General features: G+C 41.6%; 2 protein-coding genes across 4 annotated transcripts; both read right to left on the bottom strand.

The window, feature by feature from the left end:
- Nucleotides 1–207: 207 nt before the first annotated feature.
- On the bottom strand, nt 208–9054 carry LOC133560636 (cyclin-dependent kinase-like 2). The gene is given in 13 exon segments (XM_061913391.1): nt 208–763; nt 867–963; nt 1027–1093; nt 1174–2275; nt 2337–2413; nt 2493–2632; nt 6536–6648; nt 6717–6792; nt 6795–6876; nt 6946–7140; nt 7213–7386; nt 7490–8169; nt 8345–9054. Coding segments are annotated over 9 exon segments (1146 nt in total). The 5' UTR covers nt 7616–8169; nt 8345–9054; the 3' UTR covers nt 208–763; nt 867–963; nt 1027–1093; nt 1174–2112.
- A 4843-nt stretch (nt 9055–13897) lies between these two features.
- LOC133560637 (astrocytic phosphoprotein PEA-15) lies at nt 13898–58376 on the bottom strand. Of its 3 annotated transcripts, none has more exons than XM_061913394.1 (4): nt 58080–58376; nt 21224–21398; nt 20998–21153; nt 13898–16037 (listed from the first exon to the last, which is right to left on the bottom strand). In XM_061913394.1, exons 2-4 carry the CDS (start codon nt 21396–21398, stop codon nt 15973–15975), a joined length of 396 nt encoding a protein of 131 aa, XP_061769378.1. In that variant the 5' UTR covers nt 58080–58376; the 3' UTR covers nt 13898–15972. The 3 variants fall into 3 exon arrangements, with proteins under 3 accessions (XP_061769378.1, XP_061769377.1, XP_061769376.1); XM_061913393.1 differs by having other exon boundaries at nt 21224–21401; nt 58080–58373; XM_061913392.1 differs by lacking the exon at nt 58080–58376 and adding an exon at nt 36880–36927 and having other exon boundaries at nt 21224–21401.
- Between the last annotated feature and the right edge of the window lie 13713 nt (nt 58377–72089).

Below are 72089 nucleotides of genomic sequence, written 5' to 3' on the forward strand. Positions count from 1 at the left end.
TTGGTGCTTTTTCAATGGTCATCGGCTTTTATGGGCAGAAAAGAAGAGCTCGCACTGGCTTCGTTGTAAGTGGACTTTTTATTTAATATTTACAATGCATTAAAAAACGAAATCTATCCATCGTCATTTCTTTCATATTGATTGTTTTTGATAAAAAAAAAAAAAATGCAGTTCCCCTTTAAAGAACACAAAGGACATAAAACTAAATAAAGGAGAGCATGGCTGATGCAACCAGCTGCCACTTCTTAGGAACTATTTCTACATACAGCTACAAAACTTAAATACAAAGAGAAATAAAAAATCAATAATCCATACATGTTGCACACATACGATTGCACCCTGCATAGACAAACAACAAAACAAAAAACACACTATTTCAACACCCACATAACATCTTTGTGGTGCCCCACGCCAATCCAATGCTGTCTGCTGCGAGCAGCTATAGTGTAAGCCTATGGAAAGTAGTGATGAATCTCCGGAATTATTTGGAAATGTAATTTACTTTCACATAAAAATGGAATATGCATCAATAAGTGTGCTTTAAAGTTTCCTTTAACTTTTTTTGTCAATTCTTAAATTAGGTTTTCAGAATATTTATTATGATTAAATAAAATAAAAATACAAGGAACATGGGATTTGCCTTATGTCTGGATTGTATAGTGGCCTACATACAGTATAGTTACAAATTCTGCAGTCAGTGTGTGTGTCCTTGATCAAAAGATTAAAGTAGCACTGTCTTTCCTCAGAACCTTGCCGTATTTCCCTAAAAAAGAAGAGTGCATACTTTTGTTTTGTAAGATCAAACTCAGTGGACTACAAAATGTGAAAAAGTGCTCATATTTTTGTGTATTCCTGTAATGTCGTACCTTCAGCTGACTTTCTTTTGGACATCGCACTGTCTCCACAGCTGTTCTTTTTGGAACAGTGTGTTAATGGGAATAAGGCTGCGCTTTTCGCCGCCACCTACGGGAGAAGATATTTTGAACCATTGTGATGTGCACAGGTAGGATGTGCGAGCTGTGTCACCTGTGTTGCAAGTGTTCCCTGAAGTTGCTGAAGCGGCTGACAGTAAAAGCCACTGTGATGCCTCCACCTGTAACAAACAGTTTACATGAGAGCACTATCAATCACCATGGAAATAGTCTAATGTTTTAAAAAAAATCTGTTTCTGACCAGAGATTGTATGCTTCAGGTTGGGATCTTCTGTCCAGACAACCGCTGTCAGCACGGCACGTCAAGGAAGGGATGAAAAGGGTGGCCGTTAATGATGAAGGGGGTGGAGCCGGGGAACAGGTGGCGTCCACTTGAAGAGAATGAAGCTGTGCCTTATCAATGTTGGAGTAAAGGGCCAAGCTTCGAGTGCAAGACCTGGGATCTGGTGTTAAACTGACTGAAAGCGGATCCAAGATGGTGCATGATTCCTTATTTCTGGAAAGCTCCTTTTTGTCTTTCTGGCTTGTCCCGCCCAAAACCTGGAACTGTTCTCTTTTTCTGAGCCTGCTAATGTCTTCTCAGTTTCCATGAACATGGCTCTACGGTCTTCATTGAATAAGACGTTTACGGGTTGTGGGATTAAAGGTGATTGAGGTGCCTGAAAGTGACTTTGAGGAGCTTTGGTCAGGAGATTTTGCTGCCTGACGGTCTTGTCTATTGAATATTCTTCCATAAGTTTTGTAGTAGGTGAAAGGCACCTTAAAAGTCCGCAGACATCTAGTGAGGATTTAGCTGAAGAAGGGTTGGCCAGTTCTGTATTGTCCTTTGAAACTTTGGGGCCCACAGTGAGAGTCTTTGAAATGCCATTTGAGGAAGCTGTGTGTTGATTGGACATTGGAACAACGTTTGAGGTGTGGTCTTGGTTTGGTTAGAGGACAAGTCGAAGGTCTTTGTCACACCAGAAGCCCTGATGTGGTCTTTTGATTTAAGAACTGAATAGTGTCCTGCTCTATTTTTCATGGTGGCAGCCATCTTTACTCCATGATCCAAACTCCTTGATCCTAATATTTTGGGGGCTTTGGTAGCATTGGGTTCCAATATGTTCTGAATAGTTCCATACTGCTTTGAATGTTGCTTCTCTTTTGTTTTCACCACCTTCTTGACTTCCTTCCTGATTTTTTACTTGTCCTGCACATCTTTAATAGTGTTTTTAGAATCTTTTCCTCTTCGACTTTGGTCATCAACTTGGTCTCTTTGTTGTTTTGAGACTTTGCTTATCTTTGGGAGGATTGAGTTCTCTCTTTGCTGTTTATGGATTCTGACTCTCAGCTCATCCAACAACCTTAGCGGACGGAGAATTAGTCAAGACTTTACTAGCATGTTTTACAATGAAGCAGCAATACCTGACATGGAAGTCGTCGTGGGTGAACACCGAATGTCCCAGCAGCTCTGAACATCGAGCTCGTTTTTCTGGATCCATCTGGAGACATTTGTAGAAGATCACAGAGATGCTGGGATGAAGTTAAAAATGTGTCTGAGCAGTTGTCTGAATAGAATACCTGAGGCAGATTCAAAGCTTTTGATGACACCAAAGGAAAGTGCTGCTCTAGAAGAATTCTGCTGAAATGTTCTGGCAGGTTAACGCCAGAAAATGTGAGGTTCTTGTGGAATAAATCCTGATGATGAGCTGTCAGGTCACCTACAGAGACAAAGAGATGTGTATATTGCATAGTATGAAACATAAATATCGACTAATAATAATATAACAATAATACATTTATTTTGTAAAGTGCCTTTCAAGGCACTCAAGGTCGCCGTAAATCTCACAAAAACAAAAGTAGCATAAAAAAAATTAGTCCAAGCAACAATTTAAAAAACAAAGACACTAGTGTCAGGCATAGGCCTGCCTAAACAGTAGGGTTTTGAGGTACGTTTTAAAAGTGATTATGGAGTCATTGTTCCGGATGTCGGAGGGGAGTGAGTTCTAGAGGCAAGGTGCGGAGCGGTTTACCCCATAGCAGACAGATGGGCTAATGTGACGGTCACGTTTATGGAGGAGGAAGAACTGAGGGATCGGGTAGGAATATTTATGTCAGACAGGTGTGGTGGGTGAGGATATGGATAGCTTTGAATGTATGGAGGAGGATCTTTGTAGTTGATGTAGTGTATGATGGGCGTTGGTGAAGAACAGGGGTGATGTGACTGATGACAGGAGCGCTGGTGATTATACGGGCATCAGCGTTCTAGGAGAGTTTGAATTTAGGGAGGAGTTTGTAGAGAAGACCAAAGAGTAGAGCGCTGCAAAAATCCAGGAAGGAAATGTCAAGAGAGTGAACCAGGATTGCAGCACTATTTGGACTGAGTGAAGGGCTGAGTCAGTTGATGTTTGCCCTCTCAGTCTGGCCGTTGGACTGAGGATGGTACCCTGATGATTGGCTTACAGTAGCTCCCAGTGTTTTGCAAAAAACCCTCCAGGTCACTGTTAACCTCTGTTAGACACCACATCCAGGGGAATGCCAAGATGAACAAAATGCTGTGCCAGCAGCTTAGCAGTCCATAAGGAGTAAGGAAGGTTGCGAAGCAGGATGAAGTGTGTAAATTTAAAGAATCTGTCATTGATAATAAGAACTGATTTGAAGCGCCTTGAGGCCAGTAGTCTAGTTACAAAATCCATAGCTATGCGGGACCACGGACGAGATGGGATGGGAAGCGGTCTTAGCAACCCAGCAGCTGCCTGATTGGAGGATTTGCTCCTGGCACAAACCGTGCATGCAGCCACAAAATGCTTAGTGTCTGCTTGAAGAGAAGACCACCAAACACGCTGTAAAAGCAGGAATGCAGTACGCCTGACTCCAGGATGACAAGCAATTTTGGAAGAGTGTTCCCATGTCAGCACTTCAGAGCAGAGACGAGGCGGGACTAAAAGATGACCAGAGGGGCGTCTGGGAGGAGCTGGTGTGTCTTTATTTTCCTTCGATGCCCGCCTCTCCATCTTCCATTGGAGAGACCCCAGAATCCGAGAATATGGAAGAATAGTCTCTGGAACAGATTCCTTATGGGGAGCAAACATTCTTGATAGGGCGTCCGGTTTCCCAATAAATGAACCAGGATGATAAGTGAGTGTGAAATCAAATCTATGAGGAAGAGAGCCCATCGTGCCTGGCGAGGATTCAGTCGTTGAGCGGGCGGATGTAGGAGAATTTTCTATGGTCCATGTAGATGACAAATGGGTGAGCCGCCCGTTCCAACCAGTGCCTTCATTCCTGCAAGGTGAGGACGACTGCCAGGAGTTCTAGATTACCAATATCGTACTTGCGTTCTGCTGGCGTCTCGAGAAGAATGCACATGGGTGCAATTTCTGGTCCACTTTATAATGCTGAGAGAGTACTGCCCCCACCATGTTTCCGAAATGTCCACCTCAGAAAAGAAAGGGAGCGAACGATTGGCTTGAACAAGAACCGGTGAAATAAAATCTTGTGAGGAAGAGAGCCCATCGTGCCTGGCGAGGATTCAGTCGTTGAGCGGGGCGGTTGTAGGACAATTTTCTATGGTCCATGTAGATGACGAACGGGTGAGCCGCCCGTTCCAACCAGTGCCTTCATTCCTGCAAGGTGAGGACGACTGCCAGGAGTTCCCGATTACCAATATCGTACTTGCGTTCTGCTGGCGTCTCGAGAAGAATGCACATGGGTGGAATTTCTGGTCCACTTAAAAATGCTGAGAGAGTACTGCCCCCCACCATGTTTCCGAAATGTCCACCTCAAAAAAGAAAGGGAGCGAACGATTAGCTTAAACAAGAACCGGAGCCGACGTAAAAATGTATTAAAGACACCTTAACACCACCTCCGCAGCAGGAGTCTAAACAAACAGAACCTTGGATGAAGTGAGCTTGGTTAACGGCTCCGCGACTTTGTTAAAGTTGCAGATGAACCACCTATAAAAGTTGACAAAACCCAGAAACCTTTGCAATAGTTTCCTAAACATAGGAATAGGATCTTGCCTCAATCTTGGCGAGATCGGGTCTGAGTTGGCCCCTCCCCACAATAGACCCCAAAAACGGTAATGAAGATACAAAATGTAAATTTTCGAGCTTTAACAAATAATCGATTTGCTAACAATCTTTGAAGGACCAATTGTACATGCTGACGGTGTGACTAGATGGATGGGGAGAAAATATGGTTTTCATCAAGATAAACAAAAAAAACCTGCCAATCATATTACGCAACACATCATTAATAAGACTGAAAAACAGCTGTGGCTTAGGTAAGGCCAAATGGCATGACACAATACTCAAAATGTCCTAATAGAATATTAAAAGCTGTTTTCCCCTGTACGATGACGCACCAGGTAATAGGCATAGCGTAGGTCTAATTTTCAGAGAAGATGACAGCATTGTGAAGTGGAGTGAAGGCCGAGTCAAGAAGGTGAAGAGGGTATTCGTTTCTGACAGTAATCTTGTTAGGAGCGCAGAAATGAATAAAAGGACAAGCGAGCCATCGTTTTTCTTGACAAAAAAAAAATCCGGCCACTTCCGGCGCGGACAAGGGCTGTATACGCCCTGTCGCAACTGAAGAATAATTATATTCCCCGAGGGCCGTTTGTTCTGGCTGTGAGATGTTGTATAAGCGTGATGAAGGAAAAGGAGAACCAGGTAATAAATCTATGGCACAGTCATAGGGACGGTGGGGGGGGAAAGAGACATAACACGATCCTTACAAAAAACCTCATGCAGCAAATTATATTATTTCGGTACAAATGATAGGTCAGGCGAAAAAACTGGGGGAGGTAACAGGGCTGATCGCTAATCGTGAGAATGACAAAAAGTGCTGTGGAATCCATATTACTGACTGGCTGATTTCTGTCACGCTTGTTGATACTCTGTAAGAGGCTATCAAACCCAAGATGCAGAACAGGCAGGAATAAGAAAAAGTGTCTTTATTGCCCAAGACAGGGATAAAGAACAACACTTAAGTAAATAAAAAACTACGGTACATAAAAACAGGAACAAAAAATTGCACCGCAAAAAATACTGCAACAGGTAAAATATGATAATCAAGATCCGAGTGGCTACCTGAGCCAGGAGGAAGACTATACAGGGCACCTAAGGCAAAAGGTTGAACAGGAACTGGAATTGAGGGGAAGAATCCAGAGCTTGAATCTGAGGTCCTGTGTCACAAAGAGTAATCAGCCAGTGCCTTCCTGCCTGTACAGGTGTGTTTAAATAGGCCTGTTAATTGCACACACCTGCAGCACCCCTGTTAATTATGGCCTGCTCAGGGAGTAGTTAGGTCTGTAACACAAAACAAAGGGGCGGTAACAAAAAAAAAACACAAGACTCAAAGGAAAACTTAATGAACTGCTCCAAACACTGAACACCTAAATGGTCTTACCTGCCAAACAAAAAGTGACAAACAAGTGAATGTAATTGGTGTCACAATAGCATGACAGTGACACCTGAGCGGCAGACCAAGTCCAAAATATGAACTTTGAAATGGGTGGGAAAGTCAATATATTGTTTGATATCAAAACATTAATTATTTTGAAAGTAAATGATGTGTGATGTGCATATGAATATTTTAATCACCTTGCGATCTGTACTCACCGAATAACCTTACAATGTGGTATATTTGGTCGAGGTCTGAATCTCCAGGAAAGAGAGCCTGGCCTGTTAGCATCCCGACGAGTAAGCAGCCCGCAGCCCACAGGTCTACTGGTCTGCACACAACACAAATGTCAAAAACTCCATTCACAATTGGCCTCCATGTATGCACACCACCACATACTTGCTATACTTGGTGTCCCCCACCAGCAGTTCAGGGGCTCGGTACCAACGCGTGGCCACATAGTCAGTGTAGGCTCTACCCTTAGGCCAAAATTGCAAGATTTTAAAACACCTCCCTTAGAGATAAGGACATTCTCAGGTTTGATGTCATGGTGGATGACCTGTGGAGGAATTTAAGTAGAACTTTATCAGATGTTACCGCATGGGACTCATTCATTACATTGTCACACATTCTGCTGGGGGCAGAAGGCCACTCCCCTGAGGACCTGAAAGAAGCACTGCCGGCAGGTGCTCAGGTCCAGCCCGAGGATATTTTGCTCCAAATAATCCAGGAGAGTTTGCTCAACAAACTCAAAGACCAGATACCAGTAGCGGCGACGCTGCCAGACGTCTGGAAGATTTACCAGGTTGTCGTGGTGTAGTTTCTTAATGACGACAATAGACAGGGAATTATTGTTATACGCTACGAACGATTGTAAAGTTTGATAGACAGTTACCCTGAGCAGCTGGATTTCCCTCTGAGCGATCTTCCTCACTGCAATGTCCTCATCAGAGTCCAGGAACTTTTTGATGGCGACCAGGCGGCCTGAGATGCGATGGCGGCACTTGACCAACGTGCCATAACTGCCCTTCCCGACCAGACCTAGAAACTCATAACGCTCCATGTCACCCTGAAGATAAACGGACCAAGTGTTGTTAAATTACCTTGATGGAGTGGGGGGGCATATCTCCATGTCACCCTGAAGATAAACGGACCAAGTGTTGTTAAATTACCTTGATGGAGTGGGGGGGCATATGAAGGTGCACTCCGGTGAAAGGCGGCGTACACCCTGGACAAGTTGCCACCTCATCGCAGGGCCAACACATTTGTAATAAACAAACATTCACACTCACATTCATGCATTAGGGCCACTTAAGTGTTGCCAATCAACCTATTTATAGGTGCATGTGTTTGGAGGTGGGAGGAAGCCGAAGTACCCAGTGAGAACCAATGCAATCATGGGGAGAACATGCTAACTCCACAAAAAAAAAACCTAGGCTTTGGAATCGAACCCAAGTCCGTCTAATTGTGACGCACAAGCACTAAACATTGTCTCCACCGTGCTGCCCACATGAGATACAGAGAACCTCATTAACTTAACTGTTGAAGTGTGTGGTTTGTGTTTCCACCGTATTTCACAGTTCAGGGTAGTTTATACAGATCCAGCTGATGACGTATGGAGGAGTAGTTTAGTATATTTTTACACTGAAGTAAACAGAGAATATTAGGTCACAGTTGTTTAATAACAAGTAAGTATGTATGTACAAAAACAATGTGATTTATAAAATAAAAGTGTACCGAAATGTTCATAAAAAGTCAGGCTTTTGTACGCAATGTCCAAAAGTCAGGAAGTCATCCTCTTAGTAAATGATGAATTCATAAGGGTCAGGTGATACCTTTTGGTCCACTTCAGCTGTAAAAAATAATCTATATATAACAAATGTCAGGGTTTATCTCGTGCCGACAACACAAACACATCGGCTGTAGCATTAGCATTCTGTTCACTCGAGTTGAGGCTAGTAACTACACAAATCGAGTGACTACATTTATCAAAAGTAAAGTAATATTTAATATTTAATGTTATTTACCTTCTTTCCACTCGTGAGTTGCCTCCATTTTTATCCACGTTTTCAACAAATTCAGAGTAGTAAACTGCTGAAGTTGCCGCTTCACACTCCTCCGTAAATAGATTTAAAAAAAGTCTGTCCACTTCTCGTAGGTTTGTGTATCGAAATGAAGCTTGTAAAAAATAATAAACAACCTTAAACTGCATATAGTTTAAAGACTACGGCTGAGTAAAAACATTTCAAAATAGTTCCACTGATCAGCACAAAGATGCCCCACAAAAGTTATTGCCTTTCGAAAGCTCCTTTCGTTCTTCTTTCTCCACGTTGTCAAGTTTGTTGTAATAGAAATACACAAGAAATACGAAATAAACAAGTCACTGCGTATATTCAAAAGGCGGTCGTGTGTCTGAAAGAGAAGCCCCCAACTGTGTTTAACCAATCAGCGTTCAACAGCTCAGCACCTGAATAGATTCTCGGTCCCTTGGAAAAGTCCTACCTACCTAGAAGGAACTCCGAAAGGTTCCAAAAGAACTAAATCTACCTGGCTAGTTTTTGTACAAAACACAGGGGTAACTTTATTTACATGAGGAAGTTCCTGAAAAAGTTCCTGCGCTGGAAAACGGCCTATTGAACAAGGAGAGCACAGTTCACCAAGTCATATTCCTTGTGTGTTAAACATACTTGGCCAATAAAGCCGATTCTGAATCTGCTACATTGTACAATATTGGATTGCTTTTAGCATCTTTAATGTTCAAAATGTATCAAAGTTCAGCTGCAGTGGCTGTATACAACCTACCCCCTGCACACAACTCTACAGGCTGTATGATGGATGAAGAAAGGTTGGCTACTCAACGTTTTCCTTTCAAAATGACTAAATTGGCTGCTTATACAAATGGCTTGGAGGTAGAAGCCTGCGCAACATGCTTAACGGGCTTGCGGACAACGACCGGTTGACTATTAGAATCAGAATAAGAATCAGCTTTATTGGCCAAGTATGTTTAACACACAAGGAATTTGACTTAGTATTGGCAACATTTTGAACATGATAACACATCTATGGGAGCACCACCCATCGCTATGTGCAGAATTAAAGCTGCCTTGAAATAAAAAAAAATTACTGGCATTAGTGTCACAAATACTAACTTGTTACTGAGGAAGATAGCATTCTACACCGGCTAACACCAGTTAGCTAACATGACGTGAAGAATAGAAGCGCAGGCATAGATGCTTATTTTTTACATTAACACCAAAATAAAATTGAGGCAACAAATTAATCGAAAGTCAACAAATACACACTAGCACATTAAAACACTCTCAATGACAAGTTGTGGGCAAGTCTCTAAAACATATTGAGATTCAGGGTCAAGCCGTTTACTTCTTCTATTAATTAAAAAAAATCTTACTAAGAAGTTTATTTTTATCAGTAATTTACGTTGGAGTCTTCTCGTGGCCACTAAGTGATTGAATTTTTTTTTTTTTTACAAAAAAAATAAATAAAATCCTGTTGTGACTCCAGTTTAAAATGTCTGTGTACCTTGCCGTTCATTCTATTACCAATTCTTAAACGCAAATCAAAAACGAAATCAGAGCCGTTTTTTTTTTTTTTTTTTTTTTAATATATAGCAGATTTTAAAACCAACAAAAAAGGGTTAATTTTCATTAAAATATTGTCATTAAATTGAATTTTGTGCTGTTTTCCTTTTATGGATTTGTATTTATCCAGATAAACACAAAAACCGAATACAAAGTAACAATCAAAAGTTTACATAAAATTGTAAAGAACATAATGTCATGGCTGTCTTTGAGTTTCCAGTACTTTCTACAACTCATATTTTTTTGTGATAGAGTGATTGGAGCACACACACACAAAAAAAAAAAATCATGAAATTTGGTTCTTTTATACATTTATTATGGGTCTACTGAAAATGTGACCAAATCTGCTGGGTCAAAAATATACATACAGCAATGTTAATATTTGGTTACATGTCCCTTGGCAAGTTTCACTGCAATAAGGCACTTTTGGTAGCCATCCACAAGCTTCTGGTAGAATTTTTGACCACTCCTCCTGACACAATTTGTGCAGTTCGGATAAATTTGTTGTTTTTTATGACATGGACTTGTTTCTTCAGCATTGTCCACACGTTTAAGTCAGGACTTTAGGAAGGCCATTCTAAAACCTTAATTCTAGCCTGATTTAGCCATTCCTTTACCACCTTTGACATGTGTTTGGGGTCATCGTCCTGTTGGAACACCCAACTGCGCCCAATACCCAACCTCCGGGCTGATGATTTTAGGTTGTCCTGAAGAATTTGGAGGTAATCCTCCTTTTTCATGCTGAAAAAACAAGTCCATGTCAGAATACCAACACAATTAGCTGAACTGCACCAATTTGATCAAGAGGAGTGGTCAAAAATTCAACCAGAAGCTAGTGGATGGCTACCAAAAGCGCCTTATTGCAGTGAAACTTGCCAAGGGACATGTAACCAAATATTAACATTGCTGTATGTATATTTTTGACCCAGCAGATTTGGTCACATTTTCAGTAGACCCATAATAAATTCATAAAAGAACCAAACTTCAGGAATGCTTTTTGTGACCAACAAATATGTGCTCCAATCACTCCATCACAAAAAAATAGGAGTTGTAGAAAGTATTGGAAACTCAAGAGACCCACGACATTATGTATGTATGAAAACTTTTGATCGCGACTGTATGTTTATCCAAAATGCAAAAATGTGATGTCATCCGTGTGACAACAAATTGAACAGGAAGCAGTATTTTAGCTCTTCCTTAGCGTTTAGCATATTTTTAGCACAATGGCATCATCTTTTTTCAGCAGGAGTCCTATTGTCGTTTTAAAAATGTGTCATTAAATAGTTGTTCAACTTTTGTTTCAGAAATAAAAATAGAAAGAAATGGCACAAAATTGTTTTTTGATGACCTTGAAATGTTTAGCAAAAATAAATTGCATTTACAACTACACTTTACATATTATTTATTTAGAAATATTTGTTGTTGTTGTTGATATCTACTTTAAATGCACATCATGGTAGACTTTCATCATGTTCTATTACTGTATATAGTTCAACAATGGCTGTTTGAATGAAAGGTTATTTTTTTCTTCTCTTCATAAGCAACACATCAAAATCACATATTTATTGTCATTGGTACACACTAGTCCCCATGTGAACATCACACAGACGTTATTAGAAAAACTAGGCCAGGTTAGCAGCTGGCAGGCTGATAACTATCAAGATAATGACTTGTAAAATTTACCGAGCCAAGGATGTCTTGTTTTCATCAATAATCACCAGAGGAACATTGCTTGGAGCTGCAGAACTGGTCTTTTTGTCTTATCTTTGTGCTTACCTGTGACCATTGACTACCAAATGGGCGAGCAAATTGTTGCTCTATGGTAACCACTGTTCTTTTTCTTTTAGCTTACTGGCAGGTAGCAGCCGTGACTTAAAGGCCTACTGAAATGAGATTTTCTTATTTAAATGGGGATAACAGGTCCATTCTATGTGTCATATTTGATCATTTCGCGATATTGCCATATTTTTGCTGAAAGGATTTAGTAGAGAACATCCACGATAAAGTTCGCAACTTTCGGGGCTAATTGAAAAGCCCTGCCTCTACCGGAAGTCGCAGACGATGACGTCACATGTTTGATGGCTCCTCACATATTCACATTGTTTTTAATGGGAGCTTCCAACGAAAAGTGCTATTCAGACCGAGAAAACGACAATTTCCCCATTAATTTGAGCGAGGATGAAAGATTCGTGTTTGAGGATATTGATAGCGACGGACTAGAAAAAAAAAAAAAAAAAGTTAAAAAAAAACAAACGCGATTGCATTGGGACAGATTCCGATTTTTTTAAGACACATTTACTAGGTTAATTCTGGGAAATCCCTTATCTTTCTATTGTGTTGCTAGTGTTTTAGTGAGTTTAATATTACCTGATAGTTAGAAGGGTGTCCCCACGGGTGTCTTGACGCGCAGTGTCTCAGTTGAGTCGACGGCAGCTATGGACGGCACAAGCTCAGCTGATCTCCGGTAAGAACTGACTTTTTAACCACAATTTTCTCACCGAAACCTGCTGGTTGACATGTGGTCGGGATCCATGTTCTCTTGACCGCGCTCTGATCCATAGGAAAGTTTCTCTTCCAGGAATTTTAAACAAGGAATCACTGTGTGTTTGTGTGGCTAAAGGCTAAAGCTTCCCAACTCCATCTTTCTACTGTGACTTCTCCAATATTAATTGAACAAATTGCAAAGGATTCAGCAACACAGATGTCCAAAATACTGTATAATTATGCCGTTTAAGCAGACGACATTTAGCTGTGTGTGTGTGCAGCACTCATACTTCCTAAAAACCTGTGACATCTTGCGTACACGTCATCATTACACGACGTTTCCAGGACCAAACTCCCGGGAAATTTAAAATTGTAATTTAGTAAACTAAAAAGGCCGTATTGGCATGTGTTACAATGTTAATATTTCATCATTGATATATAAACTATCAGACTGCGTGGTGGGTAGTAGGCCTTTAATAATACTTTAGAGTGTATGCAACATGGGCTCTGTATGTACCAACTTAATTATGACTACTAGTAAAATATATATTAAAACCTGTGTATATACATTTAAAATCCCAGATACATACTGACTGCTCGGTGAGCACTCTTAATCCACTCTCCCATTGTTCCAAATAAGTCCATCCATCCATCCATTTTCTACCGCTTACCCCCTTCGGGGTCCTCCATTTTCAATTAATCATCCAACCAGCACTTGAAGACCATGTACTTATCGAGCCACACTTTCGACTCTTTTTATAACATTAAGTTGTAATAAAATACAATTGTATTTTATCAATCTTACTTAAGTAAGGTTGATTTACTGTAAATGTATATATGAAGTGAAATATACAAAACAATTTCTGCATTTTAATTTGGAAAATAATTGTATTGAATGTATTTGTAGTTTCCTAATGAAGCCTCAGCTTGACGCTCCTCCACTTACTCCTGCTCCCTCTTGCTGCGGCAACAACAATAGAACAACTCCAAACGCTCCGTTTCGTTTTGTTTATCGTTTACTTGTGAACTTAATCATTCAAGAATGTCAAAAATAACGATGTGGAAGAAACATTGTATAACAGAGTGTAAGAAAGAGTAAGTGTGGCTCCATTCCACCATACCTGACTGCAATTACCCATAATACCCTGCGTCCAAACCTCATTACCACACAGATCCCTCCGCCATAAATGCAATTAAAGAGTTACAGTACTTATTCTTCACTGTATTAAAGCAGTATAAAATAGTATGTTATCAAATTATTCAAACAAATGTATTAATTACAAATAAAGAGTGCCTTATAATTACACTAAGCATGTAAATATACATTTTCATAGTATTCAAAATAAAGTAAATAATCCCCTTTTGGCTGAATAAACATAAAGCACCTTCCATAAAATGTAAATAACTGAAATAGCATTTGGGTTCTTACAGTGATGTCACAACTGCAGAACTGCATTGGAAAAAAAAAAAACATGAAATAAAAACACAGACAACAGGTTGTAGGTTAGCAAATATATTTAAATATAATATTTAATTTCATTGTAGCACAATGACAAAATGGCATTACATTTGACTCTTATTTCAATCATGTCAACAAGCAGCAACTTCACGCTTGTTGGAAATAAACATTTTACTGGAAAAAAAACAACAATCTGGAATGACTTCCTCCTTCAACAGCTTAATGGCATCATGCAAACTCTAGAACCATCAACAGACACGTTCCTCTCATTCTTTGTTAGGAATCCATAGTGTGGAACGCTGTACAACATACACGAACGTCCAACACGTCTCTTAGCCAAACCTCAGTATCTCTCATTAAAAAGTATTCTTACAAGCGGTGACTGTCAACAAAAAACACTTTTGTAACATGTATGGTTTAGTCACAGCACTGCCAGTTAGTCAAACAACATCAGGGCACATAAAAACAACAATATATTGGCATTAAATAAATTAATTCTATCAAATTAATACAGTGGTTGATATTCAAAATACATATTTACATCTTAAAATAAAATGGAAAAGAAACACGTAAAACAGTCTTTAAGCACAAATGACATTTAATCACTAAAATATTCGCCTCTCAGTTTCCATTTGTCAATACCTCTTTTAAGTTGATATGTACTTTGCTGTGGAAAAATCAACACATGACATCATTTCACTGATATGTTGTTCTGCTATGTGCCTCATCGTCGACGTCTGCGTTACCATGGATACCGCAAAGCTGCAGGGGGGCGCGGCAACATCACAAACAAGAGCGGAGAGAGTTTGCAATCTTGTGTGCAAAGAAGAAGAGTGACCGTGCACACGAGGTGTTGCAAAACAGAATCGGAAGTAACAAAAGTCACACTCACACAAAAGGCTGCCTTAAAAAAATCAAAGCATGTACGAGAAATGGAAGGTGAAGTAATAATGACAAAGATGGCCACCACAATCCAAAACTGAAGGCCAAAAGTTTACATGTGAGACACATGCTGCATTCAAGAACATTGGAAAGTCTGACAACTCCAGTCTGCATCTAGGAAATATGCACTGGAAGACTCTCCAAGAGTTCATTTATTTTTAAATGGGATTTTTTTATTGTCAGTAAGTAAGATGTTTCTGAATTACCAACAGGCTCTTGAATGCAGCTGTATGCCACACCCAAGTTAGTATTAATAGTAGTATAGTAGTTTAAAGTGCTATTTGGAACACTGACAGCATGTAAGCAAATAAGCGGGCATGCTCCACTTTTTGGACTGTGGAAGTTTATTAGGGGCATATCACCAAATAGTAAACTCATGCTGAACAAATATAGCAACTTATTTTTCAACCTTAACTGCAATGCAACATGCTGCCCCCTTCCAGGATTCACCAAGATAAGTCAAATGATATGAGGATTTAGCGCATGATCTTATTATGCGAACCTGAACGATCATGCGATCCATGTACAAAATAACACCTACACAATGGCGACAGTGGTGGTGAACAAAAGTTATCATAAATTAGAGGTTGCGAGACTTAACATTCACAACAGCTGATGCACAAAAAAAGGAAAAAGCCTCTACGTGGGGTGGAGCACATTTCACAATAAAAGTCGCTTTAAAATAAAAACATTGGAGGAGATGGGTGGTTATGGGTGGCTGATGGAATACTAAGGCTTTGTCGCAAGGGGGCGGAGACACAGTGTCAATTAGGCTTCAACAGTCTTGCAAGCGTCGGGTTTGTTTGGACTTTTTTGTTTCAATCAAGGTTCCAGCCAACGGCAGGCCCCAGATGACACAAGCAGATGGGAACTTGCACAGGAAAAAGTACAGCTCGGAACCATCTTGAGTCAGCATTCAGAACCTGACCTATGACAGGAACCTCGGTGGTGGGTGACACCACTGAGCACTGACTGCAGAAATAATCATAACATTTTTATTGGTTGCTGATTGGTTATAATTGGTGTGTGTGTGTGTGTGTGTGTGTGTGTGTGTGTAAGGGCACAAGAGCAGGGGTGAGGTTTTAGCAGATTGGAACCGGTCAGTCAGTTGATTGACTGGAGAGGCGGAGTGAAGGAGTCGGTGGGTGTAACAGGTAACGGGCAGCAAACTTCACGCCTTCTTAGGGGGAGGGGCCAATTTGATGATCTCGTCTTCAGATGGCTGGCGGATTATGTCTTTGTAGAGAAGAAACAAAGTAAGAGATTATTAGGAACAACAAATATAGCACAGTTAGAGCCTGATCTACTTTACGTTGGCGTGTATTTAAACATGATCTACTTCAGTGCGCAGAAGATTGCATCTATTAAAGAGGAACATTATCACCAACCTATGTAAGCGTCAATATATACCTTAATGTTGCAGAAAAAAGACCATATGTTTTATTAACCGATTTTCGAACTCTAAAAGGGTGAATTTGGCGATTGAAACGCCTTTCAATTGTTCGCTGTCGGAGCAATGACCTTTCACCCGTGATGTCACAACAGGAAGCAATCCGCCATTTTCTCAAACACATTACACACACCAAGTCAAATCAGCTCTGTTATTTTCCGTTTTTTCGACTGTTTACCGTACCTAGGAGGCATCATGCCTCGTCGGTGTGTTTTCGGAGGGTGTAACAACACGAACAGGGACGGATTCAAGTTTACTTACGTGGAGTGTGCTAATCAGACATATCAAGGGTCACGGCATGCTAATCGATGCTAACATGCTATTTAGGCTAGCTGTATGTACATATTGCATCATTATGCCTCATTTGTAGCTATATTTGCATCCAGCCTTTCCCTCCACCCACATTTAATGCCAAACAAACACATACCAATCGACGGATTCAAGTTGCATCAGTTGTCAAAAGATGCAATTGTTGGTTAGAAGGCGATCGCCGAATTCGTCCTCGTTGCCGTTGTCTGTCGTGATATGGCTCAATAGCTTCAGTTTCTTCTTCAATTTTGTTTTCGCTATCTGCCTCCACACTCCAACCATACGTTTCAATACATGCGTAATCTGTTGAGTCGCTTAAGCCGCTGAAATCATAGTCTGAATCTGAGCTAATGTCGCTATACCATTCTGTTCTATCCGCCATGTTTGTTTGTAGTGGCGTCACGCAGTGACGTCACAGAAAAATGGACGGGAGGATATAGCGATGGTGAAAATCAGGCACTTTGAAGCAGTTTTTCAGGATATTGCGTGATGGGTAAAATTTGGAAAAAAAATTCAAAAAATAAAATAAGCCACTGGGAACTGATTTTTATTGGTTTTAACCCTTCTGAAATTGTGATAATGTTCCCCTTTAACACTGAATACAACTAAATGCGTGCATTCTTAAGAAAGACCCACATTTTTTGAATATAATAAGTCTCTTATTCTTTTTAATAACATTGTTAATTTGAAGCTAACCAATAATAGATAAAAATACTTCTTACCATTAATGCAACTTATTAAACAGGTGCGGTAGAAAAACAGATGGATGGATTAAAATGCATGAGAACGTTTTATATTTTGAACGTTATTTTTAACACTGTAATTACCAGCAGAATTATTCATTACTTATCGTGTTAAGCAATGTCAGCTAAGATTTATCTGAGAGCCAGATGCAGTCATCAAATGAGCCACATCTGGCTCGAGAGGCATAGGTTTCCTACCCTTGCTCTGGTCCAGGGGTCGGGAACCTTTTTGGCTGAGAGAGCCATACAAGCCAAATATTTTTAAAAGTATTTCCGTGAGAGCCATATCATTTTTTTTTTAACACTGAATACAACTATATGCATGCATTTTTAAGAAAGACCAACATTTTTAGAGTATAATAAGTCTCTAAGTTCTTTTTAATAACATTGTTATTCTGAGGCTAACCAAAAATAAATAAAAGACTTCTTACCATTAATGCGACTTCTTGAACAGGTGCAGTAGAAACCGGATGGGTGGATGAAAATGCTTGAGAATGTTTTATATTTTGAACGTTATTTTTGACACTGTGATTACCAGCTGAATTATTCATTACTTATCGTGTTAAGCAATGTCAGCTAAGATTAATCTGAGAGCCAGATGCAGTCATCAAAAGAGCCACATCTGGCTCCAGAGCCAAAGGTTCCCTACCCCTGCTCTCGTCTATAGCATATTGTCCAAGAAATTAGCATAGCATTAAATCAGCATTGAACCTACAGACACACAAAAAGGCCTGTTTCGAATAAGGTTTACTAAAAGTACTTTTGAATGGCCTAAATTCCAACATCTATGCTAGATTTCGGACAACTCACTTTTAATATCTTATTATAGCAGCTCCGATTTGGTGTAAAATATGATAATATGGGACCTTCAACATGCAGCGTACAATGTTATGCTCTTAATGTTTGGCCACAAGAGGGCATATAAAAGCAATGTCCTCAAAGTTTTAACCAGAGGTGTTCTAACTTTCCAAACCAGGGCTGTAATTGGGAATATGGGGGTCCAAAAAAAAAGTTTTTGAATTAATTGAGATTCTTACTTTTAAGGGTTGGAATTGGGGCTTAAATCCGCAAAATGATTCCCGAGCGTGGCCACCGCTGCTGCTCACTGCTCCACTCACCTCCCAGGGGGTGGAACAAGGGGATGGGTCAAATGCAGAGGGTAATTTCACCACACCTAGTGGTACCATATATATATATATATATCTATAAATATATATATATATATATATATATATATATATATATATATATATATATATATATATATATATATATATATATCCATCTTCCTCCGCTTATCTGAGGTCAGGTCGCGGGGGCAGCAACCTAAGCAGGGAAGCCCAGACTTTTCTCTCCCCAGCCACTTCGTCTAGCTCTTCCCGGGGATCCCGAGGCGTTCCCAGGCCAGCCGGGAGACATAGTCTTCCCAACGTGTCCTGGGTCTTCCCCATGGCCTCCTACCGATTGGACGTGCCCTAAACACCTCCCTCAGGAGGCGTTCGGGTGGCATCCTGGCCAGATGCCCGAACCACCTCATCTGGCTCCTCTCCATGTGGAGGAGCTACGGCTTTACTTTGAACTCCTCCCGGATGGCAGAGCTTCTCACCCTATCTCTAAGGGAGAGCCCCGCCACCCGGCGGAGGAAACTCATTTCGGCCGCTTGTACCCGTGATCTTATCCTTTCGGTCATGACCCAAAGCTCATGACCATAGGTGAGTATGGGAACGTAGATGGACCGGTAAATTGAGAGCTTAGCCCTCCGGGTCAGCTCTTTCTTCCCCACAACGGATCGGTACAATGTCCGCCTTACTGAAGACGCCGTACCGATCCACCTGTCGATCTCACGATCCACTCTTCCCCCACTCGTGAACAAGACTCCTAGGTACTTGAACTCTTTCACTTGGGGTAGGATCTCCTCCCCAACCCGGAGATGGCACTCCACAATTTTCCTGGAGAGAACCATGGACTCGGACTTGGAGGTACTGATTTTCATTCCGGTCGCTTCAGACTCAGCTGCGAACCGTTTCAATGCTCTCTGAGCACTCCCCACAGGACTTCCCGAGGGATACAGTGGGGCAAAAAGGTATTTAGTCAGCCACCGATTGTGCAAGATCTCCCACTTAAAATGATGACAGAGGTCTGTAATTTTCATCATAGGTACACTTCAACTGTGAGAGACAGAATGTGAAAAAAAAATCCAGGAATTCCTATTGTAGGAATTTTAAATAATTTATTCGTCAATTATAGTGGAAATTAAGTATTTGGTCAACCATTCAGAGCTCTCACTGATGGAAGTAGGTTTTGGCTCAAAATCTCAAAATACATGGCCCCATTTATTCTTTTCTTAACACGGATCAATTGTCCTGTCCCCTTAGGAGAAAAAAGCCTCAAAGCATGATGTTTCCACCCCCATGCTTCACAGTAGATGTGGTGTTCTTGGGATGCAACTCAGTATTCTTCTTCCTCCAAACACGACGAGTTGAGTTCATACCATCCATCCATTTTCTACACTTATTCCCTTTTGGGGTCGCGAGGAGCGCTGGCGCCTATCTCAGCTACAATCGGGCGGAAGGCGGCATACACCCTGGACAAGTCGCCACCTCATCGCAGGGCCAACACAGATTAGTTCTATTTTGGTTTCATCTGACCACATGACATTCTCCCAATCCTCTGCTGTATCATCCATGTATCCATTTTGGTATAAACTCAACTCGTCATGTTTGGAGGAAGAAGAATACTGAGTTGATCAAATATTTATTCTCCACCATAATTTACAAATACATTCTTTAAAATTCCTACAATGTGAATTCCTTGATTTTTTCTCCACATTCTGTCTCTCACAGTTGAAGTGTACCAATGATGAAAATTACAGACCTCTGTCATCATTTTAAGTGGGAGAACTTGCACAATCGGTGGCTTACTAAATACTTTTTTGCCCCACTGTGTGTGTATATGTATATATATATATATATATATATATATATATATATATATATATATATATACATATATATATATATATATATATATATATATACATATATGTATATGTATATATTTATATATATACACACACACACACATGTATATAGATATAAATATATATATATGGTATATATATATATATCTATATAGATATACATATATATATACGGTATATGTATATATGGTATATATATATATATATATATATATAATTTAAAAAAATCTGCTTTTTTCCAGACATTCAGGCAAATCATATTTTTGATGTAGATGTCCATATCTGCTAAACAGATTTACTTTATAGAAGAGAAGTGTTTGATATTTTTCTTGTTGCCTTATTTCAATTTGAATTCATTAAATGCTTGGGTAGAATTGTATTAAACAAAACCGGTTTTCTTTTAAGTGATTTAAAAATGTATCACAGCTCTTATCTATTTATCTGCTTTATTTGCTTTTGAATCTATTAAATGTTTGAGTAGAACCAGTTGTATTTTACATAATATAGACATTTATGAGAGCTGTTATTAAAATGAATGTAGTTAATCATAGAACTGGAACCAAATGTTAATAAAAAAAGCATTGATTTTGAATCGAGAATTGTTTTGAATTGAGAATTGATACTGATTCGCTACACGAATCGTGTTGTGCCCAAAATTGACACCCCTTGTATTAAAAATCAGAGTGAGACATCCAGTGATAAATCCTGTCTGACCTTTGTACTTCTTAGCCGAGGGGATGCGTGTCAGCTTGGTGTCTATCTCGTCGTCCTCGGAAATCTTCAGCACAGTAGTGCGGTACTCGATGACACGAGTCAGCAGGTCGGGCCGCCGCGATATCTCAAAGATATGTTCGATGTAGGACAGGTTGTCTGTGGGAAAGTCCCGCAGAGGTCAGAGGTCAAAGCGGCGTGATTGGATGGATGCAATTGTGTGTCTCACCCTGGGCCAGCTTGTCGTTTTTCTCCAGGTAGCTGAACCATTCCTTGGAGGACGTGATGACGTTGCTCTGGTCTTCTGGGATGTCTTCCTTGCAGGCAGACTTCAGCTGTTCCAGGTCCTCGTTGGTGATGTTTTCAGACAGGTCGCTGAGCAGAGAGCTGTACTCCGCCGCCATCTTCTGGACAACGCAACACAACACAACACAACATTTGGTTTAAAATAGAGCCGCAAACATACAAGGCATCATGGGTGCCAGTTGGCCAACAATGTGACCTACATAGCACAGCTGCAGTTGCGTTGCTTTGCCAGAAGAGGACACCAAATAATTGGATTTCACCTTACAATAGAAGTAAATAAAGATGCATGTGGAGCAATAACAATACTACCATATATGTAGGGGTGTAAAAAAAAAAATTAAAATAAATAAAATACATATACAGTTTTTTGACTGAATCGCGACTCTTACTTGAAACGATTTTATATACATGTATATAAAATCCATCCATCCATCCATCCATCCATCCATCCATCCATCCATCCATCCATCCATCCATCCATCCATCTTCTTCCGCTTATCCAAGGTTGGGTCGCGAGGCCATCAGCCTAAGCAGGGAAGCCCAGACTTCCCTCTCCCCAACCACTTCGTCCAGCTCCTCCCCCGGTGGCGACTTGTCCAGGGTGTGCACCGCCTTCCGCCTGATTGGAGCTGAGATAGGAACCAGCGCCCCCCGCGAGCCCAAAGGGAATAAGCGGTAGGAAATGGATGGATGGATGTTTGGCCACAAGAGGGCAGATAATAGCAGTGAATAAACAGAATAGACCTGAGGTGTCCTAACATTCCAAACCTAGGCTCTATTTTGTATGGTGGTAAATTTTTTTTTTTTTTTTCAAATGAATCGCGCTTTTTACTTGTAATGATTCCTATTTGATTAAAAAAAACAAAAAAAAAACTATTTGAAATATAAATATATTACATTTTTTTAGTCTGTCCTGTCCAGCCACACAGGCAAACCATAATGTTGATGTAGATGTCCATAGCTGCTGTACAGATTTACTTTGGAAAAGAAAAGTGTTGGGTACTTCTCTTGTTGCCTTATTTGCAATTAACTTCATTAAATGTTTGGGTAGAATTTTATTAAACAAAACCAGTTTTCTTTCAAGTAATTCAGAAATGTATCACAGCTCTTATCTAATTCATGGAGAAATTTAGTTAATCATAGAACTGCCACTTAATGTTATTAAAAAGTATTGATTCTGAATCAAGAATTGTTTTGAAACGAGATCAAGAATCGACTGAGTCAATTCATTATCCCCAAGAATCGAATCGAATTGTGTGTGGCCAAAAGATTCACGGTGCTACTTTTATGTATGCGATGTGAAATAAATAATTTTTGTATAGCATTTTTTCTCTAGTGACTTAAATCGCTTTACATTGAGAAACCCCTTTGCACCAGTGTGGGTGGAAATGGAAACCCATCCATCCATCCAGCTTCTTCCGCTTATCCGAGGTCGGGTCGCGGGGGCAGCAGCCTAAGCAGGGAAGCCCAGACTTCCCTTTCCCCAGCCATTTTGTCCAGCTCTTCCCTGGGGATCCCGAGGCGTTCCCAGGCCAGCCGGGACACATAGTCTTCCCAACGTGTCCTGGGTCTTCCCCGTGGCCTCCTACCGGTTGGACGTGCCCTAAACACCTCCCTAGAGAGGCATTCGGATGGCATCCTGATCAGATGCCCGAACCACCTCATCTGGCTCCTCTCGATGTGGAGGAGCAACGTCTTTGCTTTGAACTCCTCCCGGATGGCAGAGCTTCTCACCCTATCTCTAAGGGAGAGTCCCGCCACCCGACGGAGGAAACTAATTTCGTCCGCTTGTACCCGTGATCTTGTCCTTTCGGTCATGACCCAAAGCTCATGACCATAGGTGAGGGTGGGAACGTAGATCGACCGGTAATATGGGGGTTTTGCCTTCCGGCTCAGCTCCTTCTTCACCACAACGGATCGATACAACGTCCGCATTACTGAAGACACCGCACTGATCCGCCTGTCGATCTCATGATCCACTATTCCTTCACTCGTGAACAAGACTCCTAGGTACTTGAACTCCTCCACTTGGGGCAGGGTCTCCTCCCCAACCCGGATATGGCACTCCACCCTTTTCCGGGCGAGAACCATGGACTCGGACTCGGAGGTGCTGATTCTCATTCCGGAAATGGGAGCAATGTAGGTAAAGTGTATTTTCCAAGGACACAACAGCAGTGATTAAGATGGCCAAAGCTGGATTCGAACCAGGTGCCCTCAAGAAAACTATTTTAAATTTGGATTATGTAAAAAAATTACACCCATGATGACAAAATATTTTTTTTAAACACTGAATTATGTGTCTGTTCTGAGCTGCACAACAATGACAAGGCACTTTTCCTCTGACAGTGTGTGTGTGTGTGTGCTCACTCTGCACTACAATGGATCAGCGTTGCTTTTGTGCACATTTGGGGCACAAGGAGAGGACAACAATGAACAGAGTAAATCGAAGCACCACAAGGCAGTGCATTTAGAAAATGCAATTATGGTACAAGAGGCAGACACCCCCACCCCAGGGCAGGCCGCACCCCCGCACCTCAATCGGGGACGAGCGTGACACTGCGTCCACACATAAGCGAGCTAGTGTGCTTTACACTCCCATGCACACAAACACACTTTTGTCTACTCTGTGCGTGCAAAGATGCATGCACTTAAAGCACACACTTAGCAATGAAGGAGCATAGCTTAGGTAGACAAAATATATTAAAAAAAATAGGAACAGGTTTTTGCATTATTATGAGTTAAACCACTTTCTAATATTAAAAAATGGGTATTCAACATAAAAATATTCCATAGTTTATTTTATTTTTATTGTTGTGTTTTAAAATCAAGTGTGGTATGAAGTTCGACTTAATTCTATATTAATTTATTTATAATTAGTAATACTATTCGAACAATTTAGATACAATATTAAAGTCACTATGTTATTAGTTTACATACTTACTCAGACAGGAGGTTATGTCAAATTTTGTCTGCTTGTTTGTTATGTAGTAAGCAGCATAACTCAAACAGTTTTGGATGAATTTGAATGAAACTTTCAGGAAATGTAAGGAATGGGATAAAAAGATGTCTGAATCCTTTCTCCCATGTTACTTTATTGAACTTCTCTACACGTGTGTTTATGCCAGCAGACCCCACCTCTACACACAGAGACAGGGAGTGCACGACTGATTAAAGAGTTCAATACGTTTACTCTTTCTGCTAGTGTACAAACACGCCCAGTTGATGAGACTGATGCAAAGAGTGAACCCTCTCTTAGCCGGTTTGGAAGTGTTAGACAAAGAAAACAAACAACCACAAGCGTGGCAATTTTTTCTATTTATCCTTTGATTAATAACCACCACCGGGAGGTGGTGCCTCTTTCTGTCTGGCACTCAACGAGGGTGGACGCTCCCCTTTCCTCTCCCTTATCTCTCCTGCTTACTTCTTTGTTTTGTCTTGTCTTAACTTTCTTGTTGCCTCTTTTTGCACTGCTCTCCAAATCTAAACATTGGAACTATTTAACTGGCCTCAGCAAAATTGACAAGATCTTGGGTTTGGGGGAACCTGCTGTCGTGACAAAGCGGTTGTTGCTGGACACACAACGGACTCTTGGGAGAAGAAGGAGGGCTGCGTGCCTGGCGACCCTTTTCTGTCGAGGACGCGGGAAGAACTGTGGATTACATCGGACTGTTTACCCCACAGTTTTTGAGGACCAGTCATAGACAATTTTAGAGTGAAAAGCAAATTTTATTTTCACTTGCATACAAATCATTTTAACTTGGATTATTTCCCTGGCTTTGAGACTCTCCCAAAGATCACTGCAGGATGACACAACAAACTCCCTTTTTAGTCTCTCATGGACACACACCTGTTGTTGTGAACTTTGGACTAGCGACGGCAAATACATCAAGGCCGCGGAACAGAGACGCACTATGGGCTTATACACACACACACACACACACACACACACACACACACATCCACAAAAAAAAATATTCGCCACACATACACCCTCCTGTCCCCCAATCCAACGCCTTCGACGCAATCTCGTAGGGGTTATGAATGGATGGTCAGCGCCTGAGAGCTGTAGCCTACCACCATGACCTTGAACTACCTTCCCTCGGTTGCTAAATATCTCGAGATGTATGTTGTAATATGTATATGTGCTTTGCTAAGGAGGTTTTTTCCCACTCCGAACTGGGCCCCCTTAGGAGCCCAGTCTGGATTGTATTTTTTTACTCATCCTTCCCCAGCGTTTACCTTTTTCCCATCTTTTACGGGGCGCCTTATGGCGACCCATCAGCTTTCTTGTTCTGTAACCCTGTACACTGTTTGTTTGTCTAATGTTAAACAGGTTTGTGCTGAAAACAAAGTTTCGTTGTACTTGGTGCAATGACAAAGACCTACCTACCTACCTTAGGAACGTGGTCAGCAACAATGCTCAAAACATTATGGCCGGATTTTAACTAAACTTACAGGAAATATCAGAAGTGGGATGAGGTACAAGTGATTAGATGTTGGGAGTGCTCCTAACCACTGTCTGGATTTACATTTTTTTTAATAGGATTCTTTGCTATGGGAGATCAGGCTTGGCAGAGGTCTGCATTCTCCGAGTGCTTCTCTCGTTGCCCCATCTTATGCTTTAACATGATATTCAACTTTGTTGCACACAATTATTATTTAAAAAATTTCAACATTTTATTTCATTCAATAATAAACAATAATAAGTACTCTACTTCAATTCCAACACTGATGACCAACAAGTCCATTCACACTGGCGTTAGTAACCATGGAGACCAGGCCTGGCATTGCTTTGAGGCCCCGGAGACTGTTACCTAGCAACAGTCAGGGCAGAGTTCCCACCCCTTTCAGAATAAAAGCCCACACCGCACTAGGCTGTGCGTGGATATCAGGCTTCAGTTGTCACCATGGCAACTGAATCACAGCTAAAAAAAAAACATTTTCTGATGGAGGGAAGAAGGAGACAATGGCGTCTTTTGTAACTTGGCAATCTGACAGGATGCTATTTTTGTCTCTGATCACATGCGTTGCCGTGGCAGCCATTAAGGATGTGAGTGACATACTCATCTCAGGTCAAAGCTAGCTTAAACTGAAGCAAATAAATAACTTTTTGAGAGCAGATGTTACATTTGGCAAAGGCACATTAATTTTATGCTGCCATCTGCTGTGTGCAAAAGCCCGGCGTCCTGCGCTCTACTAGTTCAACTCGCGCCAACATTATATTATTTTGTCTGAGGTTACCATCACAACGCTTCCCCTTTAACACTCTTTGTTATGACAACACTTTCTTCCTCACCAGGGGCAACTATGGGAGTACACATGTGCCAAAAGGTCAATACGGCCATTGCACGGTGAAGAGTGGGACAGGTGAAAGGGATTATTAGACGCGGAGGTCCACCGTGTCGTCCAAAGAGGCGACAAGGGCTGCCAGCGCCTATCAGCTCAAAAGGCGGCAGAAAGCGAGAAAGGAAGAAGCGCTAATCTGTGTAGGAGAATGTAGGCCAATGGCCCACTTCTCATGGTGGAGAAAGCAAGAGTTGCACACATCTGTGCCATGAAAAATGGCTTTTTTGCTCCTTTGATGGACCTGTTTTCACAATACTTTTGTATAAATTATATTATTTATATACTATATGTATATATATATATATATATATATATATATATATATATGAATGAGAGAGAGAGAGAGAGAGAGAGAGAGAGAGAGAGAGAGAGAGAGAGAGAGAGAGAGGTGATGTTAGGATTAGAAAATGAGGATTAAAAAGCTTTTTGAGGGCACACACTCATCTCCAGTCATTGTCCTATCAACATGAACGTACGAAGTGGCCATCACCATGGCAACAAAAATAGACTCATGTCTCTTTCTGGGCCACAAAGGCAGTGGCGGGCTGTGCGTCCTTCAGTGATGTCCGACTTCAATGATTACCTCTCAATTTACCATAATTGATGTCACCACATGACCATTGCTGGAGAAATACTATACAGGAACACAGTTACGCACCACTGAGCATTGAAACACATCAACAGTGCACAAAACGAGTTATTTCCTGGCGCATTTAAAAATCTATTAAAACGCTTTGGCAATTAAAACATACTGTATACTGTAAATTTCTCTGCTTGGCTTATGGTCAATAAAGTTTGATTCAAAGTACACACTTCTCAAATATATATTAACTGCCCTGACCACATGATGGCAACAAACACACATGTAACAATGTTAATTAAATGACAAGCATGACACACTTTAACAACAAGAGTTTACAAATTTTAGTTGTAACAGAACATCTTCTGTCAAAAACTTGCGATCTGATTGGCTTTCACAACTGTCTATTAACTCTATGTGTTCTCATATTCATCCGCTAACGGTCCCGATGAGTATCCAATCACAGGACGCGTAAATGTCACGTTCAACGAGAGGCCATGGAGAAGGCCTTACTGACAACGACGCGCGATCTGATTGGCTATCGCAACTGTCTATCAACTGTATGTCCCTGTTCACTTACAGTGCACAGACGACCACATTGTTGATTTTGAAGGTGTCTGGCAGATTTTGTACTGCATGGTAACATAAGATAGCTGAATTCTGATTGGATACAAACTAAAACTTAAAACAACAGCACTTGAACGAGCATAATGTGACATGACGAGAACATGAATACTATTTGATATTTAGGAAAAGTACGTTTGTAAATAAAAAATAAATTGATCTTTAATTATGATCATGATTCCTGGTTATGTTAGGCCAGCAGAGAAGGCCTTGCTTGCTCTGATGGCACACCACCGCACAAATGCATGCAGTTTTAAAGTTGATATTTTTAGCCTTTTTTCCATTATTGTTATTGCTAAAATGGCCTTGGAGTTAGGGTTTGTTCAAGGCCCCACATTGTATTTTTTTTTCTACTTTCAGAGGTGGGATAATATTGTGTTTGGCGCATGTTGTCCAAAATTTCGTCTTGACGCTTTACGCTGGACAGTTTAAAGTGTTTTTCAGAAGCTGGGAACACGCCGTTTTTTCGTGTCTGTGGCTTTAATGCAAATGAGCTGTGTTTGTCAATGCACTTGTCCCAAAAAATGTGTGTCTCCAAATAGTGCTGTTCAGGGCCATAACTAGGATTTAACAAATACTGAGGTTAAAAAAATGGTGGTCAAAGAGGAGCATTGAAAGGCTGAAATCATGGGTATCCCAGCACCACATAATAAAAAAAAAAGTGGACTGTTACAATATCATGCTGATTGTCAAATATTTTAGGTAATATAAGGTGATAATTCTACCTCAACAAATACTTGAATTATTTACATATAATAAAATAGACAAGGTTTTTGTGGTTTATCTGTTAAACAGTGCTCAATACCGGGGTAGAGCGGAATATACGTTATGTCAGAAAAAACACGGAGGCTATATCATCCCGACAAGCCAGTTTTGCAGGTTTCCCTGCTCGTCAAAGGATTTTAATAAATTTGTATATATTATATTATTTATATACTGTTTTTACAAAAATATCCTGACGAGCAGGGAAACCTGCAAAACAGGCTTGTCGGGATGATATAGCCTCTGTGTTTTTTCTGACCTAATGCATATGTATAATAATATATAATATGTATATTGCATCATTTTATCATCATTAAATCGCAGCTGAGATAGGCTCCAGCATCCCCCGTGACCCCAAAAGAGACAAAGCGGTAGAACATGGATGGATGGATTAAATCATAAATTTAAATACCGTAACAAAACCTTTCACTGTGACCAGGTTTCGAACACAAGACCTATTATTTTGTAGAGCAAGTATTACTGACATCTGCCACGGAGCCACCGTAAGTAAATTAAAGTTAGTTCAAGTTAGAGTACCACCGATAGTCACACACACACTTGGTGTGGTGAAATAACCCTCCGCGTTGGACCCATCCCCTTGTTCCACCCCCGGGGTCGTGAGGGGAGCAGTGAGCAGCAGCGATGGCCGCGCTTGGGAGTCATATTATTGATTAAGTAAATGATTAATATTTATAAACATATTCTAATTTTATATGAAGCTCCCTGTCATTCAATAATTTACATTTGAACATGACAAGCAGTAAAAAATGGATGGATGGATGTGCTTCTTCACAAAACCCCCCCATCCCCCCGGATCGAGACGCCCTATGGTGAGGCGGCACCTGACTGACACGACAATGTCATTATGCCGACAGCGTTTCACATCAATTTCATTTAGGGGAAACCAACATCAGTCAGTAGGATTTTATGGAAATGTTGTGTTGACAACACATTTATTTCTGATCTGATGATCTTTAAAGTAAAAGTGGACTTCATGACGTTACGTTGTTGGAGTTGTCGCGGGTTGTGGATGACAAAAGATCAGATATTGGAAGGAGATGATTTACCGCAGCGTGCACGACGTGCTGCACAAAGTACATCTGCAGTCAATTATATCATCTTCTCTTTGTCACTTAGAGAAAATACCGAGGACATGCCCTCAGTTTTCTCAAGGGTAGTTGTGCACTTAATCCACTTCTGATGTATACACACACTGTAACTCTCCACTTGTCCAACATAATAGACGCCATACTTGAACATCCATCCATCCATCCATTTCGTACCGCTTATTCCCTTTGGGGTCGCGGGGTGTGCTGGTGCCTATTACAGCTACAATCGGGCGGAAGGCGGAGTGCACCCTGGACAAGTCGCTACCTCATCGCAGGGCCAACACAGATAGACAGACAACATTCACACTCACATTCACACACTAGGGCCAATTTAGTGTTGCCAATCAACCTATCCCCAATGTAACATTAAAGGGGAACATTATCAACAGACCTATGTAAGCGTCAATATATACCTTGATGGTGCAGAAAAAAGACCATATATTTTTTTAACCGATTTCCGAACTCTAAATGGGTGAATTTTGGCGAATTAAACGCCTTTCTGTTTATCGCTCATGTGGTGATGACGTCAGAACGTGATGTCTCCGAGGTAATACAGCCACCATTTTCATTTTCAACACATTACAACACCGGGTCTCAGCTGTTATTTTCCGTATTTTTGACTATTTTTTGGAACCTTGGAGACATCATGCCTCGTCGGTGTGTTGTCGGAGGGTGTAACAACACTAACAAGGAGGGATTCATGTTGCACCACTGGCCCGAAAACGCGAAAGTGTCTGCCGCCAGACCCCCATTGAATGTACCAAAGTGTCTCCACATTTTACCGGCGATGACAGACATGGCACAGAGATGTATGGATAACCTACAGATGCATTTGCAACGATAAAGTCAACGAAATCACAAAGGTGAGTTTTGTTGATGTTGACTTATGTGCCAATCAGACATATTTGGTTGCGGCGTGACTGCCAGCTAATCGATGGTAACATGCTACGCTAATCGACACTAACATGCTATTTACTGGCGATGACAGACATGGCACAGAAATGTATGGATAACCTGCAGATGCAGTTGCAACTATATTACGTTTCCTTCCACCCACATTTAATGCGAAAAAAACACTTACCAATCGACGGATTTAAGTTGCTCCAGTGTCAAGAGATGCGAAAGTCCTGATCGTTTGGTCCGCACACTTTACCGGCGATGCTAACGCAGCTATTCGGCCATGCTATGGCTATGAATAGCGTCAATAGCTATTCGCTCAATAGCTTCAGTTTCTTCTTCAATACTTTCATACTACAACCATCCGTTTCAATACATGCGTAATCTGTTGAATCGCTTAAACCGCTGAAATACGAGTCTGAATACGAGCTAATGTCGCTATATCTTGCTGTGGTATCTGCCATTGTTTGTTTACATTGGCAGCACTGTATGACGTCACAGGGAAATGGATAGTCACACATTGTTTTTAACCCTGTTGAAATTGTGATAATGTTCCCCTTTAAGGAGTGGAGTGCTGACAATACACTTATTTTAATGGAAACTTCATGCGAGGTTAACCTTTTTGCTTAAAGGCCTACTGAAATTAGATATTCTTATTCAAACGGGGATAGCAGGTCCATTCTATGTGTCATACTTGATCATTTTGCGATATTGCCATATTTTTGCTGAAAGGATTCAGTAGAGAACATCGACGATAAAGTTCGCAACTTTTGGTCGCTAACAGAAAAGCCGTGCCTTTACCGGAAGTCGCAGACGATGACGTCACCCGTTGATGGCTCCTCACATCCTCACATTGTTTTTAATGGGAGCCTCCAACAAAAAGAGCTATTCGCACCGAGAAAACGACAATTTCCCTATCAATTTGAGCGAGGATGAAAGATTCGTGTTTGAGAATATTGATAGCAACGGACAAGAAAAAAAATAAAAAAATAAAAAAAATAAAGTTAAAAAAAAACGTGATTGCAATGGGACGGATTCAGATGTTTTTAGACACATTTACTAGGATAATTCTGGGAAATCCCTTGATCTTTCTGTTGTGTTGCTAGTGTTTTAGATAGTTTAATAGTACTTGATATTTGGAATGGTGTATCCTCGGGTGTATTGCTGCCAGTGTCTGATGGAAGTCGACGGCAGCTGTACGGACGGCACAAGCTCAGCTGATCTCCAGTAAGTGGCGACTTATTACCACAATTTTCTCACCGAAAACTGCTGGTTGACATTTGGTCGGGATCCATGTTCGCTTGACCGCTCTGATCCAGAGTAAAGTTTCACCTCCGGGTATTTTAAACAAGGAATCACCGTGTGTTTGTGTGGCTAAAGGCTAAAGCTTCCCAACTCCATCTTTCTACTTTGAATTCTCCATTATTAATTGAACAAATTGCAAAAGATTCAGCAACACAGATGTCCAAAATACTGTGTAATTATCCGGTTAAAGCAGACGACTTTTAGCTGTGTGTGTGAGCAGCGCTCATATTTCCTAACAGTCCGTGACGTCACGCGTACACGTCAGCATTCCGCGACGTTTTCAACAGGACACTTCGCGGGAAATTTAAAATTGCAATTTAGTAAACTAAAAAGGCCCTATTGGCATGTGTTGCAATGTTAATATTTCATCATTGATATATAAACTATCAGACTGTGTGGTCGGTAGTAATGGGTTTCAGTAGGCCTTTAAGAAAAACATTATCAAACTTCAAGCGGCCATAGCTGACTGAGGGATAGTAGTCCAGACTTTATTTTAAAATGTGTAGTGAAGCCTGTTTTTTTACAATAAAGGTGGGTGTTTACACAAGTCAAAGGCGGTATCGCAAGGAAGGAAGTCATGAAAAGCTGCACCTTCAAAAGCTTGAGTTTGTTGATCCAATCCAATCCAATCCATTTTCTAACGCTTGTACCTTTCAGGGCAGCAGGGGGTTCTGGAGCCTATCTCAGCTGCATTCGGGCGGAAGGCGGTGTCCACCGTGGACAAGTCGCCACCTCATCGCAGGGCCAACACAGATAGACAGACAACATTCAAACTCACATTCACACACTAGGGCCGATTTAGTGTTGCCAATCAACCTATCCCCAGGTGCATGGTTTTGGTGGTGGGAGGAAGCCGAAGTACCCGGAGGGAACCCACGCAGTCACGGGGAGAAAATGAAAACTCCGCACAGAAAGACAACGCGCCCCGGGATTGAACCCAGGACCTCTGTATTGTGAGGCACATCCTCTTCTCTGAAAAGTGCAGCAAAAAGTGGGGAATATGGTCGATTTTCCTCATGTTTGGGGCTAATAATGGTCCAGAGGGACAGGTAGAATATTATTCAAAAGTCAGTTTTGCATAATCAGAAGTGTAAAAATGAGGTAACTCACATTGTGGAGTACATTCAGTCTGCCACCCCTGGAGGGCGCACTGGAGCAGATTTGAAGTTGAAGTGCAGGATGTGCAAAACCGCCTACAGTGTGTATGCTGTTTTTAAAACCGTTCACATATGTTTCTCCCATTTAATTTCGAGCTACTGCACACAGCGTCTGCAGGGAGTGTGTGTGTGTGTGTGTGTGTTTGTGTGGGGTGGGGGAAGTTATACACACACACGCACACACACACACACTCTGTGGGCGCCTCATGGATGCGTCTTGCATGCAGATAGCAAACATATTTGTTGGCGCAAGCTTGCGTGAAGCCAGAGGGCAAAGGTCGGCCAGGCAGTGGGAGGGCGAGAGAAAAGCGGAGGAAAAAACAAAGAGAAGGTTCTAGACTGGAACAGTTGAGCACTGAAACCCGCTGGAACACTTCCTGCCAACACGATACACTTCCTGGATGGCATTTAGGAAGAGAAAGATAGCAGCAGAATTTAAGAGTGGAGCTAATCCGGTCGGCTTTGTTTAACATTTTCCTCCCCTCAGGCGCGAAAAGCTCGTCTTCATTGATGTGCTTGTGCATGCATCAGCATCACTTCTATTCTTGTATCCCTGATCCAGGATGCAAACACCATCCATCTTGGATTGTCAGCACACCAAGAGACAATGATCACCAGAGTCTCGTTGGCCCTGTTTACACTGCACACCAAATATGAATTTTTTGCCCTTAAGTGACACGGATCAAAACATTTTTACCAGTTTCAATGCTCCAAAGTGCTTCAAATCTGATCTTTTGACATTAGATTTGGGCCACATCAAGAGGCAGTCCGAATCCGATTGGAATCTGATCTTTTCATATGTGATTTTGATTGCAGTCTAAACGGAAATGCAACCTGAATGCGACTGGATTGCGACTTTTATGTTATATTTAGATAGATAGATAGTACTTTATTGATTCCTTCAGGAAAATTAAAACTTATTAAATTAAAATTTGGTCGAGCTACGTCCTTCGTGTGCGCAGGAAAAGATGTGAGCAGCAAGCGGAAGTGGAAACGTCATCACAGCACCCGGTAAGTATTTTTTCGGTGGCCGAATTTTCAGTGCATTATTATGGTAAATGGGTTGTACTTGTACAGCGCTTTTCTACCCCTTTTTAAGGAGCCCAAAGCGCTTTGACAGTATTTCCACATTCGCCCATTCACACATACATTCACACACCAGGACCCATCAGGAGTAAGGGTGAAGTGTCTTGCCCAAGAACACAACGGACGTGACTAGGATGGTAGAGGGTGGTAGTCGATAGTGCGTAAATTATAGGCTATATATAATGAATGAAGATATTTATATACTTTTATTTTGAAGAAATAGTTGTTGTTGAAAGGCCGGAAAAGATTTCTATGCTGCGGTGTATTTGCTTACATGTTACGTACCGTGTTTTTCGGATTATAAGGCGCACTTAAAATCCTTGAATTTTCTTAAAAATCGACAGTGCGACTTATAAACCGGTGTGCCTAATGTACGGAATCATTTTGGTTGTTCTTACCGACCTTGAAGCTATTTTATTTGGTATATGGTGTGATGATAAGTGTAACCAGTAGATGGCAGTCACACAAAATAAATATGTGTAGACTGCAATAGGACACCAGTAAACAACATCAAAACTTTAAATTTTCCATTGAGAATATAGAACATTACACACAGAGCTCAAAAAACAATGAAGCCGCACCGCTTGATGAATTGTCGACGTGTTACGAATACAGTAATCAGACATACTCTTCAACATACGAGTATTAGTATGTTGTGTCTATAAGGACTGCCAAATGGCACCTATTAGCACACATTTTATCGGGCCTTTTCTTTCGCAATGTTATGCGAAACCAACTTTTCTTACCTTCTGGTACCTGGTGATGTGTATTTGGGATCTGCATAAGTCCTGAAAATTTGCGCATGTCCGCCTTTGTAGTCCGTGGCAACACCAATGTCTCTATCTTCTTGTTATGGGGAATCCATTCTCTGCTGTTTCCATTTCTGATATAAAGTAGCGTTAAGTTCTAACCTATATCTGTCAGTCAACTCGCTACGGAAGCGCTAAAAACTACCAGTGTAGTTGGTTTACATAATTCACCCACGGAACTTTAGTTATTAGAGAGTTCCGGTCGTACTTTTTTTCACGGGACACCTTGTTGTTGTTGTACTACTGAGCCACGGACCGGTACTTTTCAGAGGCGGTATAGTACCGAATATGATTTATTAGTACCGCGGTACGATACTAATACCGGTATACCGTACAACCTTAATAACCATTCAAATATTATACTACTTTAAAAACTAATATTTAAGTTGTGGCAAAGTAGGTATTAAAGAATTATGTGGATAAACTGGTGCTGTTGTTGTGCTGGGACTCTTCACCCGTGAGCGGGTAAAAAGTCCCTTGTCCTCATTCCCTAACTCCAGTTAGGGAATGAGGACACTGTTTTACGTTTCAACTTCTTCTTTATTTGTAACTTTTTAGCAGCAGCAGCTAAGTACACTCTCACATGAACATTGTTCAACAACACTGACTCAAGGAAAGTAAACATAGCTGCCCGGTAAACTGCCTGACTCAAACAGACTCAACTTATTAGTGCATGACTAAATTATTAACTTGTTTACGTCAATAATAATTTAATCAATTATGTTGAACAATTAACATATTAAATGGGGATCTTTATCTTCTATCTTCATCACTGACAAAGGGAATGTATAACAGTAGTAGTAGTCTGCAGTCCTGGGTTCAATCCCAGGCTCGGGATCTTTCTGTGTGGAGTTTGCATGCTCTCCCCGTGAATGCGTGGGTTCCCTCCGGGTACTCCGGCTTTCTCCCACTTCCAAAGATATGCACCTGGGGATAGGTTGACTGGCAACACTAAATCAGCCCTAGTGTGTGAATGTTGTCTGTCTATCTGTGTTGGCCCTGCGATAAGGTGGCGACTTGTCCAGGGTGTACCCCGCCTTCCACCCGATTGTAGCTGAGATAGGTGCCAGCACCCACCCCTACCCCAAAAGGAAATAAGCGGTAGAAAATGGATGGCTGGATGGATAGTAGTAATAGCAACTTCATTGTTCATTTACGGAATCCGGTCAACTTTCCATTGTTTTGACTTTATGATTAAAAAAATGTTTTTTTAATGTAATAATTTTTTTTTTTTGCGTTATCAAAATGCGCATGGGAGTGACGTTGACGCCACGTTGGGGCCACATTGGGGCCTTTGCGCGCTTTAACTGGAGTGATTTAAATCACATTTTTCTTGCAGTGTAAACAGTCAGCTTGAAAAAACTAGATTCCGATTTGGGCCACTTTGGCCCGCAGCGTGACCGCAGTCTTTTTAGTCCCGTCTGGATGACCTCCCAGCGACAGGAGTCTGGCTAAGCCAGACAAAGACAGCGAGCAGTCACGCAACCGCCATCAGCCCTAATTCATTAATCTACTGAAATCCTTCATGCGGCTAAGCTACAGTGCAAGCGAGCTAGTGACCTTCAGCACCTGATGAGCGGGCCACACTGACGCTAGAAAACAACGGGGACTCAAGTCATGTGAGAAGAAAATGGTCAAAAAGTTTGACTTTTTGTTAATATTACGTCAACAGAACACTGCCGATGTACTGGCCAGCTAAGACGAACAGCTTTATAGAGACCACAGGTAATTGAAATGAGTAAAGAACACAAGAAAGCAATGAAGCCACCAGGCAATTTAGGAAGCAGTGAGTGCACCTGGTAATTCATGTTAATGCAACCAACACAAGGTGCAGGTCATACACATTAGCAGTAAATGCTAACCGACAAAGGGGACCAAGTGATGGAAGAGCTCAACGGTCATACCTGGGTGAGCAGCCTCCGTCCTGCTGAGGACATGTTCAGCGTAAGACCACATAACACGCACAGCAAAATGCAAATGTCAGCGTGTGTTACACTAAACGTGAGGTCGACGCTTCATTAACGTTTCGGCTTCGCCGAGGATAAAAATATCCCAGTGCCTCTGGGAGGATGAGGACGAGGAGGGGAGGGGCTGCGCGTGAGGATAAAATGAGGGTTTAAAGCAGGCCTGGGCAATTATTTTGACTTGGGGGGCCAAATTTAGAGAAATAAATGTGTCTGGGGGCCGGTGTCTCTATTTTTAGGAACACTAATACAAAACCTTACAATAATGTCTGAATGCTTAAAAACGTTATGACAGACCGCCTTAAAAAAAGGATTGTACCATGAATTCATTTTCGTGGACCCCGACTTAAACCAGTTGAAAAACTTATTCGGGTGTTACCATTCAGTGGTCAATTGTACGGAATATGTACTACACTGTGCAATCTACTAATAAAAGTTTCAATCAATCAATCAATGGCATTTTCAATTTGTTTACTGATAGAGACACCCAGAATGTACATGAAAATAAAGAATGTGGTATTTACAATATTAACTATAAGCGATAAAACAGTGAATATTGACAACATATGAATGTCACACCCCCTCTTGATCCACATATTTTACAATTAAGCAAAATGCAACAAACACAGCGAAATATGAATGCGGAAAGTAAAAAACAAATCACTCTGTGGAAACGCACCCTCACTGCTTGGTGCCTGGTCTGAGGTGCTGTGACGTAGATTATCATAGGGTGGAGGGGGGCGTGGCCTGCGGGCCCGCCGCAGTACGGGGTGTGCCAGGACCGGCCTTGAAGACAGCGACAGGTGAGTAGATGGCCCAGGTGGGCCTTGTTATCTAATCATTTTATTAGCAGCAGCCGGAGCGAGATGCATTGTTGGATTTGGATTGGGAGCCAGAGAGAGAGAGGGACACGGACTCAGAAAAATACATTTAGCTGGAAAGCAAAATCCTTGCACGATTTATGAAAATAAAACAGTGTTGTACCCTGAAATCCAGGCTCTCGTGGCAGTGTGTGGTGGTCCGAGGAACCCCCTAGAGGGTAACCTCTACACATAGTAACTAGTATATCATACAAAAGCGCAGATTCCAACCATTGAAATACTTTGAATAGTTCAAGACTTACGGTCATTTGAAAAAAAAAAAATTGGGAATGTCCGCATGGCCAGATTTAAAAGCTTAATGGGCCGCATGTGGCCCCTGTGCCTTAATTTGCCCAGGTCTGGTTTAAAAAGTCCATCTCCATCTCAACTTCAGTTTATGCTACTGTCGAGCTTTGATATATTTAAATTACTTGTATTCCTTTCATTGGAGCTTAGCCTGCTATATTACTCTGGTGAATAGCTTCAGTGTAGTGAAGCTACATTTAATGTATCATAGCGGACTACATTTTCAAAATAGCTTGCCCAACACTGTATATTGGACTAACGTACCATTAAGGAGTAGAACAGGAGGACACAAACATTAGGAACGCTAGCATAGCTATGTGAGACACACAATTCCAAGATGGCGGCGCCCGAACGGGCTGCAACATTGCGGAGCTGCTGCTAAAGATGGAACATTTGGCAGAAATACCGGACAATTCCACAAACTTTATGGCTGGCTCACATCGTGGTCACTCCGTGATCACGTACGACCGCCAGACACTTCTGGATGTGGACACATCGGGCCGTTTTGGACTGATAGACGCGGGCGTGCTAGACTTGCTAACTAGCATGGGAATACATCGGCGGCTACATCCAGCGGCCTGTGAAGCAGGGGAGTATAGTAGCAGCGGGGGCCGTCTACGGAGCAGACGCCAGCGGTGTGATCGGAAACGCGGATGCCGAGCGGGGCTAAAAACAAAGCAGAAGGCTAATCCCCACAGAACACCACTTTCCTCCATCCCGAAGACGGATTTAGATGGAAAATGCGAGACTACTGGTCTGGGTAAGGAGTCAGTTAAATTAGAACAAGTTTTTTCTGCTTTGAGTGTTTCAGAGTTGGACATGTGTTTTACTGAGGTGGCTAACTATGATGCGTGCAGTTTATCAAAGCAACAAACAAACAATCGGAAAATCCCCGTTACTGAGGTGGCTAACCATGATGCGTGCAGTTTATCAAAGCAACAATCAAACAATCGGAAAATTCCTGTCGTATCAATTCCTAGATATGGTCGTAACTATACTAAATGCACCGGGCATAATAAACACAACATTATTAATATTGCTACTACGGATAATTTGATCAAAAACTCCCTAAAACAGCCCACTACCTATAATATAGGTTTTTTAAACATAAGATCATTGTCTCCTAAAACGTTGTTAGTTAATGATATTATCAGAGACAACAATCTTAACGTCATCGGTCTCAGCGAAACCTGGCTTAAACCAAACGACTTTTTTGCGCTAAATGAGGCATGTCCTCCTAACTTTACACATGCGCATATTGCCCGTCCGCTCAAAAGGGGTGGGGGGGTTGCACTAATATACAACGAAAACTTTAACCTTAGTCCTAACATAAATAATAAATATAAATCGTTTGAGGTGCTTACTATGAGGTCTGTCACACCGCTGCCTCTACACCTGGCTGTTATCTACCGCCCCCCAGGGCCCTATTCGGACTTTATTAATGAATTCTCAGAGTTCGTTGCTGATCTAGTGACACACGCCGATAATATAATCATAATGGGGGACTTTAATATCCATATGAATACCCCATCGGACCCACCGTGCGTAGCGCTCCAGACTGTAATTGATAGCTGTGGTCTCACACAAATAATAAATGAACCCACGCATCGCAACGGTAATACGATAGACCTAGTGCTTGTCAGGGGCATCACCGTTTCCAAAGTTACGATACTCCCGTATACTAAAGTATTGTCTGATCATTACCTTATAAAATTCGAGGTTCAGACGCATGTTCGTCAAACTAATAATAATAATAACTGCTATAGCAGCCGCAACATTAATACAGCCACAACGACAACTCTTGCTGACCTACTGCCCTCGGTAATGGCACCATTCCCAAAGTATGTGGGCTCTATTGATAACCTCACTAACAACTTTAACGACGCCCTGCGCGAAACCATTGATAACATAGCACCGCTAAAGTTAAAAAAGGCTCCAAAAAAGCGCACCCCGTGGTTTACAGAAGAAACTAGAGCTCAGAAATTATTATGTAGAAAGCTGGAACGCAAATGGCGCACGACTAAACTTGAGGTGCACCATCAAGCATGGAGTGATGGTTTAATAACTTATAAACACATGCTTACCTTAGCTAAAGCTAAATATTACTCAAATCTCATCCACCGTAATAAAAACGATCCTAAATTTTTGTTTAGTACGGTAGCATCGCTAACCCAACAAGGGACTCCTTCCAGTAGCTCAACCCACTCAGCTGATGACTTTATACAATTCTTTAGTAAGAAAATTGAAGTCATTAGAAAGGAGATTAAAGACAATGCGTCCCAGCTACAACGGGGTTCTATTAACACTGACACGATTGTATATACGGCGGATACTGCCCTCCAAAATAGTTTCTCTCGTTTTGAGGAAATAACATTAGAGGAATTGTTACAACGTGTAAATGGAATAAAACAGACAACATGTTTACTTGACCCTCTTCCTGGGAAACTGATCAAGGAGCTCTTTGTATTATTAGGTCCATCAGTGCTAAATATTATAAACTTATCACTCTCCTCGGGCACTGTTCCCCTAGCATTCAAAAAAGCGGTTATTCATCCTCTCCTTAAAAGACCTAACCTCGATCCTGACCTCATGGTAAATTACCGACCGGTGTCTCACCTTCCCTTTATTTCAAAAATCCTTGAAAAAATTGTTGCTGAGCAGTTAAATGAACACTTAGCGTCTAACAAGCTATGTGAAACCTTTCAATCCGGTTTCAGGGCAAATCACTCCACGGAGACAGCCCTCGCAAAAATGACTAATGATCTATTGCTAACGATGGATTCTGATGCGTCATCTATGTTGCTGCTCCTCGATCTTAGCGCTGCTTTCGATACCGTCGATCATAATATTTTATTAGAACGTATCAAAACACGAATTGGTATGTCAGACTTAGCCCTGTCTTGGTTTAACTCTTATCTTACTGATAGGATGCAGTGTGTCTCCCATAACAATGTGACCTCGGACTACGTTAAGGTAACGTGTGGAGTTCCCCAGGGTTCGGTCCTTGGCCCTGCACTCTTCAGCATCTACATGCTGCCGCTAGGTGACATCATACGCAAATACGGTATTAGCTTTCACTGTTATGCTGATGACACCCAACTCTACATGCCCCTAAAGCTGACCAACACGCCGGATTGTAGTCAGCTGGAGGCGTGTCTTAATGAAATTAAACAATGGATGTCCGCTAACTTTTTGCAACTCAACGCCAAAAAAACGGAAATGCTGATTATCGGTCCTGCTAGACACCGAACTCTATTTAATAATACAACTCTAACATTTGACAACCAAACAATTAAACAAGGCGACACGGTAAAGAATCTGGGTATTATCTTCGACCCAACTCTCTCCTTTGAGGCACACATTAAAAGCGTTACTAAAACGGCCTTCTTTCATCTCCGTAATATCGCTAAAATTCGCTCCATTCTGTCCACTAAAGACGCTGAGATCATTATCCATGCGTTTGTTACGTCTCGCCTCGACTACTGTAACGTATTATTTTCGGGTCTCCCCATGTCTAGCATTAAAAGATTACAGTTGGTACAAAATGCGGCTGCTAGACTTTTGACAAGAACAAGAAAGTTTGATCACATTACGCCTGTACTGGCTCACCTGCACTGGCTTCCTGTGCACTTAAGATGTGACTTTAAGGTTTTACTACTTACGTATAAAATACTACACGGTCTAGCTCCATCTTATCTTGCCGATTGTATTGTACCATATGTCCCGGCAAGAAATCTGCGTTCAAAGGACTCCGGCTTATTAGTGATTCCCAAAGCCCAAAAAAAGTCTGCGGGCTATAGAGCATTTTCCGTTCGGGCTCCAGTACTCTGGAATGCCCTCCCGGTAACAGTTCGCGATGCCACCTCAGTAGAAGCATTTAAGTCTCACCTTAAAACTCATTTGTATACTCTAGCCTTTAAATAGACTCCCTTTTTAGACCAGTTGATCTGCCGTTTCTTTTCTTTTTTTTCTATGTCCCACTCTCCCGTGTGGAGGGGGTCCGGTCCGATCCGGTGGCCATGTACTGCTCGCCTGTGTATCGGCTGGGGACATCTCTTCGCTGCTGGTCCGCCTACGCTTGGGATGGTTTCCTGCTGGCTCCGCTGTGAACGGGACCCTCGCTGCTGTGTCTTGGATCCTCTTTGGACTGGACTCTCGCGACTGTGTTGGATCCATTGTGGATTGAACTTTCACAGTATCATTTTAGATCCGCTCGACATCCATTGCTTTCCTCCTCTCTAAGGTTCTCATAGTCATCATTGTCACCGACGTCCCACTGGGTGTGAGTTTTCCTTGCCCTTATGTGGGCCTACCGAGGATGTCGTGGTGGTTTGTGCAGCCCTTTGAGACACTAGTGATTTAGGGCTATATAAGCAAACATTGATTGATTGATTGATTGACAATGTTAACATCATTGTCACACTAGCAACATCATGCTAGGTTGCTGAAGAAAAAACAAAAAAACAAACAAACAGGTTTGTAGCCGACTGACAATGTCTGCAGTGATTAATCGATTAATTGATCAGAAAAAAGCTTTTATTTAAATTCTGTTGCTTCGAATAATCGTTTCACGAGTATAACCAAAAATTATTGACCAAATCCAGACTGCATGGAATGCCCAGGGGCCACATGGAAAAAAAGATCGACTACCAAGTGGGCCAGACTGGTAAAATCACGGCACGATAACTTAAAAATAAAGACAACTTCAGATTGTTTTCCTTGTGTAAAAATAGAACAAGCACATTCTGAAATTGTACAAATCATAATGTTTTTGTTTTTTTTGACACTTACATGTTGTGGTTAATTGTATTCTATCTTTAGTTGTCATTATTTATATTTTCTGAATAATATATGTAATAATGTTCATCAGTCAACTCATTGGTGTTAATTTTCAATCCATCAAGATAAAAGAATAATCCATCCTATCCATCCCTTCCTACCGCTTGTCCCTTGTGGGATCAGGGGGGGCCGCTGGCGCCTATCTCAGCTGCATTCGGGCGGTAGGCGGGGTACACCCTGGACAAGTAGCCACCTCATCTCAGGGCCAACACAAATAGACAGACAACATTCACACTCACTTTCACACACTAGGGCCAATTTTTTATTTTTATTTTTTTTAGTGTTGCCAATCAACTTATCCCCAGGTGTATGTCTTTGGAGGTGGGAGGCAGCCGGAGTACCCGGAGGGAACCCACGCAGTCACGGTGAGAACATGCAAACTCCACACAGAAAGACCCCAGCCCGGGATTGAAGCCAGGACTACTCAGGACCTTCGTATTGTGAGGCAGACGCACTAACCCCTCTGCCACCGTGCTGTTAGTTTAAAATGTTTTCCTAAAATACGCAACAAGGATATAAAGCAAGGGTGTCAAACTCATTTTAGATTGGGGGCCACAGGGAGAAAAATCTGTTCCCAACTGGGCCGGACTGGTAAAATCAAGGCACGGTAACAACTTCAGATTGTTTTCTTTGTTTAAAAATAGAACAAGCAAAATCTGGAAATGTACAAATCATAATGTTGTTTTTACACCTACATGTTGCAGTTAATAGTATTCTATTTCTATTTGTCATTATTTATATGTTCTGTATAAATTATGTGATAATGTTCATCAGTCAACTCATTGGTGTTAATTTTCAATCTATCAAATATATCAAAATCAAATTACAGGATGTTATTTATGTGCTTTGATCATTTTCCTCGACTGATGTACTAACATCATGTGGTCTATTTTGTACATATGATGCTGTTCCTTTGATTAACATATTTCAGGTAAATTTTTATACTCGGAAAATTCATCCCGCGGGACGGATAAAGCCTGTTCGCAGGCCTGAGCCGGCCCCCGGGCCGTATGTTTGACACCCCTGCTATAAAGTGTTTTATCCGATTACACGATTAATTGAACAAAATATTAGATTGCTAAAATAATCGATTGCTGCAGTCCTACGCTGACGAATAGTTTGCTTTGTTTTTAGACGTGCAACAAAGCCAGCTTTTTTATCAGAGCGTTGCTCCGTGACCTATGAGCACAAGCCCCTTTACTTGAAGATTAACCATCATTGTAAGCGAGGGCAGCCAAAAAATTGTAGAACACAATCTCCCTTCAATAAAACCGACCTTGAATGTGCTCCACATGCAAGAAAAGGAAGCGGATGTCATCAAGCGTGCACAATAACACACTGTATAATCATACAAAAGGTAAGGCGGTGTCTGGTTTTGTCTGACAGGAAAAGGCAGAGGAGCTGAAAGTGTGCGTTTAGTTAACCCCTGAGCGGGAGGGCGGTGCTTAGCAACTTCCTGTGTGGCTCATTCACTGCAGTTGACATACAACACAACAGAACAGGAAGTCGGACAAGAGGGCGATGCAAACAAACGGGCCTTTTACGCCACTTCATTCACGTGTAGCACCTTACATGGTGCATTCAAGCACACGCGGACAATACCATTGGTAAAAAAAATGCAGACTCATGTGATTCTGAATCCTTAAAAAATAAGCTGGATGGTCACATTGCCCCACATAAAAAAACTTATTACATAAGAGCGCCTCGTCGAGGCTCTGTGTAGCGCTCCAGCACATTAGTGCACAACACAACCACACAGGTACATGATTCACTGGAGGGTTACACACACTATAGGCACTGCACTGGATTAGGGGAAAACACACACTCCGGAGACACTCCAGAGACGCCCTAAAGGCATCTCAAGCAAACAAGAAGTTACCTAGCTGTCAAGTTTGATGACACTTCCAACGTAGACACACACACTAAATTTCCAAAGTCAACTTTTTGATAAGAAAAGTGAATAGTTTGGGAACAACAGCAAGTCAGCCACCGATTGGTAGGCCACCTAAACTTACAGAGAGGGGTCAGCGGGTGCTGAAACGCATAGTGCAAAGACTTTCTGCACAGTAAGTTGCTACAGAGCTCCGAAACTTCATGTAACCTTCCAATTAGCCCACGTACTGGACGCAGAAAGCTTCATGAAATCGGTTTCCATGGCCGAACAGCTGCATCTAAGCCAAACATCACCAAGTCCAATGCAAAGTGTGGGATGCAGTGGTGTAAAGCACGTCGTCACTGGACTCTAGAGTAGTGGAGACGCCTTCTCTGGAGTGATTAATCACGCTTTTCCATCACATTTTGGACTGCATTGTGCCGAGTGTGACATATGGTGGAAGAGGAATTATGGTGTGGGGTTGTTTTTTCAGGAGTTGGGGTTGGCCCCTTAGTTTCAGTGAAAGGAACTTTCTTTGAATGCTCCAGGATACCAAAACATTTTGGACAATTCCATGGGATTGCACTTCAAGTTCATATGTGAGTAAAGGCAGGTGGTCAAATACTTTTGGCAATATAGTGTGCGTGTGTATATATATATATATATATATATATATATATATATATATCTATATATATATATATATAGATATATATATACATACACAGGTATATATATCTATCTATATATATATATACATACAGATATATATATATATATATATATATACATATATATATATAAATATATTTATACATATATATATATATATATATATATATATATATATATATATATACAAACGTTTGTGTATATAGTCGAGGTTTCTGTGGTTTATCCGTTATACAGCGCTCAAAACCATGGTAGAGCAAAATATACGTTAGGTCAGGCAAAAAGACAGAGGCTATTTCATCCCTACATCCCTAAATCCCCTGAAGAGGTGAGAAATCTGTGAAACAGGCTTGTAGGGATGAAATATCCTCTGTGTTTTTTCCTGACCTAACGTATATATAGATATGTATATTTTATATATATATATATGTCTACATATACAGTATTTCAGTGACGTGCGGTGAATTAAACACCAGGGGAGGTATACCTACTTTTTTTTCTTCTTTTTTTCAAACTTAAATTCACATGTGCAGTTCTAGTCATTGTTGATTTAGGTTGCACATTAGAGTAACAGGAAAAAAAGGGAGTTATTCGCTTTCATAAAAACGGTACCATAATGATATTATGATATGATAAATGGGTCCACTGCGATGAGTTGGCAACTTGTCCAGGGTGTGCCCTGCCTTCCGCCCGATTGAAGCTGGGATAATTATAACGAGGGATTTTAAAATCCATGTGATTGATTGATTGATTGATTGATACTTTTATTAGTAGATTGCACAGTTCAGTACATATTCCGTACAATTGACCACTAAATGATAACACCCGAATCTGTTTTTCAACTTGTTTAAGTCGGGGTCCACGTTAATCAATTCATGGTAACCTGAACACCCCGACAGACCTTCCGTGCGTGACGCTCTAGACTATAATTGATAGCTGTGGTTACACAAATAATAAATCAACCCATGCATCGCAACAGTAAAACGAAAGATCTAGTCTTAACTACAAGGTTAAGGTACGTACACTAAAATAATGTCCGATCACTAACTTATAAAATTTTAAGTTCTGATTCATTGTCAGCAAGCGACTAATAACAAGTGCTTTAGCAGCCGCAACATTAATGCTGCCACAACTATGATTCTTAATAAATTACTCCTGATTCTGATTCTTGTTGGCCTACTGCCCTCGGTAATGGCACCATTCTCAAATTATGTGGGCTCTATCGATAACCTCACCAACAACTTTAACGATGCTCTGAGCAAGGCCATTAACAGTATAGCACGCCTGAAGCTAAGAGGGGCCCCTAAAAGGCGTACCCCATGGTTCACAGAAGAAACCAGAGCTCCTAAACTATCATGTATAAAGCTTGAACGACTAAACTTGAGGTTTTCCATCAAGCATGGAGTGAAGTTTTATTATTTATAAACATAAGCTTCCTTAGCTAAAACTAAATTACTACTCTAATCTCAGCCGCCTTAATAAAAACGATCCTAAATATTCGTTCAATACATTGCAAACCCAAAAATGAAATCCTCCCAGTAGCTCCAACCAATCGGTTGATGACTTTATGCAATTCCTTACCAAGAAAATTGAACTCATTAGAAAGGAGATTAAAGATAACGTGTTCCAGCTCCAACTGCGTTCTATTAACGCAGATACGAATGTATATAAGACGGATATTGCCCTCCGAAATTTTCTCTCTCATTTTTAAGAAATAACATTAAAGCAACTCCTGCGACTTGTAAATGAGACAAAATAAAAAACATGTTTACTTGACCCAATTCCTGGGAAACTTATCAAGGAGCTGTTTGTAAAATTAGGACCCATCCATTTTCTACCGCTAGTCCCTCCCGGGGTTGCGGGGGGTGCTGTAGCTAGCAGCACTCGGGCGGAAGGCCGGTTACACCCTGGACAAGTCGCTTCCTCATTCACACTCATATTCACACACTAGGGCCAATTTAGTGTTGCCAATCAACCTATCCCCAATCAACCTATCTTTGGAAGTGGGAGGAAGCCGGAGTACCCGGAGGAAACCCACGCACTCACGGGGAGAACATGCAAACTTTAATATTAGGACCATCAGTAGTAAATATTATTAACTTATCACTTTCCTCTGGTACTGTTCCTCAAGCATTCAAAAAGGGGGTTATTCATCCTCTGCTTAAAAGACCTAACCTTGATCCTGTTATCATGGTAAACTACTGTCTCACCTTCATTTATCTCAAAAGTCCTTGAAAAAAACTGTTGCACAGCAGCTAAATGAACATTTAGTTTCTAATAATCTGTGTGAACCCTTTCAGTCTGGTTTCAGGGCAAATCACTCTACAGAGACAGCCCTTGCAAAAATGACTAATGATCTGTTGCTAACTATGGATGCTGATGCGTCATCAGTGTTGTTGCTACTTGATCTCAGAATGCTTACAATACTGTTGATTATTACATTCTATTAGAACGTATCAAAACACATATTGGTTTGTCAGATTTAGCCTTTTCTTAGTTTAATATTACTGACAGGATGCCGTGCGTCTTCCATAACAACACGACCTCAGAGGATGTTAAGATAACATGTGGGGTTCGGTTCTCGGGCCTGCACTCTAAATCATCTACATGCTGCCACCAGGTGAACCCTCCTCTGTGCATCTGCACTGCTGACTTGTCTACATGCAAGAGGGTCCCCTGCTGGGCCCACTATGGACTGGACTCTCACAATATTAACCGTATCCACTTGGCCGCCATTGCATCGGTCACCCATGGGGGGAGGGATACCCATTTCTGCGGTCCCTTCCAAGGTTTCTCGTTGTTCCCATTGGGTTGAGTTTTTTTCTTGCCCTGATGTTGGATCTGAGTAGAGGATGTTTGATGCCTGTGCAATCCTTTGAGACACTTGTGATTAAGGGCTATATAAGTAAACTTTGATTGATTGATAAACTTTGATACTTGAATGCATCACATCTCCTGTGATGAATGTCAACTTTTCGATTCCTATGATTTCTGTGAACAACAACACACACACACACACACACACACACACACACACACACACACACACACACACACACACACACACAGACACACACACACACACACACACACACACACACACACACACACACACACACACACAACGTCAATGAAATCGGTCTTCATGAAATCCACTCATAACCACTGAGACAATCGATTTGGCACCAAGCCGCCAAGTGGATTAGGCACTCAAACAATGTGGAGTGTATTGGATGCTGCAGAAAAGAAGACATATTCAAAAGTAGCTTTTTAGCAACGTAGGCGGTTCTCTGCAACTCGACCACACAGCACCAACAGAAGGGAGGCAGTAACAACACTGACTGCAGCAAGTCCAGCTTGCTTGATCGATAAAATCAAGAGAGCGATGAAAATCAAGAGCGCCATCAACTGGGAGTGGGACCTTCCGGAAGGGTTGTTGCCATACTTGCCAACCTTGAGACCTCCGATTTCGGGAGGTGGGAGGGCGTGGTTGGGGTTGAAGCAGGGGGCCGGGTAGGGGGCGGGCGTTGTTAAGAGTCAAATATTTAATATATATATATATATATATTAAATATCTATATATACATAATACTTGACTTTCAGTAAATTCTAGCTATATATATATATTTATTTATTTTATCATATATATATATATATATATATATATATATATATATATCTATATAAGAAATACTTGAATTTCAGTGTTCATTTATTTACACATATACACGCACATAACACTCATCTACTCATTGTTGAGTTAATGGTTGAAATGTCCATCTTTGTTCTATTCTCTGTCACTACTTTTCTAACCATATGCATGCACAGCTAGACTCTCTGGCAGAGAGGAAGTCTAGCAAAACACCTAGCCATTATGGACAACAACTCTGACCTTGAGGAGAGAATGAGCACGTTCAGTGGAAGGCTCAGACTCCCTAAATGTAACACGGAACGACACAGGAGGTCCTTCATACCGACAGCCATCAGACTGTACAATGCATATGTTCCTTGACTGTACTTAAATGTAGAATATATGTAAAATATATTTATATTATTCATATATTATATATATATATAATATATTATATATGTTATATTATTTATAATATAATATATGTGTTGCTGAATTAAATAAAGTACATTCTATTCTACATTCTATTCTATTCTATGTACAGTAGATGGTAGTAGTGTCCTGTTTAAAAGTGCTTAAGTTCACAACATTGGAGTTTACGGCAGACGAACTGCTTTACGGTAGACGAAAATGTGACTGCTGTTGTTGTGTATTATTACCGGGCTGGGAGGACTTTAATGAAACTGCCTAACAACAAACCCACATAAGAAACCAAGAATTTGCCCTCGATCATTCTACAGTTATAACGTCATTGGCCAGGCTCGCTCATTGTACTGTGGGAAAGCGGACGTGAAAACAGACTGTTGACACGTCACTCAGGTCCGCTTGGAGCTCGAGGGGGCTTGGCCTCCAGCTCCCCCTGAATTTCGGGAGATTTTCGAGAGAACATTTGTCCTGGGAGGTTTTCGGGAGAAGCGCTGAATTTCGGGAGTCTCCCGGAAAATCCGGGAGAGTTGGCAAGTATGGTTGTTGCCGCCAAGAAGGTGTGTAACCATTGATCAATACATGGATATATCGATGTATATTCCTAAATTTCAAGAATATCGACCTCTGCTCTGCAAGTTGCCTATCAAGAGATAGGGGTGTGGGAAAAAGTTGATTCGAATACGAATTGAATCGAATACGTTGTGCGATTCAGAATCGATTCTCTTTTTTTTTTTTAAATATATATATATTTTTTTTAATATATCCAACAAACCACTACACAGCAATACCATAACAATGCAATCCAATTCCAAAACCAAACCGGACCCAGCAACACTCAGAACTGCAACAAACAGAGCAATTGAGAGAAGACACAAACACGACACAGAACAAACCAAAAGCAGTGAAACAAAAATGAATATTATCAACAACAGTATCAATATTACTTATGATTTCAGCATAGCAGTGGTTAAAAATCCCTCATTGACATTATCATTAGACATTTATAAAAAATAAAAAAAAGAGAACAATAGTGTCACAGTGGCTTACACTTGCATCGCATCTCATAAGCTTGACAACACACTGTTTCCAATATTTTCACAAAAATAAAATAAGTCATATTTTTGGTTTGTTTAATAGTTAAAACAAATTTACAATATTGCAATCTGTTGATAAAACATTGTCCTTTACAATTATAAAAGCTTTTTAAAAAAAAAATCTACAACTCTGCTTGCATTTCAGCAGGGGTAGATCCTGCTGAAATCCTATGTATTGAATGAATACAGAATCGTTTTGGATCGGAAAAATATCGTTTTTGAATCGAGAATCGAATTGAATAAAAAAAAATCGATATATTATCGAATCGTGACCCCAAGAATCGATATTGAATCGAATCGTGGAACACCCAAAGATTTGCAGCCCTAAGAGATAGGTATCGATCTAATATCGTTTCAAAAAGGGAATCAATCAATTTTATTAGAAAAAGCAAAACAGTGGATTTAAAAACGGCAGATTTTATATGAAGTTTAGCACTTGTAATAATAAAGATTTGAAACATTTGGTCGATTTTCCCGTCTGTGGCGTCGTAAAAAAAAATGGCGGATATCTATGGTGGTGGAGAAAGGTCATACGTAACGCAAACGCCACAAGACAACAGTGTAATGTCTTTGATTTCTGTGTCTGTTTGCCTTTAAAGGCCTACTGAAATGAGATTTTCTTTTTTAAACGGGGATAGCAGGTCCATTCTATGTGTCATACTTGATCATTTCGCTATATTGCCATATTTTTGCTGAAAGTATTTAGTAGAGAACATCGACGATAAAGTGCGCAACTTTTGGTCGCTAATAAAAAAGCCTTGCCTGTACCGGAAGTAGCAGACGATGTGCGCGTGACGTCACTGGTTGTGGAGCTCCTCACATCCGAACATTGTTTACAATCATGGCCACCAGCAGCAAGAGCGATTCAGGCCGAGAAAGCAACGATTTCCCCATTAATTTGAGCGAGGTTGAAAGATTTGTGGATGAGGAAAGTGAGAGTGAAGGACTTGAGAAAAAAAAAAAACTAGACAGCAGAGCGATTCAGATGTTATTAGACAAATTTACTAGGATAATTCTGGAAAATCCCTTATCTGCTTATTCTGTTACTAGTGTTTTAGTGAGATTATATGGTCGTACCTCTACCACCTGAAAGTCGGAGGGGTGTGGTGACCGCCAGTGTCTCCAAGGGAAGCCACGTTTCTCGACGAGGCGAAAGCAGCCGTTGGGGCCGGGCTGAGTTTTTTTTTCTTCCCCTCCATCCGACGGTCGGGGGCGGCCGGTGGGAGGAGGCAAGAGAGTCGCAGCTGCCTCTTTGGCAGGTGCAGGAGGAACAACGCAAGCTCTCCGCTCATGTCTACGGTAAGAGCCGACTTATTACCATCATTTTCTCACCGAAACCTGCCGGTTGACATGTGGTAGGGAACCATGTTCGCTTGACCGCTCTGTTCCATAGTAAAGCTTCACCGTCATCTTTCGGGAATGTAAACAAGGAAACAAGGAAACACCAGCTGTGTTTGTGTTGCTTAAGGCGGCCGTAATACACCGCTTCCCACCTACATATTTCTTCTTTGACGTCTCCATTATTAATTGAACAAATTGCAAATGATAATGTAACACAGATGTCCAGAATACTTTGGAATTATGCGATGAAAAGAGACAATTTATAGCTGGGAACGGTGCTGGACCAAAATGTCCTCTACAATGTGTGACATCACGCCCATGCGTCATCATACTGCGACGTTTTATCATGATATTTCCGCGCAAAATTTAAAATTGCAATTTAGTAAACTAAACCGGCCGTATTGGCATGTGTTGCAATGGTAATATTTCATCATTGATATATAAACTATCAGACTGCGTGGTCGGTAGTAGTGGGTTTCAGTAGGCCTTTAAGAAAAGGTGCTGTTGTGTGATGTTGTATGGCCGGGTCGAGGAACATTATTTAGCATGCAAATCTACAGTCAAAATGTTGATCAATGTACTTTTATTGAAAATTACTTGAATGTTGAAAATGTGAGCAGAAAGGTTTCCTCTTGTTAGGTCAACCAAATGTGGTTGCACTTTATTAAAATAACATTTGAGTGCATTGGCCATTAATTGTTGTTTACTTGCTTGTGTGTTTCCATAATTAATTTCATTTCATCATTCCCTTACAAGAAATTACAGGAATATAGGAAACTTATCCTGCAGTGTCATGTATTAAGTATTTATAGGTCGTGAGTTCAAACCCTGGCCGAGTCATACCAAAGACTATAAAAATGTGGCCCATTACCTCCCTGCTTGGCACTCAGCATCAAGGGTTGGAATTGGGGGTTAAATCACCAAAATGACTCCCGGGCGGGGTCACCGCTGCTGCTCACTGCTCGCTTCACCTCTCAGGTGGTGAACAAGGGGATGGGTCAAATGCGGAGGTTAATTTCACCACACCTAGTGTGTGTGTGACAATCGTTGGTACTTTAACTTTTAACTTTAACTTTATTCCACAGTCACAATGCTTGATTTGTTTTGCTAAAAAGCTTCTGAATCAATTTCAACTCACCGAAGCGTTTCACATTGTACTGTTCTGAGAAAATAATAACCACAAATATCGAATTGAATCGTTGTAAAACAATTCGTTACACCGCAAGAAATTAACTTATGTTATGCATTAATAATCATTTAAATATTATCCATCCATCCATCCATCATCTTCCGCTTATCCGAGGTCGGGTCGCGGGGGCAACAGCCTAAGCAGGGAAACCCAGACTTCTCTCTCCCCAGCCACTTCGTCTAGCTCTTCCCGGGGGATCCCGAGGCGTTCCCAGGCCAGCCGGGAGACATAGTCTTCCCAACGTGTCCTGGGTCTTCCCCGTGGCCTCCTACCGGTTGGACGTGCTCTAAACACCTCCCTAGGGAGGCGTTCGGGTGGCATCCTGACCAGATGCCCGAACCACCTCATCTGGCTCCTCTCGATGTGAAGGAGCAGCGGCTTTACTTTGAGTTCCTCCCGGATGGCAGAGCTTCTCACCCTATCTCTAAGGGAGAGCCCCACCACACGGCGGAGGAAACTCATTTCGGCCGCTTGTACCCGTGATCTTATCCTTTCGGTCATGACCCAAAGCTCATGACCATAGGTGAGGATGGGAACGTAGATCGACCGGTAAATTGAGAGTTTTGCCTTCCGGCTCAGCTCCTTCTTCACCACAACGGATCGGTACAACGTCCGCATTACTGAAGAAGCCGCACCGATCCGCCTGTCGATCTCACGATCCACTCTCCCCCCACTCATGAACAAGACTCCTAGGTACTTGAACTCCTCCACTTGGGGCAGGGTCTCCTCCCCAACCCGGAGATGGCACTCCACCCTTTTCCGGGCGAGAACCATGGACCCGGACTTGGAGGTGCTGATTCTCATTCCGGTCGCTTCACACTCGGCTGCGAACCGATCCAGCGAGAGCTGAAGATCCCGGTCAGATGAAGCCATCAGGACCACATCATCTGCAAAAAGCAGAGACCTAATCCTGCGGTTACCAAACCGGAACCCCTCAACGCCTTGACTGCGCCTAGAAATTCTGTCCATAAAAGTTATGAACAGAATCGGTGACAAAGGACAGCCTTGGCGGAGTCCAACCCTCACTGGAAATGTGTTCGACTTACTGCCGGCAATGCGGACCAAGCTCTGGCACTGATCGTACAGGGAACGGACCGCCACAATAACACAGTCCGATACCCCATACCCTCTGAGCACTCCCCACAGGACTTCCCGAGGGACACGGTCGAATGCCTTCTCCAAGTCCACAAAGCACATGTAGACTGGTTGGGCAAACTCCCATGTACCCTCAAGAACCCTGCCGAGAGTATAGAGCTGGTCCACAGTTCCACGACCAGGACGAAAACCACACTGTTCCTCCTGAATCCGAGGTTCGACTATCCGACGTAGCCTCCTCTCCAGTACACCTGAATAAACCTTACCGGGAAGGCTGAGGAGTGTGATCCCACGATAGTTGGAACACACCCTCCGGTCCCCCTTCTTAAAGAGAGGAACCACCACCCCGGTCTGCCAATCCAGAGGTACCGCCCCCGATGTCCACGCGATGCTGCAAAGTCTTGTCAACCAAGACAGCCCCAAAGCATCCAGAGCCTTAAGGAACTCCGGGTGGATCTCGTCCACCCCTGGGGCCTTAGCACCGAGGAGTTTTTTAACTACCTCAGCGACCTCAGCCCCAGAAATAGGAGAGTCCACCACAGATTCCCCAGGCACTGCTTCCTCATAGGAAGACGTGTTGGTGGGATTGAGGAGGTCTTCGAAGTATTCCTTCCATCTATCCACAACATCCGCAGTCGAGGTCAGCAGAACACCCTCCGCACCATACACGGTGTTGATAGTGCACTGCTTCCCCTTCCTGAGGCGGCGGACGGTGGTCCAGAATCGCTTCGAAGCCGTCCGGAAGTCGTTTTCCATGGCTTCCCCAAACTCTTCCCATGTTCGAGTTTTTGCCTCCGCGACCGCTGAAGCTGCACACCGCTTGGCCTGTCGGTACCTGTCCACTGCCTCCGGAGTCCTATGAGCCAAAAGGACCCGATAGGACTCCTTCTTCAGCTTGACGGCATCCCTCACCGCTGGTGTCCACCAAGGGGTTTTAGGATTGCCGCCCCGACAGCACCAACTACCTTGCGGCCACAGCTCCGATCTGCCGCCTTGACAATAGAGGTGCAGAACATGGTCCACTCGGACTCAATGTCCAGCACCTCCCTCGTGACATGTTCAAAGTTCTTCTGGAGGTGGGAATTGAAACTTTGTCTGACAGGAGACTCTGCCAGACGTTCCCAGCAGACCCTCACAATGCGTTTGGGCCTCCCAGGTCTGTCCGGCATCCTCCCCCACCATCGCAGCCAACTCACCACCAGGTGGTGATCGGTAGAAAGCTCCGCCCCTCTCTTCACCAGAGTGTCCAAAACATGAGGCCACAAATCCGATGACACAACTACAAAGTCGATCATGGAACTGCGGCCTAGGGTGTCCTGATGCCAAGTGCACATATGGACACCCTTATGTTTGAACATGGTGTTTGTTATGGACAAACTGTGACGAGCACAAAAGTCCAATAACAAAACACCACTCGGGTTCAGATCTGGGCGGCCATTCTTCCCAATCACGCCTCTCCAGGTTTCACTGTCGTTGCCAACGTGAGCGTTGAAGTCTCCCAGTAGGAGAAGGGAATCACCCGGGGGAGCACTTTCCAGTACTCCCTCGAGTGTTCCCAAAAAGGGTGGGTACTCTGAACTGCTGTTTGGTGCATAAGCACAAACAACAGTCAGGACCCGTCCCCCCACCCGAAGGCGGAGGGAGGCTACCCTTTCGTCCACCGGGTTGAACTCCAACGTACAGGCTTTGAGCCGGGGGGAAACAAGAATTGCCACCCCAGCCCGTCGCCTCTCACTGCCGGGAACGCCAGAGTGGAAGAGGGTCCAATCCCTCTCGAGAGAAGTGGTTCCAGAGCCCTTGCTGTGCGTCGAAGTGAGTCCGACTATATCCAGCCGGAATTTCTCGACTTCGCGCACTAGCTCAGGCTCTTTCCCCCCCAGTGACGTGACGTTCCACGTCCCAAGAGCTAGCTTCTGTAGCCGAGGATCGGACCGCCAAGTGCCCTGCCTTCGGCTGTCGCCCAGCTCACAATGCACCCGACCTCTATGGCCCCTGCTATGGGTGGTGAGCCCATTGGAGGGGGGACCCACGTTGCCTCTTCGGGCTGTGCCCGGCCGGGCCCCATGGGAACAGGCCCGGCCACCAGGCGCTCGCTATCGTGCCCCACCTCCGGGCCTGGCTCCAGAGGGGGGCCCCGGTGACCCGCGTCCGGGCGAGGGAAATCTGGGTCCATGATTTTTCATCTTCATAAAGGTCTTCGAGCTGCTCTTTGTCTGATCCCTCACCTAGAACCTGTTTGCCTTGGGAGACCCTACCAGGGGGCGTTATGCCCCCGGACAACATAGCTCCTAGGATCATTGGGACACGCAAACTCCTCTACCACGACAAGCTTGCAGCTCAGAGAGGAGATTTAAATACTATTTGAACAGAAATTATTTTAAAGTAGCACATTTTTTTCCCTTTTTTTGTTAATTTATATTAATTATACACTCCTGCACTTTAGTTCCAACGGGTTGTGTCCGTACATCCGAATAAGTCTGAAACATTTCCAAAAAAAACTTGAATACTGTTGAGTTGACTTTTCCAGTTTTATTCACAGTTTATTTGGTCTCTGCGGCACTCACTTAAAATGCATCTTCTCACTGCGGAAAATCAACAGTGAAACAACAAATGGCGCAAACAAACTTGATAGTCATGCGATTGGCTGTTTAGCCCTACTGACCACTTCCAGTTTTGCTCGGTTACCAGACCGAGAGAGCCTTGTTCATGCAACCAACCATGCTTCATTCTTTTCGGTTTCTTCCAACACCCCCAAAAAATAAATGCACGAATCGAACATTTATCGATTAAGTGTCTATCACGATATATGATATACGTTTTATCGGCCAGGCCTTAAAATAAAAAAACGCTCCAGAGTGGGACAGGAGGACATGTTAGCATTACCATCACATTTTCACAGCAACACCATACCAGGTTAGCGTATTTGCTGAAGAAAAGAAACATGAATACACCTCTGAAGTCTGTAGCTAACCAACGGAGAGCTGACAGACCTGCAGACTTTATTTTAAGGTGTGTAGCAAAGCCCTTTTTTTGTTGTTCTTTTTTTCTGCCAAGTGTAAGCTTATCAAGCGAGTGGTGGGTCAGAGATGGGATTATGTCCATGGGTTCTTTCACGATGTCATGAAAAGTGAGCTTTTCAACGACTCTACTCTCAAAAGTGCACAATATAATATAGACTATGATGTGACCTCTGAACCCAGAGGCCACTTCCTGCCTTGATTCTTCACCTCCAGGAAACCACAAAACCTTTTCCTCCTCATCATTGGAACTATTCTTTTTGTTTTTTTTAACTGCAGGAAGTGGTGTATGTGTTTGAGGCTTCCAATAAGAAGCATGGGAATATCCGGAATGATCTTCTTTTATTTGGACTGTTTTTGCACTCCATATTCACCACAGACACAAACATCTACAGAATCACAACAACTTGGAAAAAAAAGAAAGTGAACAACATCAAACAGGAAAGCTGAGTCGCAACAGGGAAGGTAGATCGATCCCCAAAAAAGCTGAGTCAAGGTATGCACGTACACGCACGCGCCCCCCCCCACACACACATTCATAAATTGCAAAATTACAGCCCTTATGGGATGGTTCCGAACGCAAAGGGGATGCCAAAGCAATCCAATTAGTTCAATTAATGGTGTGTTTAAAGCCCTCTGGAGAGTGGGATTATTGGCCACTTGTGACATTGCAGCAGGAGAAAGGAGAACAGGAATAAGAAGAGGAGGAGGAGGAGGAAGAGGAGAGTCACGTAGCGGCATGCCAGCTGCCTTCATTATTTGTTTTTGTGGAGAAAAAAAATGAAGAAAATACTTACAGCGAGGAAAGACGTGGAACAATTAGAGCCGGAACCGGGGCAGACAAAAAAAGTGTGTATGTATGAATGTGTGTGTAAGTGTGTGTACGTGTGTGGGGGGGAGTTAAAAAATATAAAGTCCAGTCGCTCGATGTCACAGCGGTGGTGATGACAATGATGAAGAGGGAGGAGGGGAGGGGGGGTCCTCAGCGTGGGAAAAAAACGACCGTGACGTGGACACACCGTGCTGAGGACGGTCGTGACTGCTCTCGACGCCGAGTCTGAGCGGCGAGCCGGCAGCCAAGCGTGGAAACGCCTTCCCCCCCTCCCCCTCCCCCTCCCCCTCTCTCTCTCTCTCTCTCTCTCTCTCTCTCTCTCTCTCTCTCTCTCTCTCTCTCTCTCTCTCTCGGGTCGCAAGCTGGATGCAGAGATCATCTATAAGCGACGGTGATCCAGTCAGTCGCTTTCCTGTACACCAAGCAGAGGAAGAAAGAGCAAAATAGTTCTTTTTTTCTAAATCAAGTACAAAAATATTCATCCATACTTCAGTTTGAGATTATATTATTTCATTCTGAAACGATTTTAACATGCCACATTAAAATACGGTTCCGCAGCTAGATCCTTTTTATCGGCTCCAGACATGAGAAAGAAATGATCTCCCTCACTTTTTGTTTGCTTCACTTTTGAGAGAAAACACATAAAGCACCTCTGACCTGTTCCCAACTAAATAAAGCCGCTCACACACACAAATCAAAAGAAAAATGACAGGCTTTGCTACACATCCTAAAATGAAGCGTGAATTGCTGCCTACATTTTGTTTCGTGAATAGGCTAACCATGATGTTTGCATACATTGTGTAATGTTAGCCATGCTAGTGTTGCTAATGTTTGTGTCCTCCTGTTACCGGTACTGTCTTTAATGTTATGCTGATGTATGAAGGAAATGTTACCTGCCGAATTATAACAAGTATTTATTTTTATTTAGCATTCAACACAGAGCTTGATAATGATAACTGTGCTGTTCACTTGTTTTATCTTGTTTTATTACACTTGGTCTCATTTGCAAGTGTCTTTTAGCAAACTTTGCATGAGTTGCAATTCCAAGATGTTTGATGGCAGTCGTGTATAGGTTACAGCCTGCAGGAGTCCAAAATTTGACCCACTAGAAGTCCCAAGTTTAAAAAAATCCAAGTAAAAACAATTATTTTATTTATGTATTTTTTAGTTATTATTTTTTTAAATCTGTCCCTTCTAATCAATTTTCTACCGCTTGTTACTCTCAGTGTCTCCTTGCCGCTCAGAGAAATCCTATTGTCTAAAAATGCATTTTCCCATCGATAACGTGACATCATCGCACTCGGAATATATATATATATATATATATATATATATATATATATATATATATATATATATATATATATATATATATATACAGTGGGGCCAAAGAGTTTTTAGTCAGCCACCGATTGTGCAAGTTCTCCCACTTAAAATGCTGACAGAGGTCTGTAATTTTCATCATAGGTACACTTCAACTGTGAGAGACAGAACGTGAAAAAAAAATTCAAGGAATTCATATTGTAGGAATTAAAAATTTTTTTTTTGTAAATTATGGTGGAAAATAAGTATTTGGTCACTTCAAACAAGGAAGATCTCGTGCTCTCACAGACCTGTAACTTCTTCTTTAAGAAGCTCTTCTGTCCTCCACTCGTTACCTGTATTAATGGCACTTGTTTGAACTCGTTATCTGTATAAAAGACACCTGTCCACAGCCTCAAACAGTCTGACTCCAAACTCCACTATGGCCAAGACCAAGGAGCTGTCGAAGGACACCAGGAAAAGAATTGTAGACCTGAACCAGAGTGGGAAGAGTGAATCTCCAATAGGCAAGCAGCTTGGTGTGAAAAAATCAACTGTGGGAGCAATTATCAGAAAATGGAAGACATACAAAACAACTGATAATCTCCCTTGATCTGGGGCTCCACGCACGATCTAAAATAGAACTTTTTGGTATTTGTTTGATGGAAAAAGAATACTGAGTTGCATCCCAAGAACACCATACCTACTGTGAAGGGGGGTGGAAACATCATGCTTTGGGGCTGTTTTTCTGCTAAGGGGACAGGACGATTTATCTGTGTTAAGGAAAGAATGAATGGGGCCATGTATCGTGAGATTTTGAGCCATAACCTCCTTCCATCAGTGAGAGCTTTGAATGGTTGACCAAATACATATTTTCCGCCATAATTTACCAATAAATTATTTTAAATTCCTACAATGTGAATTCCTGGATTTTTTTTTCACATTCTGTCTCTCACAGTTGAAGTGTACCGATGATAAAAATTGCAGACCTCTGTCATCATTTTAAGTGGGAGAACTTGCACAATCAGTGGCTGACAAAATACCTTTTTGCCCCACTTTATATATATATATATATATAAATAAATAAATGGGTTGTACTTGTATAGCGCTTTTCTACCTTCAAGGTACTCAAAGCGCTTTGACACTACTTCCACATTCACACACACATTCACACACTGATGGAGGGAGCTGCCATGCAAGGCGCCAACCAGCACCCATCAGGAGCAAGGGTGAAGTGTCTTGCTCAGGACACAACGGACGTGACGAGGTTGGTACTAGGTGGGATTTGAACCAGGGACCCTCGGGTTGCGCACGGCCACTCTCCCACTGCGCCATATATATATATATATATATATATATATATATATAGATAGCCCGGTCCCCGGCCAAATTTTTTTAACCCAATGTGGCCCCCGAGTCAAAAAGTTTGGGGACCCCCGGGATATGGTGTGTTACCTTGGCCAGAAATTAATCTTTGCCCTTAAATTGAATGTCTTGCCTTTTGATGAGCCCTAAAAAGTGTTTGAACTGTATTGTATTCATTACACACCAGCTGTTTGATCGTAGCATTCTTCTTGTAGTTTGGACTACCAAATTTGGAGGTTTTGAAATTGCCATGTAAAGTTGCTATGTTAATCGGTAGCATGTTTATGGCTTATCCAATATAAATGAGCTTCGAGTTAGCGCATTTTGAAAAAGTGGAAGCTCACTGTACTTTCGAGCACCTTACTGCTTTTTTGGCTAGAACATTTTGCAACTTTACCGACAGGAAGTTCGACTTAGTCAGCTCTGAGTGCTTGACTGCTTGTTTCCCCGCCAAATGCTTGAGCCAGTGACGAGTCGGCAACCGGACGTCATGTCACATGCAACAAAGACAATGGAATATTTAATATAATAAAACAGTTTGATTTAATGTAAATTGATATTTTTTTCTTGTAAGTCTATTAGATCTATTACGTTGGAAACGTGTATATGGCTATGGTACATTTTTAGTCTACTTTATATCCTTTGTCTTTGCTCTCTTTTTGTGCCCTTGTGAGCATTATCCTTTCCATCTTTACCCTTTCCATCCTTTGTAACTGAGCTTCTGTGTGGAACAATTTCCGTAGTGGATCAATAAAGTTTATCTCATGTCTATCCATCCATTTTCTACCGCTCATTCCCTTATGGGTCACGGGGGGCGCTGGCACATATCTCAGCTACAATCGGGCGGAAGGCGGCGTACACCCTTGACAAGTCGCCACCTCATCACAGGGCCAACACAGATAGACAGACAACATTCACACTCACATTCACACACTGTGGCCAATTTAGTGTTGCCAATCAACCTATCCCCAGGTGCATGTCTTTGGAGGTGGGAGGAAGCCGGAGTATTCGGAGGGAACCCACGCAGTCACGGGGAGAACATGCAAACTCCACACAGAAAGATCCCGAGCCTGGGATTGAACCCAGGACTGCAGGAGCTATATATGCCCACAGATAAAAACAGAAACCAGGCTTTGCTACATCTCTTAAAACAAAGCTATGCTTCTATCTGTCAGTCAGCTACAGACTTGAGAGCTGTATGTCTGATAATGTTGCTCTTCTTTAGCAAATAAGCTAAGCTAGCATGTAAAAATGTGACAGTAATGTATTGTATGCACTGGATGGCCTGTAGTACACTTTCAATTGTAGATTTAAAATTAGACCAAAAATCATTTGACTAGTAAGAAAGTAAAGTAAAAGTAACTTGTTATTCGCTACAACGTAATAACTTTGGCATAAGAAATTATTATGTAGAAAGCTGGAACGCAAATGGCGCACGACTAAACTTGAGGTGCACCATCAAGCATGGAGTGATAGTTTAATAACTTATAAACGCATGCTTACCTTAGCTAAAACTAATTATTACTCAAATCTAATCCGCATTAATAAAAACGATCGAAAATTTTTGTTTAGTACAGTAGCATCGCTAACCCAACAAGGGACTCCTTCCAGTAGCTCCACCCATTCGGCAGATGACTTTATGAAGTTCTTTAATAAGAAAATTGAACTTATTAGAAAGGAGATTAAAGACAATGCGTCCCAGCTACAACTGGGTTATAGTAACACAGATACGATTGTATATACGGCGGATACTGCAAATATCCAAAATAGTTTCTCTCGTTTTGATGAAATAACATTAGAAGGATTGTTGCAACGTGTAAATGGAATAAAACAAACAACATGTTTACTTGACCCACTTCCTAGGAAACTTATCAAGGAGCTTTTTGTATTATTAGGTCCATCAGTGCTAAATATTATAAACTTATCACTTTCCTCGGGCACTGTTCCCGTTGCATTCAAAAAAGCGGTTATTCATCCTCTCCTTAAAAGACCTAACCTCATGATAAACTACCGACCGGTGTCTCACCTTCCCTTTATTTCGAAAATCCTCGAAAAAATTGTTGCAGAGCAGCTAAATGAGCACTTAGCGTTTAACAATCTATGTGAAACCTTTCAATCCGGTTTCAGAGCAAATCACTCGACTGAGACAGCCCTCGCAAAATTGACTAATGATCTATTGCTAACGATGGACTCTGATGCGTCATCTATGTTGCTGCTCCTCGATCTTAGCGTTGCTTTCGATACTGTCGATCATAATATTTTATTAGAGCGTATCAAAATACGAATTGGTATGTCAGACTCAGCCCTGTCATGGTTTAACTCTTATCTTACTGATAGGATGCAGTGCGTCTCCTATAACAGTGTGACCTCGGACTATGTTAAGGTAACGTGTGGAGTTCCCCAGGGTTCGGTCCTTGAACCTGTACTCTTCAGCATCTACATGCTGCCGCTGGGTGACGTCATACGCAAATACGGTATTAGCTTTCACTGTTATGCTGATGACACCCAACTTTACATGCCCCTAAAGCTGACCAACACGCCGGACTGTAGTCAGTTGGAAGCGTGTCTTAATGAAATTAAACAATGGATGTCCGCTACTTAATGCCAAAAAAACGGAAATGCTGATTATCGGTCCTGCTAGACACTGACCTCTATTTAATAATACAACTTTAAAATTTGACAACCAAATAATAAAACAAGGTGACTCTGTAAAAAATCTGGGTATTATCTTCGACCCAACTCTCTCCTTTGAGTCACACATTAAAAGCGTTACTAAAACGGCCTTCTTTCATCTCCGTAATATCGCTAAAATTCGCTCCATTTTGTCCACTAAAGACGCCGAGATCATTATCCATGCGTTTGTTACGTCTCGTCTCGATTACTGTAACGTATTATTTTCGGGTCTCCCCATGTCTAGCATTAAAAGATTACAGTTGGTACAAAATGCGGCTGCTAGACTTTTGACAAGAACAAGAAAGTTTGATCACATTACGCCTGTACTGGCTCACCTGCACTGGCTTCCTGTGCACTTAAGATGTGACTTTAAGGTTTTACTACTTACGTATAAAATACTACACGGTCTAGCTCCAGCCTATCTTGCCGATTGTATTGTACCGTATGTCCCGGCAAGAAATCTGCGTTCAAAAGACTCCGGCTTATTAGTGATTCCTAGAGCTCAAAAAAAGTCTGCGGGCTATAGAGCGTTTTCCGTTCGGGCTCCAGTACTCTGGAATGCCCTCCCGGTAACAGTTCGAGATGCTACCTCAGTAAATAGACCTCCTTTTTAGACCAGTTGATCTGCCGCTTCTTTTCTTTCTCCTATGTCCCCCCCTCCCTTGTGGAGGGGGTCCGGTCCGATGACCATGGATGAAGTACTGACTGTCCAGAGTCGAGACCCAGGATGGACCGCTCGTCGGGACCCAGGATGGACCGCTCGCCTGTATCGGTTGGGGACATCTCTACGCTGCTTATCCGCTTGAGATGGTTTCCTGTGGACGGGACTTTCGCTGCTGTCTTGGAGCCACTATGGATTGAACTTTCACAGTATCATGTTAGACCCGCTCGACATCCATTGCTTTCGGTCCCCTAGAGGGGGGGGGGGGGGTTGCCCACATCTGAGGTCCTCTCCAAGGTTTCTCATAGTCAGCATTGTCACTGGCGTCCCACTGGATGTGAATTCTCCCTGCCCACTGGGTGTGAGTTTTCCTTGCCCTTTTGTGGGTTCTTCCGAGGATGTTGTAGTCGTAATGATTTGTGCAGTCCTTTGAGACATTTGTGATTTGGGGCTATATAAATAAACATTGATTGATTGATTGATTGAAGAACGCCAAAAAGACAGCAAGTCTAGGTGGAAACAATTCTATAATAAACTTGTTTAAAAAACACACAGCACAGAAAATGTGTATACGACCTTGAAGTTCCTGCTTTATTCATAGAGTGAGACCTCTTCAGCTCTCCTATTTCTGATTCCAAGGTTTTTAGTCATTGGCGCGTACCCACACACACATACACACACACACACACACACACACACACACACACACACACACACACGCATTTTTCAAAGCTGATGTCACCAGCGCTTTCCGGTCTGCAAATCCCTTCTCCTGCTCTGTATTCCTTCTATCAAAAGCACACCCAAAATACTCCCAACTGGTCCGGACCAGGGAAGATTCTTCTTCTTCCCCCAGAAGTTTATTGTTACAGCACGAGGCCACGCCAGAGTTTCATTCAAGATTTTCTGTGTGATCAGCTGACTTGGTTGCTTCACGCAATAGTCATAGGTACTTCGGTGTGTATGTAAAAAAAAAAATAGATGAAGTGCGATCGCACTTTATGGAGGACACACACTCTGTTGGACATTGACAAACCCAACTCATTTGTATTAAAGGGGTCATATCATGAGGGTTTTTTTCTACATTTAAAACACTTCCTCGTGGTCTACATCAGTGTTTTTCAACCACTGTGTCGCATTTAGTGCCTTGAGATATTATCTGGTGTGCCGTGAGAGATGATGTCATTTCACCTAATTGGGGTAACAATATTTTTTGCAAACCAGTAATTATAATCTGCAAATATTGTGCTGTTGTTGAGTGTCTGTGCTGTCTAGAGCTCGGCAGAGTAACCGTGTTACACTCTTCCATTTCAGTAAGTGGCAGCAGGTAGATAATTGCTTTGTCGATGTCGGGAAGATGGTTTGTTGGGATCACAATACGCAGACGAAAGTGGCCGGGGTGTTGTATTCCGTCAACCTGTCATTTTATAAAAGCTGCTCCACCCACTGAGCCATGCCACCAATATGGAGACAGTTGATACTACTCGCAATTTGTTTCTGTATCCAGATTTTCAAGGTTCAAGACTGTCACATTTCTTTGACAGGCCCAACGTATTTACTTTGTGAAGTTAACTGAACTCATTAGTACGGGTTTTTAAAGAGTTTTGTAGTTGAAATTGTCATAACTCTTCTTATTTAGTTGTGATGGACAACTTGTTCTGTCAACTTGACAACAATAGTCCCTTTTGACTAAAAGTCAACATCACTTTTAACAGTCTTATGAACAGAGTTTTCTGTTCATTATGGGTTTTCAAACACATTTTAGATGACTCATTGATGTGAGAGGCTTTAGTGCGTCTTGTGACTTTTCTGCTGGTTGCAAACTCATGATCATCAAGATGGTGAATTAGTCTTCTGTTGCTGGGTCCATGACCCCCCCATTCCCCCCTGCCCCCCTGCCCCAACATCCTGGCAACAGTTTTTGTGTACATGATCACAATTTAAGAATTTCAAGCCCATTCCTTGTAGGCTGTCATGAGTTCTTTGTCCTTCCGATCACCAGCCTCGCTCGCAAGGGAGAAGAGAGACTTGCAAAGAGGAAGCGCTACCTCCGAAGCAGCCAGCTGGCGAGGAAGTGAGTTGAGGATGAAGAGATGAGGCAGAATGTGAGGCAAATACTGCCATAACATCCCTCCATTGAGTCTACTAAGGAAACTTTTTCTGTGACACAAGATGACATTTGACACACCAATAAAGGACCTTAAAAAAGACTGACCAAGAGGAACTGACGGAGTGTTTCCCCGGCAACAGTACTGCCAAAACCAGTATATGTTCCCCATCTGATCACAGAAACACGTGCAGTGTGCATTTCAGGCCAGTTGTTGGCGGTTTGGCACTTAACTCCCCAGATGCTCCTAGGGGTTAATAGCGTGGTTTGGATTTTGTGAGTGACAGGTGCAGCGTTTTTTACCGTGGATGATTGGGAGTGACCACGTCTTCAGTGTCATTGTGGAAATGACTCTCTAGTTCCTTTTTTTACTTAACTTAAAAGACAAACAAACAACAAACACACACACCGTTTGGATTTGGTTACTAGCACGTGTCGCGCATCAGTTGAAATTAAGGTTCAAAACTGGTGTGTACCGATACCAATATTTTGGTACCGGTACCAAAATTATTTAGATAATTTTCGGTACTTTTCCAGATAAAGGGGACCCCAAAAACTTGCATTATGGGCTTTATTTGAACAAAAAATCCTATGGTACATTAAACATATGTTTCTTATAGCAAGTTTGTCCTTAAATAAAATAGTGAACATACAAGACATATTGTCTTTTAGTAGGTAGTAAGCAAACAAAGGCTCCTAATTTAGTCCGCTGGCATATGCAGTAACATATTGGGTTATTTTCCATTCTATTGTTTTGTCAACATTATTAAGGACAAGTGGTAGAAAATGAATTATTAAAGTACTTGTTCATTTACTGTTAATATCTGCTTACTTTCTCTTTTTAAATGTTCTATCTACTGTACACTTCTGTTGAAATTTAATAATAATATATTCTTTTGATGTTTGATGCTTTACATTAGTTTTGGATGATACCACAAATTTGGGTATCAATACGATACCATGTCTTGACAGGATCATACATTGGTCATATTTATAGTCCTCATGTGTACAGCGACATATTTCATGAGTTTATAAACATAATACTGGTACTTTTCAGAGGCGGTATAGTACCAACTAGGATTCATTAGTATTACGGTACTATACTAATACCGGTATACAGTACAATCCTATTTAAAACTGATGGTCAAATGGTCTTATCTAACAACAATGGGTTCAATGTCCAGCGAGAGAGCCAATGAGCTAGCATACAGAGGAAATTATACATTAGGATTTTAGACTTACACATTTGTACAGTTACACAAATCAATCAACAATTTAAGCGGAATTATCTCTTTTAAATGTTGCCTTCTTTTCACAATCCTTATGTGAGATTAGAACAAATATGTCCTTCATTTTTGTAACAAACCGCTAGCAAAAGGTGGCTAACATTGCAGGTAAATCTAATTCAATCTATTCCGCCAAACCCCCCCCCAAAAAACCTCCAACAACATTTTCTAAACATGGTGTAAGTATATTTGTAATCTAGTAATAGGCACGTTTATAATACCATGTAATATTTAAAAATGTTGCTCACTTACCATGAATTGATTAACGTGGACCCCGACTTAAACAAGTTGAAAAACTTATTCGGGTGTTACCATTTAGTGGTCAATTGTACGGAATATGTACTGAACTGTGCAATCTACTAATAAAAGTATCAATCAATCAATCAATCAAACTTTAGGCATTGTCTGAACTTTTTATTTAGGCGCATTGACTTCACAGAGCACGTCACAACTTTCGCTATTTCCTTCAACAATCACTACTACTAACCATGGCAGACCTCATGATTGCTAACAATGACTACTTTGGGGCAAATGTTGATCCAGAACTTTGTCTTTTTGAGCCTGAATATAAGGAGGATGAGCTACAAGTTGAACAAGTTGGGTGCTAAGCAAGACCTGACCAAATAAAACCCTTTTTCTTAAAAGTGGCTGCTGACTTTGTTGCTTAACCTGTCTCGCATATTTTCAAACTAAGTCCGACAATTAAAAGCATTTTAAAAATCGGCCTTTGTTCTTCCCTATGCTAAAAGTGGGTGAACCCACAAATACAAATCATTACAGACCAATTTGTAAATGATGCATTTTATCAAAATTGTTTGAGAACGTCAAAAGTAACCGGCTAAATATTTATTTTCTTTAGCATGAAACAATGTATCTCCGTTTCATTCTGATTTAAAAAAACAGCTCAGTAATATTAACGCTGCACTTAGGGTCCTAAATGGTTCAATAGAGGCTCGAGACAGCACTAAATATTGTGTAGTTCTTTCTATTGATTTGTTAAACGTTTTTGGCACATTAGACCACGGTCTGTTGAAACAAGCCCTTTATTATATTGGACTGTGTAATAATGCATCTGCTTGGTTCAGTGTATCTTTCCAGCAGAACACAATGTTTACAGGATAACCTCCTCATTACTGGACATTGCCTAAGGAGTACCGCAAAGCTCAGTGCTGGGGCCCATTTTATTTTCTATTTACATAAACCATCTTCGTAACAATTTGTCAAATGCAATGTACCAATATTTATTGCTGGTCAACCTCCATCACTCAGGCTTTTGAGTTTTTACAAGTTGCTTTTGAGGCTCTCTTATTTTGATCTTAAATTGGTTTCAGATACACATAAAAGTAAGCTCATGATTTTCTCTCATTCAAGGGTGCTACCGGAAACATTCCAAATATTGTCACATCAAAAGGAAACCGCTATAGCGTAAGTCATAAATTACAAGTACTTGGGTTTTACTCTTGACGAGGAGCTTTCAATTCAAGCCCATATTAACAACTTGGTCTTTAAGCATTGGGTAAAGCTTGACTTCTTTTTAGAAATAAAAACTGCTTATCTCTTCAGGTCAGAAATAATTTGTTGAGAACTTTCCAGCCTAAAGAGACGTGCTTTATTTTAATGCTTCATCTAAATGCCTCCAGTCTTTGGACACTGTTTTTAATGCAGCACTAGGATTTGTTGCTGGCCTTCGTCATCTCACCCACCACTGGCAACTGTATGTGAAATCAGACTTAACAGGTTTTGCAGTGGTCGTTTTCCCAAGATGCAGAAGGATGTCAGGAAGCAGCGTGCAGGTAGGACGATAATTTGTTCTCCGAATGCAAACTCAAATCGACCAGCCTGTGCTGGTGAAGCTTGACGTAGCACAAAAGAAACAGGAATCAACTGATAGTGTAGGTATAGCAAACAAGACTGGCAATGGCTCTCTGCTTAGTGACTGGGAGCAGGTGAGTGCCTCGACCACTAATCAGAGGCAGATGAGGAAAATCCGCACCCATGGCAACTAAGAAAACAAACAAGGGTGCGAAACTAGAAATAACAATTATGGAAATACCAAACTAAACCTAACATGATTCGGGCAACGGATCATGACATTATTTTTTTTGGCTGACTATCATTTAGAAGACTCTTTTATCAGGACTAGAAATTTAGATTTTCAGCAGATTTTCAAGAGCAGATACCCATTTCAGGGAGAAAGAAAATTTTCGGTTGAATGCCTCCCTACTTGTGTACTGTACTTTGTTACAAAGAAAAAAGAGCTCTTTTGGATTTCGTTCTAACAATTCCTATGTTCCTCGTGTATGGACTGAATTTGGGAGCTTTTAGCATTGCTGCCTCTCCGGAATGGAGCACATTACAAAGGAAACTTAAACTCTTTGGACTACTTTCGTTTGGAGCCTTTTGTTCTATCCTCATTATTAATATTTTAATTGTTTAACAGCCCTAGTTTTAATACGTGCAAACCGTTAGTAGATCAGGCCAATAGATTTAGCTAATATTGTTCCGTTTAGGCTCTGACGATTTGCTAGAAACCATATCTTAATAAATGGTAGCTCAGTATGCTTTCGTTCTTGATTGCAAACAAGTTAAACCCCTCTGACCCCGACTCGCTATCTGCTTCGCAGATTTAGATTGCTCACAGAGACACACACACATATTAATCATCCTACATGCACCAACTGTTTACGATCTGAATCTTCACCAGTCCGTCTGTCAGCTTTGCGGTTACTAAGCAACCTCTCATCCTCCAACTGTCCTGTTGACACCGTGCCTGGCTAATAGGTCGAAGATCTCAAACTCATTTCCAAACGCTGCCGAATATTCATTAAATGAGCAAGCACATACGATTGCTTGCACTGTGTTGACATTGCGAAGCAGCAGGCCCACAGCGGTTAGCCAGTATGATGAGGGGATGCTTAGGAGAAGAATGGAAGAAGGTGATCTAAAGTGTGGGCTACCAAGTAGAGGAGGCAGAGGTAGCAGCTTGTGTTTAGACTCATGTTGCAGCCGGCGTGTTTGGAAAAAAAAGATGGCTTCACTGCTTTCTGAAGAACTTTTTAGCACGATGACGCCAACAATTCACACCCTGTCCTTTCCCTCGTTCCCCTTAGGCCTCATTAACAAGCCCTTATGGTATCTGTAGTTTAAAGTCCCGTCGGCGTGGCAACAGCACACACGACTGAAAACCTGAGAGTAGGGATGTAGCACCAAATTATGGGGCCCATACATAAGATTACTAATGGGCCCCACAGTACCCCCTAAACCAGTGGTCACCAACATTTTTGAGCCCAAGATCCCTGATCTCAAAGCAAGGTCTACCCCGGTGTCAACTATATTTAAATGTATGTTGAAATGTGTGTTTAATAAACACACACACACACACACACACACGCACACACACACACACACACACACACACACACACACACACACACACACACACACACACACGCACACACACGCACGTATATATTTTGTATATATATAAGGGGTGTGGGAAAAAATCGATTTGAATTGAATATGTTGCGCGATTCAGAATCGATTCTCATTTTTAAAAAAATCTATTTTTTTTATTTTTTGTAATTTTTTATTTTTATTTTTTATTTTTTTTAATCACTCCAACAAACCACTACACAGCAATCCAATTCCAAAACCAAACCTGACCCAGCAACACTCAGAACTGCAATAAACAGAGCAATTGAGAGAAGACACAAACACGACACAGAACAAACCAAAAGTAGTGAAACAAAAATGAATATTATCAACAACAGTATCAATATTAGTTCTAATTTCAGCATAGCAGTGATTAAAAATCCCTCATTTACATTACCATTAGACATTTATAAAAAAAAAAAAAAAGAACAATAGTGTCACAGTGGCTTACACTTGCATCGCATCTCATAAGCTTGACAACACACTGTGTCCAATGTTTTCACAAATATAAAGTAAGTCATATTTTTGGTTCATTTAATAGTTAAAACAACATTGTCCTTTATAAAAGCTTTTTTTTTTTTAATCTACTACTCTGCTAGCATGTCAGCAGACTGGGGTAGATCCTGCTGAAATCCTATGTATTGAATGAATACAGAATCGTTCTGAATCGGAAAAATATCGTTTTTGAAGCGAGAATCGTGTTGAATCGGAAAAAATCGATATATTATCGAATCGTGATCCCAAGAATCGATATTGAATCGAATCATGGGACACCCAAAGATTCGCAGCCCTAATATATACATATATATATATATATATATATATATATGTATACGTATATATATATATATATATATATATATATATGTATAAGTATATATATATGTATACATATGTATAAGTATATATATATGTATATATATATATATATATATATATATTTATACATATATATATATACGTATATATATATATATATATATATATATATATATATATATATATATATATATATATATAAATATATATAGGTGTTTTTTAAAACTGCGATGAGGTGGCAACTTGTCCAGGGTGTACACCGTCTTCCGTCCCAATGCAGCTGAGATAGGCTCCGGCACCCCCGCGACCCCAAAAGGGACACGTGGTAGC

This window comes from Nerophis ophidion, linkage group LG10, assembly GCF_033978795.1.
Source record: "Nerophis ophidion isolate RoL-2023_Sa linkage group LG10, RoL_Noph_v1.0, whole genome shotgun sequence".
Classification (NCBI taxonomy): Eukaryota; Metazoa; Chordata; class Actinopteri; order Syngnathiformes; family Syngnathidae; genus Nerophis; species Nerophis ophidion.

What these genes read in the sequence shown, in the direction of transcription:
- LOC133560637 (XM_061913392.1), bottom strand. Translation starts at nt 36,912, where the DNA reads ATGTCCTCAGCAGGACGGAGGCTGCTCACCCAG. An exon ending in GACGGAGGCTGCTCACCCAG is followed by an intron (nt 21,402 to 36,879) that starts GTATGACCGTTG and finishes TGCGTTGTCCAG; the next exon opens with AAGATGGCGGCGGAGTACAG. An exon ending in AAACGACAAGCTGGCCCAGG is followed by an intron (nt 21,154 to 21,223) that starts GTGAGACACACA and finishes ACTTTCCCACAG; the next exon opens with ACAACCTGTCCTACATCGAA.